Source organism: Sphaeramia orbicularis, chromosome 21 (assembly GCF_902148855.1).
Source record: "Sphaeramia orbicularis chromosome 21, fSphaOr1.1, whole genome shotgun sequence".
NCBI classification, from domain to species: domain Eukaryota; kingdom Metazoa; phylum Chordata; class Actinopteri; order Kurtiformes; family Apogonidae; genus Sphaeramia; species Sphaeramia orbicularis.
This window is the reverse complement of record NC_043977.1, coordinates 28,047,025-28,119,113: the sequence shown is the minus strand read 5'-3', so window position 1 is coordinate 28,119,113 and position 72,089 is coordinate 28,047,025. Positions and strand designations below refer to the sequence as shown.

The 72,089-nt window shown below is 37.7% G+C and overlaps 2 protein-coding genes across 3 annotated transcripts; both read right to left on the bottom strand.

Annotated features, from left to right (window-relative positions):
• Window positions 1–18,984: 18,984 nt before the first annotated feature.
• epsti1 (epithelial stromal interaction 1) lies at window positions 18,985–43,488 on the bottom strand. 2 transcript variants are annotated; one of them, XM_030124061.1, is made up of 10 exons: window positions 43,217–43,488; window positions 40,881–40,939; window positions 40,700–40,783; window positions 39,946–40,022; window positions 39,648–39,731; window positions 35,638–35,711; window positions 31,073–31,148; window positions 26,986–27,053; window positions 24,662–24,873; window positions 18,985–20,678 (listed from the first exon to the last, which is right to left on the bottom strand). In XM_030124061.1, the coding sequence occupies exons 1-10, from the start codon at window positions 43,372–43,374 to the stop codon at window positions 20,533–20,535; spliced, it is 1,038 nt and encodes a 345-aa protein (XP_029979921.1). In that variant the 5' UTR covers window positions 43,375–43,488; the 3' UTR covers window positions 18,985–20,532. The 2 variants fall into 2 exon arrangements, with proteins under 2 accessions (XP_029979921.1, XP_029979922.1); XM_030124062.1 differs by having other exon boundaries at window positions 39,946–40,019.
• Window positions 43,489–45,122: 1,634 nt separating this feature from the next.
• Window positions 45,123–55,938, bottom strand: idh1 (isocitrate dehydrogenase (NADP(+)) 1). Its single transcript, XM_030125217.1, has 9 exons — window positions 55,784–55,938; window positions 54,783–54,912; window positions 52,309–52,600; window positions 50,499–50,601; window positions 49,439–49,616; window positions 49,193–49,344; window positions 48,916–49,056; window positions 48,620–48,782; window positions 45,123–46,162 (listed from the first exon to the last, which is right to left on the bottom strand). The coding sequence occupies exons 2-9, from the start codon at window positions 54,902–54,904 to the stop codon at window positions 46,069–46,071; spliced, it is 1,245 nt and encodes a 414-aa protein (XP_029981077.1). The 5' UTR covers window positions 54,905–54,912; window positions 55,784–55,938; the 3' UTR covers window positions 45,123–46,068.
• Window positions 55,939–72,089: the final 16,151 nt, after the last annotated feature.

Here is a 72,089-nt window from a genome sequence, read left to right as displayed (position 1 = left end):
CATTTACTCAAATCATGACAGAAGCAGAATGTATACACGGTCCAGTAGTGGCACAGATGATGAAGCGGTGCGCTGTAAACCCAAATAGGGTCACAGATCATTTAGGGGTGGATCTCTGCTCAGCGTCTTCTTCTTCTTATACTGTTTAAATGGTATTTTACCAGAGCATATTTGTTCTTGTTTTTGGTTCCACTTCAAATGTGTTAGTTTCCTTCTTGATGTTTGACTGAGGTTAGATTCTACTGCTACTATTACGTTTGTGGTGCACTGCAGATTCAGGCTTTTACAACCAAATGTAAACCACAATTGTAGAAAAGGTTTAGACATCCATCCATCCATCCATTCTTCAAACTGCTAGGTTCATTTCAGAGTCGTGGCAGCAACAGCAGGAGCAGAGACGGCCAGGCTTCTCCTGTCTCCAGTAGCTTCCTCCCAGATAGCAATTACCTTTGGGTCGGATCCGCATTAAAGCCTTTACATCCGTTTATAGCTTACATCCATTTTCTGACTTTGGACCAAATCTGCATCTGATCCGTCTTTCAGCTCTCTGTAGCAGTTCCGGAGTTGTACTGGCTTACAGATTCGGCCCAGAACAGTCTCCCATCACACAACCAAGACTGATTTTCAAAGTTGTAATGCTGATCTGGACCAGAATCGTAATATGAATCCGGACCAGAGCTGTAATACAAATCTGGGCCAACATGATTCTTGTGTATACTCTAGATGTGATTGAACGGAGCTGGGCTGTTTCTGTAGAAGGTCCGTTTCGCGGAGCAGTACTTGTTTTGGCCTCATGTGCGTTTGGACACCGGGACGGATCTGCCAAACGGTTTTGGGCAGAGTCGGGGTGTGATTCTGTTCCAGATTCGTCCCAGTATCTCTTTGCTCTCTGGGCTCTGTCTTAGCCAGAGCCTTTTTTAAAAACAAGTTAGAAATGTACCTTTTTTTGACTACGTTTTGTTGAGTTGTGTGTGTGCTTGTGTGGGTATGTGCGCATGTGCTACTACGTACCACTTTTGTCTGTACTTATAATTTCCAATATATAGTTTGCTTCAAAAAATGTTTGGGAAGGAATGCTTCTTGGACCAAAAAAGAGTTTGTTTGAGGTGCTCTTTGGAAAAAGGGATTCAAGAAGTATTTATCACACTGGAAGAAGAATCCAAGGTACTCTCTTTAACCCGGTGTCCCTTTTCCCCACTCCCCTCTGGAAGAGTAGCTACTGTTTCAGTTGTAGCGATGGGATCTGAAGTGACTCATCTGTATCCTGACCTGACCTGTGACCCCAGACCTCCTCCCCCACCCTCACATGTCTGTATGGACCTCCTCATCCTCACCTGTCTTATCTGACTAGATGGACCCCCACATGTGCCCCCTGTTGTGCCGAATTCTACTCCCTGCCAAAAACTGCTCCCCCTTCCTAAATCAGCCATGAAGAGGACAATGTGCACTGAATTCATCCTGTCACAACTTTTTCTCCTTTCTGACTGTAGGGTACGAAAATAACTGTCAATTATTCAACCTCTTAACACCATCATACCTGAATAGCAATTAAGTAATTAATAATATTGTAAGATATTGCAGTTATGTTTTTTTTATCTGTGTAATATTAAAGAATGTGCAAACTGTAGGGTATATAAAACTTTCTAAAGTTAAATCTTAGATACACAACACCCAAAATATATAACAGTATAAACAGATACTGCTGAAAACTACATCACCCGCAGCTGGGGATGCAGTTTTCGGCAGGGAGCAGAATTTGGCATCAGATATTGCCGAAAACTGCATCTCCCATCAGAATTAGCTTGTGAAGCTAAAGGAGTGAAATGACTTTAGCAGCTCACATTTGGAGCTATTCTGGTGTGACAGGGTAAATTTGGTGCACTTTGTCCTCTTTATGGCTGACTTAAAAAGGGGGAGCTGTTTTCGGAAGCTGCTGCGCGATGCAGTTTTCGGCAGGGAGTAGAATTCGGCACAACACCCCCACCCTGCTGCACCTTCACAGACTGGAACTACATCTGCAAATGAACGTCCATCAGTCCTGGTGCATCTAAGGCCTGTCCGTCACCTTCACTGTGGTTCTCCCTAAGATTTCTCTTTTCCCACTGGGTTTTTGGAGTTTTTCCTTGCCGAGAAGGAGGGTCTAAGGACGGGGGATGCCCGCGACATTAATCCATTCCCTTCTTCTACTATTTATTTGACTGTTGTTTGTTTTCACATCCAACAAATTCTGTAAAGCCCTGTGTGCCTTTTTTATGTTTTTATGTCATATACCTGTTGTGAAACACATTGAGTCTGCCTTGTACATGAAATGTGCTCTATAAATAAAGTTGAATTGAACTGAATCTCCTTGGGGAGCTGAGATACCACCTTTTTAAAAAAAAATTTGTTTATTATTGCTATATCAGTTTTTATTTATTTATTATTGTTATTCTCTATATTTAACTCTTGCATCTCGTGTGCATGTGTATGTATGCGAGCAATGGAGTTCACGGAATTTCCTTCGGGATCAATAAAGTACATTTCTATTTATCTATCTATCCATCTGGCTGGATGTGGAGTATTGCGTAACTCAACACAATAACACAAATTTCTCAATGAAAAACAAGAAATGAACTTGCTGTTTGTGCACAAATTTTGCAGAAGTCATATCCCTTATATTCTATTCATTACAGGACGTAAATGTGTGGCATTCTTAAAACGCTCCCATTTGAGAAAGTATATTAAATTCAGTTCTTAATGCCTGCAGCAAAAGTGGTGCTAAAATATTTATAATGTACTGGAGCTTCAGAATATACAACAGTGTTTTGATTACACAGTAAAAACAGTCAAAAACCCTCCAAACACATTGTCAGAACATTTGAAAGTGGAACTGTTGCTCTTAAAAACCGAAAATTACTCTCCAGGGAAGATTTTGTTGAAAGATTGTGGAAAACGTTATGTATCCATACACTCAATCTCTGCAGAAGTGCTCTCTCTCCTAAAAAATAGACCTTCCGTTTTCAATTACATACATACAAATATCTAATTTAGAATGATAATAACCACAACGTAAACACAACAAAGGGATTTAAGAGAGGGCAGACGGTGGATTCTATCTCAAAGCTCATCGACATTCTTTAGGAATATTTGCATAATCTATCCAATCTATTATGGTAAGATGTGACCGCAGCAAAATATACATCACAATTATGCTGTAACATCCATGATTTATTTATTGTATGAGATGGGTCCAGTGAAATAAAGCTCTTTGTGCTGAACAGTTGGACCGACAGAGTCTTAGGAGACCTGTTTTGGTAGGAAGACCATAATTGCTTTGAATTGGCCATTGCGCAAATGTAGCCTGCTACAGTATGCTGAGAAAGCATTATAGTGTGCAAAGGGGTGTATGTGTGTGTGATATTGTGTGTGTATTTGGGTGTTTCTGCTCATGCGTGTGTGATCGTACTCGTGTGCGTGTGTGTTTTGTTCTGCAATCCCTTGACTTGATGAAGTGGATCCACTGAGCCAAAGCATTGCTAAGAGTTCAGAGTCATCAGTGAGGATCCTTGTGAGACAGCGAGCGACCACAGGTTTGGTCAGGACATGGTCAAGCTTGGGTCAGGGCAGGGTCCTCAGGGAATGGCTATATTAAGTCACTGAGTTTGTTTCAGGGAATGTTTTTGGGGAAAGGAGCTGACCCGTGTTTTTGGGTTCAGCGTACTGTAAGCTGTTTGTGTTATTCTTTCTGTTGCTCCTGAATCGAGCCTTTCTGGACTGCTACGATCTCACAAATCATTTAGATTTCAGCGTGAGCAATTTGGAAGTTTGGAAATGTTATCAGGCTTCTGTACAAGAGCTTTTGCACGGTTCTAAATCTTTCAGAATATTTTTTTTTTACCACAGAAACTGGGCAAATTGTTTTCCCACAGGGGTTTTTATATTCCATTAATCCCTCATAATGTGTAGCTTGATATGGAATCTTTCTATTGTGCCACACCACTGTTACACAGACAGGAATTTGATCATTTTCAGCACAAGAGACGGCAGGAACATTACTTGCCATTTTCCTCTGTTTTAAGTAAACTTATACTCACATTATCTTGTTTCCTCATTAGCAGTGGTTCAATGCCCTTTAACAAAATTCTCCCTTGGGAAAATAAAGTTGGCCTTTATCTGTATTTATGTGGGATTAAGTTACTTTATCTGTACAATATACTCGTGCTGGACTTCATCACAAAGGTTACTTTTTTCTCCACTACATTTGTCTGACAGCTTTAGTTACTTTTCAGATCACATCTTATCCCTTTGCTGTCCAGTGAAAACCATGTATCTCCACCTGTTGATGACTGAAATGTTCCCTTATGAACTCAGAAAATTCTCCTCTTTCTTAAGCTAAAGACACCCACTATTACCACCTGGATATACCTTTTTATTATTCATTCATTCATTTTCTGAACCTGCTTTATCCTCACTAGGGTCACGGGGGTCGCTTGGAGCCTATCCCAGCTACTTATGGGTGAAGGCGGGGTACACCCTGGACATGTCACCAGTTCATGGCAGGGCTGACATATAGAGACAAACAGTCACTCTCACATTCACACCTATGGGCAATTTAGATTAACCAATTAACCTATCAGTGCATGTCTTTGGATGGTGGGAGGAAGCCGGAGTACCCAGAGAGAACCCACACAGACACAGGGAGAACATGCAAAGTCCACACAGAAAGGTCCCACCCTCATCGACTAGTGTTGGAATCAAACCCAGGACCTTCTTGCTGTGAGGCACAAGTGCTATCCACTGCACCACCATGTCGCCCTCTTGTTATCATTATAACCTTTATATAACAGGAAAAAAGCTCATTGAGATTAAAAATCTCTTTTTCAAGAGTGTCCCGGCTAAGACAACAGCAGCAGAAGTTACAAAATATGGAAATCACAGCCATACATCCACACTAGTATACATAAACACAATGAAAGTCAGTACTAACAAGTGTTCAGAGAACGCAAACCTCCACCAAGCACCCTGAACGGTGTGCATGTGTGGATCGATTATTTCTTTTTAAATTAAACAGTGTCAAGGTTGTTCCATACAGCAGAAAAAGTTGAAGCTTGGTACCAGTCATGCGTATGTCAAATTATATTAAATTTCAATCAATATTTGTTGAGTTATAATGAAAAATGTGTCATAAATGGGATTTTCAATGTTAAATTGAAATGTTCACAGAGTCCACATTCCACTGTGGATGTGGACGATTTTGTGCCAGTTACAAGATATTGTTATAAGCTATGGGTGTATCCAATTGGAGGCTAATCGGAGTCGATTTGAATTTTTTATGAATTTTTGAAAATTGCTCAATGATGAGAGATAGGAAAATTTGAGATTTTGTGACCTTGCTGTGACCTTGAACTTTGGCCTACTTGGCCCAAAATTTAATGGGTTCGTCCCAGGGCCTAGGCCTATCTGTAGGTAAAATTTGGTAAAGATGGTTGTAAAAGTTTTCCTGTAAAGTTGCTAACAACAAACACACACGCAAACAAACACACAACACACAAAGCAAAGTGATCACAATACCTCCTAGCGGAGGTAAAAATGAACTTAGAACTGATAAGAGCATACATATAAAACATCACCATTATTTTAAAAGGTACTAAAAGCATAATAACAATGTCCCTTAAAAGCATCTCAAAGCCGAACCCAATTTAATCAATCAGAAAAACATCTACACCCACATTTGTCCTATTCCCATTGATTTAAAATGACTTTAAATGTATTAAAAGAGATCAGTTCTTTCAGTTTAATGTCCTTCTGTGGGTTGTTCCAGGCAGCGGGAGCAGAATATTTAAAAGCTTTCTTTCTCAGTTCTGTTCTGACTTTTGGTACCTGTTTTTTAAAAGGACGTGGTTCTCACAAGACAGTGATACTACAAAGATCATGATGCACTGCTGTATATTACACTTCCCATAGTTAAAACAAGCTGAAACATCTCGAGGAGTTAAATGTAACACACACATACATAGAAAAATCATTATTTATAATAGTAAAAATATGGAAAGGAACCATCTGACTGCATAATGACTGTTTTACTTCTCATTCTTTCAGTACATTTTGGTGGTAATTTGTACATTTTACTCATTTTGAAAGCAAAACATTTACTTCCAGTCGAATATTTTCACAGCTACTACTTATACTTACGTAAAGGAGCTGAATACTTCTTCTTCCCCTGCTAATTAGGACTAACAAATGGTAAAAAGTGTTATCTCTATAAATATACAATGTGTCAGTACGTCAGCCAGCTGTATGCTTCATGTGCACATTTGTAGCCCCGTGGGATTTTCCCGGACTTCTTTCCCAGACACAGGGACAGCTCGTGTTCATTACATGCAACAGTACAGTAGGTGAAATGCCCATCCATTCATGAAGAGGACCTCCAGTGTTGTCCTAACCTCCCATTACACACCATCAATCTGTCACCGTCATAGCCTTGTTACTGTAAGGTCTGTTCCACTTGAAACAAGCCTCTAATTATACTCCCAGTCAACTCCCACTGGACCACATACTGTACGCTGCGCTAACCAGCCACACTGCACTGTAGGTCTATATCCACAAGCAGTTCACACAACCTTGTTATCTCGCTCTCTCTATTCCCAAACATCCACTAAGAATAACCTATAGAACCAGCCGCCACACAGATTAACACCATTCCTAACAAGCTGATGACATAGGAAACGACGAATGACAAGATGGATACGACCACCGCACATGTGTTTGGGTCTAGGGTCTGGGTTAAGGATATGGAACTGAAACCTGGTTAAACAGAACAAACAACTCTCTCCCTCTTTTTTGTTTTTGTTTGTTTTGTTTTTTTTGTCTCCCTCGGCCTGAAGTCGGGTGGGAATCGACACAGTGGCCCTGAGTTGATTAGTGGTTTCAGTCATTTTCATCCCACTGCATGTGCGATTGTTTGTGCCTGTGTATAAGCACCATTCTGTGGGTGGAGGAAACTTAGAACCAATGCGATGATGACATTGCCTTTGGTTGCACTGTTGACAGTTGCTAAGCTGGAAAGCTGTTATTTTGGGTTTTTTTTTGCATGAGGGTACATTACCAGAACACGTGTTACTCCAATATCAGCAGAACGTTTTGACCTGTGTGTGTTTGAAGCTTTGTCTTAGCATGTCTGTGTGGCTTTATCTGTGTGTGTATATATATGTCATCCTAGTGTCTGTTCTGAACCCAGCCACCCTTTCACCTCAGCTTCACCCCTGTATCTGCATCTTTTTAACAGCTGAACTTGTAACCTGCTAACACTGAACTCTGCCATTATAAACACGGTGAGTCACATTCATTAGAGGTGAGTGGATGTACAGATCAGCCTGAGGTCAGAGCTTTGACGATAAAAAAAAAAAAAAAAAAAGTTGACAGGCTCCTTCCCTTGTCACAAAATGTATTTTTCTTGATTCATACGCAGCCATCATCTACTGTTTGTGGGCGCTTTAGTAACTTTGAATGATATTTCTGTGGCTTTGATTACATCGCAATTAAAGTAAAGGTTTTTTGTTTTATTTCCTTTGGTCACATTTTATTTCCTATGGATTTGTAGTGCAAGAGAAGGGCAGTCAACTTATAAAAAAAAAAAAACAAAAAAAAAAAACAGTGTCTCAGACTTGGATGAAGTGAGTGTAAAAGCAGCATCCAAAAGCCAAATGATTCAGCTAAAACAGACGGGTGTATATTATCTTACTGCTCTGAATTTTCTAAGATGTCACAGTGTAATGAATTAGCTCATAAATCATCATTATACTGTAATATCTGTGCTGTGACCCCTGCTTGTCTGGGTAAAAGATACGGGTTGAAACGAGGCCTTTGTAATACTAACTGCAAAATGTAGACCACACAGGAAACTATGGAGGATAAACGGCCAAAAACTTTGCATACCTTCGCTCATTTGGCATCCGTCCCATCTCTTAAACATGACCTCCTTGTCTTTTTTTGTGCGTGTCTGCAGCTCGTATAAATTTTTTTTGTCTTATCAGGCAAAAAGAGTGGGAAGAATTCCTGATTATATTGCTTCCTCTGACAATTTAGGGAGTTTTTTTTTTTTTTTTTTGTGAAGGACAGTGAGTTTGTGAAGGCATGCCAAGCACATGAGAGTGAGCAGAGCGTGTGGGAATGCAAAGAACATGTGTGTAAAGCACTGGTGTCAGCGCTATCGGCCAACAGTTGAGGAGTGCCTTCGCTGCCCTCCTTGTGGAGCCAATTTTCCCTCAGGAAGCAAAGTGACTCAGTTGTGGTTTGACATTGTTTGTGAGTGCATATGATGTGCGTGTGTGGGTATAAATTCACAGCAGTGTTTGTGTGTGTACACTGCACGCTCACATTCTTGTGTATGTCCATTTGAGTGTGTCTGTTAAAGCTTTTTTAAGTGATTATAGGACTGGCATACTTTCTCAGGTCAGCTCGAAGTGTCCTGAAATAGTGTTCGCTGTAGGAAATGTTTTATGACAATTGGTGCAGACATCACACGGCTACGCCCCATATGTAAAGTCTAAGAGGAGCACACAGGGTGCTATCAAAACGAAAATGCACCCAGACAGCACCAGGATTTGTCCCCTGGATAAGGAAATAGTCTTACATTATAACATGTGCATGTAAGGCCAAAGTCAATGCATGCCAAACATAAGGCTTCATACACTAAAAATATTGTCTTTAAAAAAATCTCTTCCCAGTGTACTGGCATCTAACCATGCAGATAGTTTTGGTTTTATGTGCTGAAGTTTTGAAATGTCCATGTCTGTGATTTCTGTCACCAACCCAATACAATGGAGGTACCTAATTTTGTTTGTGGTGTTCAAAGTGTTGAAAAATTACAATTGAAAAACTTAACAGTAACATCTATTTCTAGCAAGAATGTCTTGGTTGCTCTGGATAATCCACAAACCTCACTCTGAGAAGTTTTCATTGGAACTACCCTCTACTGAAGAAATAGTCCCAGTGCAGGCTGACCAGTGGGGTCTGTGGATTATTCAGAGTGACCGGGATGTTGTTTCTGGGAGGAAACATTGCTGGTGATGTTTTTAATGTCATTTTACAGAGCTGTGTGTGTTACAAACGAATATCGGATGGAAATATCAGGGAAAAAAAATGACTCTGGTATAAATAATAATAAATAAATAACACTTTACATTACAGGTCTGTAATGATGCGCTGATGGTGAGATGAAGATTATCTTAACTTATGTTATGTTATGTTATGTTTTGTTATCTTATCTTACCTTACCTTACCTTACCTTACCTTATGCGCTTTGAGTATGCATTCAAAGAAAAGCGCTATATAAATCTAATCCATTATTATTAAACCATTGCCTTACCTTATCTTAACTGATCTTATCTTATCTTATCTTATCTTATCTTACACGCTTTGAATATCCATTCATAGAAAAGCACTATATAAATCTAATCCATCATTATTATTATTAATCCATTATCTCATCTCATCTGATCTCATCTGATCTTATCTGATCTTATCTCATCTCATCTCCATGAACACTCTGTGCCTTTATTGAAGAATGTAATTAAACTCTGTGACTGAAGGCTCTAAAAAATGCTGTAAAATATGACTTCATGTGAAAATTTGCTTCATTTACACTGCAAAAATCTAAATCTTACCAAGTGTATTTTCTCATTTCTAGTCAAAATATCTCATCACACTTAAAATAAAACATAATCACCTGAAGAGTAACTTTTCAGTGAGATATAAGAACTGATTTTTAGACAATAGATCTTATTTCAAGAAATTCTACCAAGATCATTTTCATTTGTTCCAATGGCAGATTTTTTTTTCTTAATTCAAGATTTTTTTTGGCTTAATTCAAGCAAAAAACATCTGCCAATGGAACAAGTGAAAATTATCATGGTAAGATTTCTTGAAATAAGATCTATAGTCTAAAAATGAGCTCTTATATCTCAGTGAAAAGTTACTCTTTAGGTGATTATGTCTTATTTTAAGTGTGATGAGATATTTTGACTAGAAATGAGAAAAATACACTTGGTAAGATTTTGATTTTTTCCAGTGTAAAAATAAAAACAACACTTATAGCAAGTAGTTTAGCATTTTGCTGAACCTCCTGAAACATTTGCTCTGGTACTGATCCCATTCAAACTCATTCCAGTAGGTCAGACCAGTCACAGCTATTTATCTGCCATGAGGTGAGTCTGGTGTGGTTTGACACAATAACGGGCTGTCACCTGCGATTTTTCAAGTCCAGCACTGGCTTCTGTCCATGTGGGAAAGCCCTACTGTCCTACTTTAAGAGGAACCTCTGAACGCAACGTGAACCTCTCTGTTTCAGGTTGCACAGCCTCAGTGTGAGCAGAGAGGTTTTTTCATGAATCTTCCCATTGAATAGCCAAAATTGATTCAACTGACAGCATTGTTAGTCTGGTACAGCGAGAGTATTTTTCCATAAATAAGGATTAGATAGATAGATAGATAGATAGATAGATAGATAGATAGATAGATAGATAGATAGATAGATAGATAGATAGATAGATAGATAGATAGATAGATAGATAGATAGATAGATAGATAGATAGATAGATAGATAGATCACTTTCGTTGTCATTCAGCAAAATTAGATCCAAGATGCACTGCAGAATGAAATTTCGATGTAGGGTCAACACTAAAAAAAAACACCTGGGATAAAAGAAATGATAAAATACTGATGAGGTAGTCCTAAATAAATAACTCTAAAAACCAAGAGAATAATAATTATATACTTAACATAACAACTTAAATATTAAACAACTGCTCTTTAAACTTTTATTGGTCAGAAATGTGTATCCCCATATTTCAAAGTGATAGGTTGTATCTCTGTCCGGCTGAATCAGAAGCTTTTTGGTGTTTGTCTGTTGATAACGAGCCTTGGAAATTAAAAATAAAAAAATGAAATGAGAGATCTAACGCAGGGTTAATCCACACAAATTAAAGAAACAAATCACATTAAACATTTCATTCATCCAGTGTCACCTTGAATCATAACGGAGGATGAATCAAAACCTCTCAATATGGTAATTGCTAATTCTGACTCTTTAGAACATCAATGACAGTTTGATAGTATCTTCCTCTTATGTATCTTTTACATCTCTTCCTAACCTAATCAGCTCAACTCGCCTTAACTTGACACAGCTTTTCTTCTTTCCACTGTGTGAGTGTGCACCGCTAGTACGACCTTTGCAGAGATTCCAAGCAAGCCAAAGGAACTCTCCAGAATTCTCAAGTTCTCCAATTGACCCGACATTTGGAGTCTAAACAGTTACATTCTTGACTGAAAGAATCATAACATAATATTTTATTTTGTAAATTATAGCTTAGGCTGTTTGCTGCCTGATGTGAGGCCGCAGTCGCACTGAAGTTAACATTAAGTAAAGTCAAAGCAAGCTGAACTGATACCATCAATGGAAACACAGTAACAGTAGCCTTTATTGTTCCAAATATAATAACCTATTAATTTCCTTATTATCAGGTTATCACCCCGTTAATATCACCATGTGAAAACTGAACCCAAGTATTGTGAGCTTGGTTATTGTTACTAATATATTACTGAATAGTGAATAATAAAGGATTACATTTCTATAGCGCTTTTCAAGGCACCCAAAGTGCTTTATATTACACTGGTCAACAACAAATTTATTGTTTAAGTTTTTTGAGCTGATTTAGGATAATTTTGGTGTGCTGAATCCAAAAATCACATTAATTTTGCTCAATCAGGTCAACTTTCTGAACTATGCTACATATTGGCTTTTTAACATTTTTGCTTACATTTATGGGCATTTTCACATCATATGATACAAAATTCTTTCATATTTCTTGCAATAAACAAGTTCTGAAGATTTTACTTTTGCCAATTTATGATTAATGTTTTTTTTAATATTACAGGTGAATGAAATGGCTTCGACTAGAAGATCTTGCAAAAATAAGCCTGACGTATTCTGCTACATCTGCGGTGAATACACCATTGTACCTAACAGGAATCAAGTCACAAGTTTCATAAATTATGCTTACCAATCTTATTTTGGTATTAATTATTATATTTTGTGAGAAGATCAAATTTTTCAAAATCAAATTAGCAAAAAAACCTGACCTGATTGAGAAAAACAGATGTCATTTTTGGATTTAGCGGTGCAAAATGGTCCTAATTCAGTTGAAAAACCCCAGAAAACTTGCAAATGACATTTTTTTGTAACCCAGTGTTAATGATCCATTATTCATTCACTCTCACATTCTCACTCTGGTGGTGGTAAACTACCTTTGTATCCACAGCTGCCCTGGGAAAGGCTGATGGAACCATGGCTGCCAATTAGCGCCAGACGGCCCCTCCAACCACCACCAAACATTCATACGCATTCATACACCAGCATGAGCGACACTGGAGGCAAGGAGGGTGGTCTTGCCCAAGGACACAGTGGCACGTGACTAGGACATAGCAGGATTCGAACCACTAACCTGCTCTACCTCCTGAGCCATTTCCATTAGCATTGCAGCTTCAAATATGTCACTCTTTTTGACACGCTGTTAATCAGATTAGTATTACTTTAGTAATTACAAGACATTACTCCATTATTACTACTTTAACCCTTTCATGTATGAATTATGAGAGCCTTGATCAAGATTTGTTTCCGGAGGGTTTTTATTCCTCTTTAGGCATGAAAAAAAACCAAAAAAAACAATGCAATTGATTTTTTATAACCTATTTTTCATGGAATTACAAAAATGTTCACTCAGCTGGACACCATATGTTTAATTTTAGAAGCAAAGAAACGTGTATTTACTGATATACTATGTGAAAACTATGAAATAAAAACATTTTTAATGCTGCTAATCTGATGTTTTCTCACATTTTAACAAACCTGCATGGAGATAATATGCAAAAAAACCCCCACAAACAAACAAACAAACAAACAAACAACTTTTGTTTAAAAAAACAAACAAAGCAAAACTGTTTATTTCAGTCTAGTAACAATTAGCATTTTTTTTTACACTCAAACTTGTTACTGCAGATCAGGTTTATCTAGAACAGCACAGTTACAGTAATGATATGAATTGCAATGAATGGGATGATGCACAAAACAACAAATCCATAAATATACAAGAAAACACCTTTGATCAGCTGTCCACTGTAGTGACCACTATGCATGAAAGGGTTAATCCCTCACTATAACCCATCTACTTCCATATTATTACTGAGCTGTAATGTCAAGTCATAACAGTTTTTGTTTTCATAAGTGAACTTAAGTGACTGGCCTGAAGTATGGAGGATGGACACTATGATTATTGCTGTGATGGAACCATCTTAACTGGTCCACCTTCCTTGGCTTCCACACTGAATGTGTCTGGCAGGAGAATAAAGTAAATTTGTCTGCTGCCTTTCACATTGCAGGGTCACACATGAGCTCATACTGTAACATGACACTGAATATCCTTTCAAATTACCAACCTCTAAAGCTATAAAAACAAATGGAGGTGATTTCCGACATATCAAGATGCTTTATGCTTTTCAAACCAATATTTAATATTCTCCAGAGCTCCATGGCTATGTGTGACTGTCAGGGTGTATCTGAAGTGGACATATTTTATTGTATTTTTCACCCAGAAGTTTTGGGGTGTGTGTAGCGCTACAGTATGAGGTGACCTCATTCTGACTGTGAACCGCCCTTTGGGAATCCCCCAACTCAAATCTGTTTGTAGGCCTCTGCATCCATGCATGTATGTGTGTGCATGTGTTGTTCTGTGTTGCTGTGCCATATGCTGAGGTAATGGCCGTCCGCACTGGGGACAGCTCATCCTCAGAAACAACCAGTGGGTGGTCCCATGACTTAAACTGTGACAATTGCTTGAAAGAAAGGTACAATGAGTGGGAAGAAATAACATGACTTGTAAGTTCCCTCAGTACTGCTGCAGTAAGTCTAATAGAGCGAGCCTCGGTCTAAGTTCAAACAGTTCAAAATGTTTATCTTAGCTCATAGGTACACTGGGAGAAGCTCAGCTGTAATGGTTTTTGCAGCTGCGAGGCCTGGCAGTTTTTGTAGGTAAGTAATGGATGCGAGTTCAAGCCTTTGAGTTTATTCAAATAAATTCCACTTTTATTTGATCTCACTGGAGTCCATTTATCACACACATATGCACACCCGCAAAAGCACACACCTAGCAGCTATCAGAAGGAAACGGAAGGCCTGCATGGAAGGAATTGGCATCAGAGTACACTGTGACTCTGACTCATCTGTGTTCAAGATCAACGATGCTGGTGACCAGACAGGAAAGGATCAGTATCCCTCACTCCAGTGGGAGTGATGTGGGTGTCATGTGTGTCAAATGTGTTTGTTTTGTGCAGTTTGGGTGTTATGTGGGCAAAAACCTCTCCACTTTGAAGCTCAGGGAAAGATTTTTTCTCTTGCACCTGCCCCCTTCTTCCTCTGTACAGCTGGACCAAACATCCCCAACACTAAGACTTTCCCTCTTCCTGACCCCCTCCCTTGTTCTCTCAGTATGGGACTAATCCACTCAGACATACAAACTTAGTCTATGTGAGCAAAACATTTGTACCACATGGTGTTAGAAACATACCGAAGGCCTAAAAGTAGGTCATTTGTTAGGGGCATCCAAAGTGACTCATACAAGCATTTTTTTGATACCACCACTGTGGTTAAGGTAAGATTAAAGTGAAAAAAAAAAAAAAAAAAACAAGGCTGTAATTACCCAAAGACGTATCATGGTTAAGGGAAATCACCTTTGACTTATAGAAGGAGAAGCTGAGTGGACACATAAAGTCATTTTTAGTTAAACTACAGGAACCTTTGCACGCTACGACTACCATTCGCAGCCTCGCCTTTTCGTCCAGCCCCCATGCGACCTAATATATACCATCTAATATGTTATAGTTTGTTTCTTGGTTGGATCATGAGCCACTTTTACTCCACCACTTCTCACTGGCTTTAACAATAATAGAATAAAAGCAGAGATGAAGTCTATAGAAATGTTTTAGAAGTTTTTTTTCTTCAGTCTGGGTGACAAATTAAAGGAAAATCTCATGGCAGTGGTCTCATGAAAGCTGTTATGTTAAGGTTTATCTGTTTCTGTTATCTCTAGCTGTTTCTTTTCCAGCATTCCCCATCCATAGGGCATAAGGGGTCACCATATGATTCAATGAGCATAATAATGATGCTATTGGTATGCTATGGCCTTCAAACACCAGATCTCAGCACATTTCAACACTTATGAGTAACCCATGTGTCAGACAGTGCTCTACACCAACATCATTAACCCATAAAGACCCAAACATCCACTGGCAAGTAAAACCATCCACTGATCTAAACTGTTTAATACCTGTTGATCCACTAATCCTATGAATACATGTAATTAATTGGTGTAAAATGCAGTTTGTCATTTTCTCATGGTCATCATATATGACCCATTTGGACGTTCAGAGGCTCCGTAGTGAACGTGGGAACATTGATTCACCAGTAAAACCCAAGGAGTTTGATCAATCACAGTGGATGGAAATGCTTGGTTTATATTCAGTTAATGACATATTTTACTGAAAAAGTCACTTTTTCTGCAGTTTTCTGTGTCTTTGATATGATCACCTTCAACTTTAATCTGAGCTTTTATGAACATCTACATGAACAGTAAATTAAATACAAGAAAATTGTACAAATAAATTGCAAAATACAGAAGATAATATTAGATAAAATGGTGATAAATCACTTACAAAAGGTTAGATATTGAGAAAATTTCATTTGGGAACTGACACAAAAGTAGCGCGGGGTCTTTATGGGTTAAAACACCAAATGATGGAATATCTTCTGGATGATGGTATTTGTGTGTCCTGTAGAGTTCACAGATTGTAGAGTCAGTGTCACAGATTATTGAAGCTGTTCTGGTACATGTTGGACCAACACCCTAATAATTCACTTTGTATCAGCTTCTCTATTAATATGTGTGATTAATTATTTGGTTGTTCATTAAAATCAAATAATTTGTTACTGTAGTATTTTCATAAAACTAGACCTTATTGAATTTTCTGCTGACTTTTTAGTTTTACTCGTTAAACACAAATATACTTTCAACAGGCTTGTTACTTTCTTTTCATCATCACACGTGTTCCCATCACCAAGTCAACTTAAATGAAAGGGATGATAACACATATTAACAACAAGAAAGCTTGACCAAACACTTGCTTACTGTGCTAGAAAGTGTATTCTTCTGAATTGGATAATGGATAAAGTTTCATCTAAAGCTCAGTGGCAAAGAGTGACACTTAAACACATTGCACTGGACTATCTGACATGTAAACTACACAGCAAAGACGATGTTTTTCGTAAAACACGGGAACCCTTCCTGTCATATATTGGTTTAAATATTTCCACCATTCTCACAGGAGGGTTTGTACCATCGCTCAGAGTGCTCTGTCCCACAAATGACACCCTACCATTTGGTTGATGCGTCGGTGTTTTTATGTATCTCTCTCTGATCATGTAGATGTATTATGCATGGCAGTTGTCTGTTGCATGGGGCCATGACATGTGCTGTCTAACCCTGTCTGTGGCTTTTTCAGTCAGTTCACACACCTGCTGATAATCACATGAACCTGATGGTCAGCCTGCCACAAAAAGCCAGTCAGATCCAGACCACTCCAGACCCAGCTGAGCTTTAGACTTGGATGCTTCTTTCTTTTGGTTAACATATTAGTTCATTTCTTTCAGTTTGGCCTGGGGGTGGCTGGTGGTCAAACTTTTCATTTTAGATTTAGTTGAATAAGTTCTTTTCTGTCAGGGAGGGGGAGCAGCTTCTACGTCCCTATAGGGGGTGGCCTGCCTTCCCCCTCCATTTTATTTATTTTTGCCGGCACCTCCAGGTCTTTTTGGTTTATTGAGTTCATTTTCAGTATGTATTGCCTTTTGAGTTGTTATTATTTTCTTAAATGACTTTATTGTTGATTTATTGGATTATCTTTATTTAACTTGGATTAAAAAAATCCTTAAAATCATTTAATTTTTTAATGGTGTCCTTTCTTTATGTTGGGGTCTCCTTTCCCCTTTGAGCCAACTTACTTTCTTATTGTTTGGAGATCGTAACAGTGTCCTCAATTCATTTTACTTTGCTTGTGTATCTCCTGAATTTCTCACGCCTGTATAAATTTGAATTTTGATGTGTATGTGAGCCAAATGTATGTTTATGTGTTTTATTTCTTGAAAATTTAATAAACATATTTAAATAAATGAATAAATAAATAAACTGGGAAAAATTATTATTATTATTATTATTATTATTATTATTATTATTATTAATAATAATAATAATGATAATAATGATAATAATAATGATAATAATAATAATAATAATAATAATAATCCCATATGCATTTGGTGCATATCATTGGTGCATAATATACAAAGCGAGAACAATTCAGAGCTGGAACTTTTTACATTTACTTAAAATCAGTTATTCTACTTTCAGCAGAATCCTTCTATTTCACATAAGTACAAGGACTACCTAACTAAAGAATGTGCACACCTCTGCCACCTTTCATGAAGTCAAGATGACTGATTTATCTTTACAGTGACATCCAAGGTCTAATAGAAGTTTGCATGGTATTTTAGCTCTTTAGTAACATACTGTAAGACAAACATACTACATTCTGTCTTGGCAGTGGAAATCGCTTTCAACTGTCTAACCATGTGAATATAATCACAATTTGTACATCAAAACCGCACCCTCTGTCATTAGATCCTTGTTCCAGATAGGGAAAACATCCCAAAAATCCCCTTTATTGGGTGACAGTGGAATAAATCTTAGTGTAAGGATTCCCCCACCATGAAGGACAGACATGAAAAAGATGTGAAGTGTTCATGCACTGCAACTTCTACGAAATATACATTCAGACAGGGCCTTTTCCTAGAAGCAGATTAACTGAGTTATCTGAAATGTGTTGCCAAGTAAAACAAGTCTCTCTACATCAGACCATGTAGGATTTTTGTTTTCATATAGATTCCTTGACCTGCCTCCTGGAACAGGCCACAGATCTGCTGCTGCGGCTCACAGAGCTGCTCTGTTTCCAGCTGATTGAGCGATCCTGTCACAGATCCACATTGCCTGAGGAGACATCATACGATACCTTTGCGCACCAGTGTTTCATCAGCTCGCAGACACTCGCTGAACCGTATTGATTAGGCGACAGAGCAGTGGAGTGTCCCCACCTCTCAGCATGCTCACTCTACCCACATGCACATACACACAGCCAGTTCATTTCAAGGTTTTTCCTGTTTACTTGATACAGTGATACACAGAAAGAACACCCGCACTTTACCAAACACACATGCTTTTATTTCTACACTTGTGTGAGTTGCATTTTATGACCTAATGTCAAACCAAGACCTCTTTCTTCCGAGCACTGCCTGAACCCTGGATATAACCTATTCCAAGTTTTTAACTTACTCCCAGCAACAGGTTTAACTTCAGTAAAGCAAACTAACTCTGTCAAGGGTAATATAATCATTTTTGAAACATAATGTGCTTAAAGTATGTGAAGTCTTTAACCCTTTCATGCATGAATTATGAGAGCCTTAAACAAGTGTTTTTATTCTTCTTTAGGCATTAAAAAAACAATGTGATTGAAAATTTTTTATGAACCTATTTTTCATGGAGTTTAATTTTTGATGGGTTTAATTTTTGAAGCAAATAAATGTGTATTTACTGATACACTTTGTGAAATCTATGAAATAAAGACTTTTTTAAAACTGCTAATCTGATGTTTTCTCACATTTTAACATACTCTAATACTAGTCATTACTCACTTCATGGAGACAATATGCAAAAAGAAACACATTTTGTTTTAAAAATTGCAGTCTAATAACAATAACAAGCATTTGATTTATACTCAAACATTTTAGTGCAGATCAGGTTTATCAAGAACAGCAAAGTTACAGTAATGGTAAGAATAGCAGTGTATGGGATGATGCATGTTGGCTGATATGGAACTAAAACAACAAAATCCATGAATATACAAGAGAACATCAGTAGAATAGCTGTCCACTGTAGTGACCACTATGCATGAAAGGGTTAATATGAAGCTATTTTACATTAACAGTAAGTTGGTTAAACAGCTCACTTGGCTTTGTCCAAAACAATCCAATACACAATAGCTCAACAATTAACATGTAGTATCTTGTTTGTTTAATCAGTCCGCAAACAGAAATGCAGGAGTGGGCAGTTATGTCAGCGTTTCTTTCTGAACAACAGCTGGCTGCTGTGATTTTCCTACACATTAGTACATGCAGATTGATAAACTGTTGTCAATAAATACAGCACTAAAAACTCCCACTAGAACCACAAATGATTGTTTTTACATTTTATCTTTTGTGCAGATTAAACAAGCGCCACACATTTGGTTTGTGAGCTTGTGTTTTTGGGTGTATGTTTGAAATTTAGAGTCAAACAAATTGTTTCCCCTCTGCTGCAGTATTTGTTATCTCATCCAAACCTTGAAAAATACTGTGTTTTATTACAACTGTAAACTAGTTTGCATAGTTTGTAAGAACATGAAGGTTTTTTTAATCAGTTTTTCTATTGGTACAAAATCTCTCAACACCTTCTATGTTCCTCATTTGAGCAGAGATGTGATGCTTCCATTGTTTCTTTGCTGGATGACATCAGAGGCCAAAGCTCCTAGTATGACTTCATACCAAACTAAACGGGGATTTCTAGTCCCCCGTATTAAGAGGACCACCCTTTGTCCGCTGTTGTATCGGTCAGGTGATAACCATCTTTGCTGTCCAGTTCGGCTTCGTTATCGGACTGGGATTTACAGCTCCGACTGCAGCTCCGTGCCCACTGCACATCCACAAACCCCATCCTGTTTGATAAAAGGCTAGAGCCAGAGAAAGGTTGGACATGGCTACGGCACAGAACAAACCCAATGACAAATGAACAGAGGTGTTTCATAATAAACCTATCAAAAACCAAAACCACATACTAAAGGTCCTTCTACAGAAAACCTGTGTATGATGAGGACTCTCCAACGATGCTTGTCACCATCTTACCATAGATACAATATATCACATGTGAATTTGATTATAGCCTTTAAAAAACAAACAAAAAGCATCATGCATTTGGGTAGAGCTCTACTCCATCCACACATACTGATTTAATTAAGAACCCCAAATATGATCTGAAGATATGAGTCACGCTATTGACCTTCAACTAAACTGGTAAAAATGAACATCAATTCAGCTTTATGTCAGGACTAAAACCCGGCATGACTCACCCCTGCATGCAGACAGATACAAGACACCAAAAACTCAATGATTAATAGCATAATCACAAACAGATTACAAGAAACACATACTGTCGTGTAGGTATATATATATTTAATGCAGTTCTATAGTGCTGTCAGCATATTCTCTTATATTCCCAGTGCACCTTTATTATTTGAACACAGCTCTATGAGTTCCGAACCCAATGTTGAGGCACTGCGGTCGTTTCAATGAAGACACATAAAATTCAACTGAGCGTGCAGATGAGAAGCTCGTACGCCTGCTGGTAATCACCGTTGCACTGGGTGAGGATGTCCTCTAGGAAGCATCTGTCGTAGTTTGGAAAGCTGCTCATCAGTTTCATTAAGTTCCACTCGCAGTCAGGCTCTGGGTCTGGAAAGCATACAGGAAAGAAATAATCCTCATGCAAAACCTAATTTATTTATTTTCGGTCCTAAGGGGCTCAGATAAAAAGAAAAGCATTTCTTTGATTGCCAGTGCAATTTGTCCCAGTCTCACACAGAAAACACTGATGTCTTTGTGTTACATATGTTATTTTGTGTTTGAGCTAGAGAAGACTGAGTTTACCTACTTAAGTAAAGTACAAATACCAATACTTTTACTACAAGTAAAACTTTGTAAAATTACAAGTGTTGTCCTGTAAAAACCATGTATCTCTAAAAAGTCAACTTTCCATGAGGTTGGAAAAATAGGCCTGTTTTCAGTTTTGTGAAAGTGTAGAGTAAATCAGTTTGGGTTTTTGAGTTAATTACCCCCGAAGGAGAGGCAAGGGGTATTGTTCTTGGTCCGGTTTGTTTGTTTGTTAACACTCTAGCAGCCAAACTTTTGGATGAATTCATACCATATTGGGTTTATAGATTGCCAGTGACCCAGAACAGATCTGATTACATTTTGGGAAAAGTAGGTCAAATTTTTTTTTATTTTCATGAATTTTTAAAAATCTTTTTTCCCTTTTTTAGGTGAAATTTCAAATGTCTGTAGTAACAAAACAATTGGTTGAATTCAAACCAAACTGGGTTTATAGATTGCCAGTTACCGAGAATAGAGGTGGTTACATTTTGGGAAAAGTAGGTCAAATTTCAGATTTTTTATGAATTTTTAAAATCTTTTTCTTCTCCCATTTACTTATAATGGGTGAAATTTCACATTTATAAAAACACACATTTTGTTTCAATTTACTTCAAACTGGTCACATATATAGAGGCAATTGATATGCTGGCATCAGCACATGCACTGACATGATAACATCAGCTGGATCAATGCCAAAATAAGATACAATACCTGCGAGGGGTGGGGTTTATTGTGTTTGGCACCACTTGTTTTGTTTTTGAGCTAGGGCAGATTTAGTTTACTTACTTAAGTGAAGTACAAATACCAATACTTTTACTACAAGTAAAACTTAGTAAAATTATCATATGTTTTTTAGTGTTGTCCTGTAAAAACCATGCATCTCTAAAACGTCAACTTTCCATGAGGTTGGAAAAACAGGCCTGTTTTCAGTTTTGTGAAAGTGTAGAGCAAATCCATTTGGGTTTTTTGAGTTAATTTACATTATGCACAACCAATAAAAACTTTCACCTTTAATTTGGAAACATGTGGCTTTCACTGGACAGAAAGGAAATGAAAACTGTAATCTGCAAAGTAATTAAAGCTGTCACACAAATGCATGGGACTTAATGATGCAATATTTTCCCCTGAGATACAGCGCTATATAAGTATAAAGTTGCATAAAATCTATATTACACACACCTCAAATCTGTAAAGTACTTGAGTACCTTTTCCCAAAGTGCTACTACCTCATTTGTTTGGTTAAGATTGCACTCCAAGTCCAACAGTACACTCTTTCTTCCTCTGCTGTCGTTTCTCCCAGGCAGGTTTCTTGTGTTTAACTACTTGGGCATCTGTTTGCTACAACTACCCACATCCATGATCCGAGTCTCTGCGGTTCTCCCTACCGCAGGCTGGTCCAGCTCTGGGGCCAGACAATCCTACATGCATGCCAAAGCAGGGACAACTAACAGAGGCAATCACCCAACCGTGCAAGAGACTGGCTCAGGCAGGTAACAACATAACGGAAAGCCCTGATCAGCACACTGGGTAAAATATAGAGGGGATATCATGAATGCAGCCTAGCATGGACTGAGGATGTTGTGGGATTCTGACATGCAGGATTGTGCCAACCATAGCAATGCCAGGCCCAAAAATCTGAAATATTCTTGGGTATTTATGCTTTAACCCTACACAGGAAAAAAGAAAACTCTCTGTGGCTACTTTTTGGATGCGAGGTTAGTGAAGGATGATGGAATATGAGGAACTAGAAAAAGTCATGTATTTATTACTTTGCCTTGGAGATTATGTGATCACTGTGACTACACAAAAAGTACTCCAATGATTTCCATTACAATTCATGGGTCAGAAAACGCACAGGCAAAGGGCAAACTACTTACATTTTGGGGCTGTTCATGGTCTTAGACCCTGGGCTGAGTTAGAATGATAAACACTACATTTTAAAATATCAGGAAAACATAGGTCATAATTTGTGGTTTGTTGGTGGTTTAATAATATGATACAGTAAGAAGAGGAGGAGTGGACTCTCTGAGCGCCATATATTTACATGGACAGGAGATGTGTGATCTAACCTCTTATTTTTCTGGAAGTGCAAAATGAATAAAGAAATACAGTTGCGGAAAAAATTATTAGACCACCCTTGTTTTCTTCAATTTCTTGTTCATTTTAATGCCTGGTACAACTGAAGGTAAATTTGTTTGGACAAATATAATGATAACAACAAAAAATAGCTCATAAGAGTTTAATTTAAGAGCTGATATCTAGCCATTTTCCATGTTTTATTGTTAATAACCAAAATCACTCAAGTCAGTGTTTTTCAACCTTGGGGTTGGGAGCCCATGTGCGGTCGCCTGGAATTCAAATGGGGTCTCCTGAAATTTCTAGTAATTGACAAAAAAAAAAAAAAAAAAAAAACAGAAAAGAAAAAAAAAAACTTACAAATAAAAAATATATGGTGAGTTGACAGGGACAATCCCAATCCATAAAAAACATGACCAACTGTGAAGCTGAAACTGAAGCGCTGTGGTACTGTTTATCTTTCAAATGTTCATTGTGGTCAGTTTCAGATGCTGCAGCTCTTTCATAATTCATAGTTTGAGTTCTTGTTTGTTCAGTATTAACTGTCAGCCTTGTAAATCCAAGCTGGACTGACTGTACATATCCTGACCAAGGAAAATAAAATTCTCACTTCTCACTTTTCTGCCTCCGTCCATAATAATATACATTAAATAGACTAAATGTCATCTAAAATTAACATTTATTTACAATATAGTATGGCAAACTATTAAAAGCTCAAAAACAAATGAATTTTTGCAAAAAAAAATCTCTGTTTTGAATGTCTGGGGTCGCCAGAAATTTGTGATGTTAAAATGTGGTCACGAGCCAAAAAAGGTTGGAAACCACTGACTTAAGTTCTTACATCAATATCTATGGCATTGTACTGCTAAAAACAGTGCTTTTAGGCATTCCACGTTGTCTTTTTCTGTCTGTTTTAGTCATATGATACACACAAGAGTTAGTATTTGATTTGTATTTGAACCATTGTTTTTGATGACTTTTGATGGTCTAATAATTTTTGACTGTTCATCAGGAGAAAGTTTCATCAAATGCAGTTCATACAGGTTCAGTAGCAGGAAATAATTAAGTTCGGTAAGTAATAATGATGACATCCTCTGTTTCTGTTTTATTTCTTCAGAAGTGAGTGACAAATCTTTGAAAGGTGTACAGAAACCATTCAGATATCGAAATCAGTCTGTCAGTCTAGACGATTATTAAAAGGAGTGGCAACACCTCTTGGCATGTTAAATCAGCTAGATGCCAAAAGTCTGTCAATCTGGCCTGGGTTCAGTTCTTCCGAAGAATTTTCCCGTCTGACTGGCAGTATCCTAACGGCATACGGTGTTTGTTTGTCTGCGCTGGTGCCAAACACATGCACTTAAATGAGGGTGTGATATATTGCTCAATTCACAATGAGCAAAGTATTCTGTTAAAAATAGAAATTGTGTCTTTCTTACATTTATAGACACACATTTCCCACAAACTGCAAGTATCGATGCCAGGGGCTACGGCGTCACTACGTACCACGCATAACTTTCTGCCTACGTTTTTGAAGCATACAGTAAAAAAGCCTTTGATTTAACGCAGACTAAACAGACAATCACAGAGAGGATGAGGTGGGCAACTCTTGTCACAGGTCTGATTTAGGTTTGGTTAACCAGCATTGAGCCAGACTATAAAAAGGCGTGAGAAACAGTAGAGTGTTATTCACACGTCCATTCTCAGCTCACCGGCTTCTGCTGCCCATCCAGAACAGCTCTGTCCTGAATCTGACTTCAGGTAAGTGAGAGGCTGTTGTTGGTGAGAGGTTTGGACCGACTGGTTTCCAAAAGTATCAGAAGCCAAACAGGGTCGCTCAGCCTCCCTGACTCCGTCTCTCTTTGTTTTTTCCTCATGTTGTCTGCTTCTGCCCTCAATTCTGTCCAGGAAGGCTGCGTTCACACTGTTAAAACACATATAGAAAACAAAGGTTCACATAAAACATATACAGTACTTAATACTGGTTATTGCCAAATGTCACTTATTCAAAATTGCACTCTTAACCCATAAAGACCAAAAACATTCACCGTCGACCAAAACCATCTAAACTATTTAATACCTGTTAATCTACTAATCCTATCAATACATGTAAATAATTGGTGTAAAATACAGTTTGTTGTCTTTTCTGACATGACCCATTTAGACATTCAGAGGCTCCGTAGTTACCGTGGAAACACTGTCATCTTCAACAACATTGTTTCACCAATAAGTTTGATCAATGACATGGGATGGATCCAGATAGCAATTACCTTTGGGCCGGATCCACATTAAAGCCTTTACATCCGTTTATAGCTTACATCCGTTTTCTGACTTTGGACCAAATCTGCATCTGATCTGTCTTTCAGCTTTCTCTAGCAGTTCTGGAGTTGTGCTGGTTTACGGATTTGGCCCAGAACAGTCTCCCATCACACTGATTTTCAAAGTTGTAATGCTGATCTGGACCAGAATCATAATATGAATCCGGACCAGAGTCGTAATACAAATCTGGGCCAACATGATTCTTGTGTATATTCTAGATGTGATTGAACAGAGCTGGGCCAGAGCTGGACCGTTTCTGTAGAAAATCCGTTTCGTGGAGCCGTATCTGTTTTGGCCCGATGTGCGTTTGGACACCTGGCCAGATCTGCCAAGCGGTTTTGGGCCGAATCGGTCAGCGATTCTGTTCCAGATCCATCCCAGTGTCTCTTTGCTATCTGGGGACACACTTGTTTTATGTTCAGTTAAAGGTGGGGTAGGAGATCCTGGAAAAATGGTTTGAGCAAATAACATTTTGAAAATACACAATTCAAAAGTCCAAGCCCCTTTTTTCAGACTTCCCCCCTGAAGTCACGCCTACAGAGTACCGGAACTGGCAATGCTTGTTCCCAAGGGTTCATTCATTCTCCTCCAATACTTTCCCACTCTTATGATTGACTCCCCCCTTCATGGATCTGTGCATACCTTTGAATTCAGGTCTGCATATCAATATATTAGATTAAAATTTGGACTTTTCACTTGTTATTTTGATACGTGTTCTAAGTAATCTCGGGTTAGTAAGAACAGCTGATTGCAGTAAGTCTGATGTCAAGCTAGCAGCCCACGATAGTTTGCTTTGAACAGTGTAATCTGTACATTTCACTATTATGTTTGTCGGCAGAACAGCCCCAATTCATAGCTAGCTGGCTAACGTTACATTCTCTAGCGATTCATGTTAGTGACAAAACAGCTTGTCGGCAAACTTTCCATGCTAATATAGCCAAGCTCTGACTCTGGCTTCGTTTCGTGTACAAGTGCTCCAAGCCTCTGAGGACGCACGATTCATGCACAAAGAGGAGTACATACAGAGGGGGGGAGGGACAAATGGCAGTTGATTTTGATAGACATATCACCATTCAATCATTTCGATGGGACGCTTAAAATGATTGGATGGTGTTTTTTCAGTCCTGTCCATTCCACAGGTGACTAAAGTTTTTTATTTTTGTGTTAGAGCATTTAATTAATTGGTTGTAACTAGGGTGTGAAGGGGATTTTAAGCAATATAGTAAAAAATGCTCCAGGAAAACATCTCCTACCCCACCTTTAATGATATATTTGCTGAAAAAAGTCACTTTTTCTTCAGTTTTCTCTGTTTCTGATATAAAACCCTCAACTTTAATCTGAGCTTCAATAAACTTCTACATGATCAGTAAATTGAATATATAGGAAAATACCAGATTTTCAATGAAATAATGCAAAATATGAAGGATAACATTGTAATAAAAGGTGATAAATCCCTTTAGAAAGATTAACTAGAGAGAAAAAATCATTTGGGAACTGCCATTAAAGCAGCACTGGGTCTTTATGGGTTAACATTCACAACCCTGGTTATTATGGCTTTAAGCTTTAAGCATGTAACAAACAACAAACCTTGCTCTAATACAAGCATCTGGAGCCTCAGTTTCACATGTACATTGATATGGTTTTTACAACAATGCTTTGAATTTCACAGACAAAAGCAAATAAAACTCAAATGTTAATCTATGAATGTTGTACATACCTCTTGTGGTCCAGCTGTATTTCTCTCTCACTCTTTTTCGCATTCTGTTTACCTTCCAGGGGCTCGCTCTACAGGTTGTATAGATTGTAAAGGAGAGGCATAAAGGAAAGTATAGTTTACATGTCATGTGTCCTTGAGAGCTGACAAAGAACTTGAACGTTATCTTATCAGTATTCACTGAAAATAATATTATCACAGACGATAGTAAATACATAACTACACTGGTGATAAAGAAACTATTAGAGCAACAGTTCAAAGGAAAAATCACTTGTCTGTATAGTAAATCCAGTGTGTATTCCTGTGTTATTCAACACTTTAGTTTTAAAAGCCTGACAATGGATTGCTCTGCACTTGATACACATCTGAACTAAACCATATGAAGATGGTAAGATAAGTGTTTACAGCATCTTTGCTGTTGTTGTTTACCCATGCAAATTTTACTAGCTTCTTTTCCAGGAACATCTTTTCACCAAACTCACCTCATGTTAAAAACCAAAGCTAATGAAATGAGGGTGAGCAAAGTTTTTGAGTCAGTTTGGTTTTGGTTTGGGAATGAATTCCTATCATTTCCTAAACATTTGAACTAAACCATATGAAGACGGTAAGACAGCTGTTTATGGCATCTTTTTTGTTTTTATTGTTTACCCCTGCATTTTACTGACAATAATGACTTGACCAGAGTTGATGTAATTAGGGTAAGCATGACTATTTATGAACAGCGGAAAAGGTAGTCAAAGAAATGTAGTAATACCACAATGTCAGAATACTCCACTGTAATTTAAAGTTATTACTTATATCCTTATTAAAGTAATTTTAACAATGGGTGCTTCTATTAAACTGGGTTCATTTTGGTACCTGGCACTTTGCCAGCTGATTAGACCCAATAAAAAAAGAGAAATTTAGACATATTTCCCCCTGAGATATACCTAATGATGACCTCAGATAAATGCAAAAAAAAAATTATACTCTTGCTCTGAGCCATCCTAAAATTAATGAATTTTTGACAAGATATTGGGGCCAAAAATAGGACCAAAACTAAGATAGGAAAAGCTACCCTGGTGTCAGTGCATTTGATCTGGAAAACATGACTTGAAATGGTCTTATACACCGCTATAATTCAAGACACTGTTAAATTTGATGATCCTAGCGGTTTTTCTAATCCAGACATGCAGGTTTTTCATGAATCTCAGACTCATTCCAGGTTTCGCGTGTAATCCATTGTGTCCACTCATGTTACATGTGGAACCTGCCCATTTAAACACAAATAAATCTCGAGCGATTTTGCAACAGTTGTCAATTTTGTGAAACACTCTGCGTTACATAATTAGTTCAATTCCCAAAATGTACCTGTTAGAGAATAATAAGATATTCAAAAAATAGCAGCGCATAATTTTTGTGTCCTTTTGTTACATGCGGATTCCTGAATAAAAACAATACAAAAATGTGTTTTATCTGAAACATAGTTTCTCTTTTATCTCAGTAAGTGTTTATTTTTAAAATAGACCCAAAGTGCTTCCAAACTTGCTTCATAACCTTACTCTACATCTGGTTGGAATTTTTAGCCCCCATGTCCTGTTTTTAGGGACCAGTTTCAGAAAGTAAAATGCATTTAAAGTATGAGAAGTAAAAGCAGTCACTGTGTAGGAAACTAGTCCCTATCAGTGTTTAATTATTAAATAAATATGATGTCTTTTATCGATTTTACTGCCACACAAATGTTAATGCTGCATTTAATAGTTGTAGATGTTTAAGATGTTTAAGGTTGAGTTCATTTGGGCATTTTTTCAATACTATGGGTAGTTTAATCTGCAGCGATGCATATTCTATAAAATAATGACATGTCTATAATGTGTGAGTGGGGATTTTTCAGGTAATTCAAGAGTTTATCCTAAGAAAGAGGTGAAATTTCTCAATCCAAGAAAAAAATACAATCATAGACATTAAAAATAAACACTTTTGAATGACTTGTGGACAATGTAGATAAAACTGTCAGACAATATTTGCCTGTGAATTTAGAGGGGTAGAAGTATGAAGTTTCACAAAATGTACAAGTACTTGAAATTTGTACTTGACTAAGCTACTTAAGCACAAAAGTGCTTGTTTAAATTCCCACAGTGTGGGTCATGGAGGTGGTTCATAACAACAGCATGAGATGACGGTGGAACACAAAGCCCACCTGCACCGCACTCTGCTCCCATCAAAGCAGCTTAGCATAAAATCTCCCATTCACACACTTGCATAACACATGCACACACACACACACACCCACAAATAGTGGATAAGGGGAGATCAATCTGTCTTATGGAGCCATTGCTGAAAGAACAACAGATCCCAGGGTCCCGGTCAGAACCACATCAAGAGGTTTGACTTTTGCTGCCCTGAAGCCGCAAAGCTTTCATCTCCTAATCTGTGACGTCTATCTGAAAGAGCTCAGCCTGGGAGAAAGAGGAGAGGAGAGGAGAGGAGAGGAGAGGAGAGGAGAGGAGAGGAGAGGAGAGGAGAGGAGAGGAGAGGAGAGGAGAGGAGAGGAGAGGAGAGGAGAGGAGAGGAGAGGAGAGGAGAGGAGAGGAGAGGAGTCAGACAAGATGAGATGTGAGATGAGATGAGATGAGAAGGAGGGGGGCAGGAAGAGGTGAGTCTTTGTTTCTGTCTGTAACCCTGGTACCATCCGGTGAACTGGATCAACTATTTAGCCTGTCGGTGCGCTGCTGTGTGTATCCCACCATTACACAGAGAATTATTTATGACTGTAACCCAGGACGATGTTGCGTGATGAAGGATGCAGTAATAAAATCAAATGATTTAGCTCCTTTTCCTGTACTGGAGTTTGACCCTCAGTCAATCCCATTCTTATCAGTACTAAGTTTTCATCAGTTCTATGTGAGAAAAGAAAACATAGAAAGAGTAAAAACAACAAAGAAAAGAAATGCTCAACAGTGAGAAAAGCCCAGAAAGCAAACATTTTCCCTGTCCACTGAGGGAGCTGTGTGTGCAGTTTTAACAGTGTTGTCAGTTACAGTATAATATAATGTGGCATACAGTGTGTCCTCAGGCCGTTTCCTGCTCAGTCTCTCCCTTTAACACCACTGACAGACACTAAGAGGGGGTGGAGGAGACTATTAGCACCATGTCTGGCTTCCTGACAGAAGCTGTCAGCACTATCTAATAAATGAATGTTTTCTGAGCTAAGAATAACTGTCATTTTCTCTATCTGACCTCTTCACTTTTAAGACTTACAGCTATTTATTTCAGGATTTATAGCAGCAGTGTTTACCCAAAAAAGGGAGGAATGTTTTTATTTTAATTTAATTTAAATTTTCTTACAGTGAGAGCAAGTGTTGCCCCCTTTTGTTTTCTATTCTTTTGTTTGGAGTGTTTGGGTTTTCTCCAGGTACTTTTACTAACACAGGTTCTTCCATTCTATTCTGTGTGCTGTAGACTCCTCACAGTCATGTTGTGTCTCTGTCTCTGCTCAGTGTGAACTCTGGGAAGTCCCTTGAACTCTGCTAGCCTTCCACTTATTCCCTCCCTGGAAAACCAGACAGACAGAGAGGAAGAGAGACTAAGAAAAGAGAAAAGGAAGCAGAGAAAACAAAGGAGAGTGAAAAGAGGAGACAGGCAACATTAACAGACAGAGAGGAAAAGCAGTGGCCTATTCCTCTGTGTATTTACACTTCCTTTTTGTTAGCCGTCAGTTTGCTCTACTGCTGCGTGCCCCAGCTCTGACCAGGAGATAATTGTAGGGGAATGGGGCTCCTCGCTCCCGGCCAGCCTACAGGGGATACTGCTTAATTCCAGAGCAGCTCCAGACGATAAAAACTCTGCACCCAAGTGTATTTGCTTAGAAAACAGCATTCAAAGGCAAATGTATTGGTGTGAATTACCACAGTGCCTCAGTCTCCGACCCCACAGCCACAGATATGAGAGTCCACACTGAACCCTGAGAACAGTGCAGTAAATGTGTATGTGCTTTCATGCACGTACCATCGTACTGCATCTACCAACAACCTGATGCACTGTGAAGAGTACGCAAACATACAAGGGCATGCACACATACACACACACACACACACACACATTGGCTTACTGTGGATGATGCGTCTGTGGATGTCTGTGGATGTGGTGCTCTCCTCTCCAATCTCTGCAGGAAATTCTCAGTCACTCTGCATTGAACATACATGATATTACCAGGTTAAATTTTCTGACCATTTCCTGTGGTCAAACTACCAGCACAGCAATAGAGGGACACTGTATTTACATTTTGCATTCAAATATTAACAACATGTGGTGAAAGAGCTGAAGTAAAAGTACTTGTTAGGTCTCTTTAACACATACATTACTACTGCAATGGCGGTTTTACCTAGCGGCGTCACCCCCCCGTTTGAACATGAAAAATATTGAGAATATTTTGACTGGTCTTGCCAGGATTCGAACCCCGGTCTCCCACATTGCAGACCTGCAGAGCTATCCTTCCACATATTGATGGCCAGAATACAAAACCTCCTATCAGAAAAAATCACTTTTTTCAGGAAACAAAAAATAGGTTTAGTTTTACTACAGTATGGTCTTTGTTAAAGATATCCTAGCATATTCTACTGTTCTCAGACTCTCTTTTTATATTACGTGTTAGCAATACATCCTTGTTCTCACCATTTAATGTGAAAACTCAAAATCTAAAAATTTGCAAATAGGAGGTTTTGTTTTTTGGCCATCGATATATTTCAATATTGGGGGGGGGGGTTCTGTGCACATCCCTAGACTAGACTAAAGTCTAATTATGAAGAGACAGCTGTCTATTCAAGCAGCTTTTGGGTCTGCATTAAAAACAAACAGGCAGACACAGAAGGTATGTAATGTATTAATATAGAACTGTATATCTGCACGGACTGAATATTAAAGGAATTACATTACGGAATTATGCATTTTAAAACATTTCCCTGTGGTCTACATAAACTGTAAATGCTATGCTTGGGTCTGAATTCTTCAATAATTCAACTCCACAGGTCTATATTCAACCCTATTTCTGATTAATGACACCAGAAAGGTCATTTTGAGCGCTGGCCCTTTAAATGCAAATGAGCCACTTCACACCCCACCTCCTCCGCGCTGCTCTGTCCTGTTCAGCCACTTGTGTTCATTAATACAACCAACAACTGAACATTTTAGATAATCGGCTCGAAGTTTGGACATATTTTCAGTATGGACTACAACCTTATATGTGCAAATGTAGTGATGTAACTAGTTATAGACGTAACAAATCAAGAAGGAATTGAAACAGGTTGTAGAACTCCACTCGAATTTTGACAAAATGAATATAAAGATAGCTTTGCAGCACCTGGAGGGTACAAATTCAAACTTTATGAACTATTAGGGTCCAAATACACAAATAAATGTACCAAAGACTAATAAAAGTGGGTTTAGCAAAATATGACCCCTTTAAATATCTTGGAGTTACCATGGAACACAACCAGTGACTGAGTGAATGACACAAAGTTGTCAAACATAGGCCTATACCTCTATATCCAGTTGTTTCTCATTTTAAATTATTTGGAATGCAATGGAATTCAATGCCATAACTGAGTACAACCTTAGTAAAGTGAACTCTTTCCTTTGGTTCCAAAAGTCATCACATTAGTCAGGTTAAACTGCTCTCATTTTATTAGTGTATGATAATAAAAAAAAAAAATACAGTTTTATGTGGTTTGAAGCATTTATAATGTTAAGTTTGCTTTGATTCACCCCCCTTGAACTCCTTCCAGGGCTCCGACCCTGGACCCAACCATCCTCCTGCACCCCCCCCCCCCTCTCCCCTTTACATTTTTTCTAGATCCGCCACTGCTACTGACACCATTAGATTAGTTGTACTCAAGCATCAGTGTTGTTGGAGCCAGTTTGAGAGACTTTATATCCAATTTTATATACTGTGACACAAGCTAAATCTACAGGGCTTATCACATAAGAAAAATTAGAGAGAAGGAAAACAAAGTTCCATTGCACAAATCTGTCTTCAGTTTCAGGGCTTTTTTCCCTAATCTTGGATTTTTGGTGAAATGTTGTATGATTTAAACATTTACTGAAATGAAACCATATGAGGAGCTTAAAGGGAAAGTTCACTATTTGGTAAAGCTGTTACCAATTCATATATAATTGAAATGGGAGCCTGACAGCACTCTGCTTTTTGTAAGATGCCAGAAAACAAAAAAGCTAAAAACCACTGGTTTAATTTTTAACAACGTGTTGAATTTTAAAAGATTGTTAAATTATGTGTGGTGTAAAATCTGCGTCTTAAAGCAACTAAAGCTGAAAAAAAAAAACCCAATGTAGGCCAATATTTGCCTTTCAAATGTATTATAAATACTTCCACTACTTTATCACAGTGCATGAATAAATGTAGTCCATCATGCACGTTACGTTAAGTCAGTGGCATTTTTTTTTTTTATTATTTAGCAGCAACATTTAAGAAAAAAGCCCGATGCAAAAACACTTGTGTAGCTGCACAGGCCAGTCCTAGAGTTCTGCAGGGTCAACCAAGTTTGTTTATCCTTTTCTGACATTGCTCTTCCTTTCACAATCATCTGATCTGCTAATGTGTCCCTCTACATCTCTATAGCACCTTTTCTAAATGTCTTCATTGTTTCTTCAGTATCACACATCGGTTTACTGTCTCCTGTTTTTGTTTATCTTGTAAGGATGCCAGAGATGCTACTTGACAAGCAGTTTTTCTCAGTATTCAAAAAACATCTGATGCAACACGGTCTGATGCAAAATACAGCATGAAAACCTTGTCTAGCCAGAAGAGAGTCAAAGTCATTATTGCTTCCACCCACTATAATACCCAAAACACTTTGAAGGGACACTTCACTGACCAAACATGTCAAAGTCAATTTATTTGTTACAGGGAATATTGCCCAAGCTGCAAAGCTGTTCAAGTCCTCTTGGAGTTTAGTGAAGTTGGTTACTTGTGGCCTGTGTTTTGAGAGTTAAAGACTGATGTGGCATGATGTATTAACCCATAAAGACCTAAAAAGCCACCGGTGACACAAACCATCTACTGAGCTAAACTGTTTAACACCTGTTCATCCATTAATCCTATTAACACATGAATAATTGGTGTAAAATGCAGTTTGTCATCTTTTCATGGTCATCAGATATGACCCATTTGGACGTTCAGAGGCTCCGTAGTGAATGTGGAAACACCGTCATCTTCTACAACAGTGGTCCTCAACCTTTTCTGGCGTTTTAACCGTTTTAACCATTTAAACATCACAAATTTCTGGCGACCCCAGACATTCAAAAGAGACTTTTTCTTTTTTTGCCAAAATTAATTTGCTTTTTATCATGTAATAGTTTGCTATACTATGTTGCAAATAAACATTAATTTTAAATGACATTTAGGCTATATAATGTATATAATGCACCTTTTTGGTGTCTGCTTCTCAGTTTCTCTCAGATGTCTTAGCAGGGCCAGAAGGGCAAAGAAATGTTTCCATTCTCTGTACGGTCCGGTTTTCTGACTGTGACTGTGTCCAGGCAGGTTGAAGCGTAGTAACGCACACAGTCACATGATCAGGTCAAGCAAGATATGCCCTCTCAGATATTATATCCTGCATTTTATTTTAACTTGATTTTTATCGGGAAAAGTGTGTGGTGTCTTAATTAAAATAAAATATATATTGAATCATTAATATTTCTATCAGTATTTTTTTTTCTTGTTCTTATCAATTACTAGAAACTTCAGGCAACCCCATTTGAATTCCAGGCAACCCCACGTGGGGTCGCGACCCCAAGGTTGAATAACACTGTTCTACAGCATTGATTCACCAGTAAAACCCATGGAGTTGGATCAATGACGGTGGATGGACACACTTGGTTTATGCTCAATTGATGCGAGATTTTGTTAAAAAAGTCATTTTGTCTTCAGTTTTCTCTGTTTCTGACATAATAACCCTCAACTTTACTCTGAGCTTTCATGAACCTCTATATGATCAGTGAATTAAATACAGGAAAGTACATGATTATCACAAAAGAAACACAAATACAAAGCATAATATTATAATAAATGGTGATAAATCACTTAAGTAAGATTAAAATTAAGAGAAAAATTCATTTGGGAACTGGTACAAAAGTAGCACTGGGTGTTTATGGGTTGAACACGTACCACCTGACAGGTGCATTATGGAAAGTGGAGGACCTTAGTCCCATACAAGGTGAATAAAATGGTCCTACCTCAGTCTCTACAACACTGACCTTTGTTTTTGGGTCTTCATCTCTTATCCTAAACTTTAATGCTCCACTATCCTCCAACTGTGAATTATTTTTGATGTTAACATAAATCAGGAATCACAGCCATATATAATTTAAATAGCTAAAACCAATGTCGCCAGTCTTTGTGACTTCTGTAATATTTTTGGATGCTATGCTGTGCCAATAGAAAACACTTCTTGCTTAAAGTTACACCAATAATTATAGGTCAGCAAAGGCTTATATATTAGGTGTTTTCTTTGTAAAGGTTTGGAGGTGGTGTCATCTGATGCTACATCTATGACTAAGATCCATTGCAGAGCAGGAAAGAACACAGTAGAGCAAACAAAACAACACAATACCACACAATGACAGTGATGAGACCCAATGTAAACCTGATCCATGGCTGACCTGAGGTGATCCTGCCTGAACTGGTCCCTCCTTGTCTGCTCCTCCTGTCGCTCCCTCTTCTCCAGGCGCTCCGCCTACAAATGCATTACATCTTAAGTAGGTGCAGGATGTACAGCCACCAAACCAGCTTTACACTGTGATGTATGTGACAACCAGCATATTGCATAAAGAGGGATGTGGTACTGACTTCTTCCCACTTACAATCAGACATGTTGTCCTATAGTCACTGTGATACTTGGACTGTAGTCAAACCTACTGACATATACAGCAGTTCATGCAAAGATTTAAAGTTTGTTGTGCTCATCTGTGAAGTAAAGTTCACAATATTCTTAACAAAAACTGCCTTATCAGTCACCAAGTCATTCTGAGCTAAAAAATATTTAATAAAATGCATCGATAAAAGTTCACCACAGAAACATGTTGTATTTTTCCGTTTTTTTTCCTTTCATCATGTACCAGAGGTAAAACATGCTCATAATGGACCTGCAAAAATCACCTTAACCTCCTAAGACCCAGGAAATGCCAGCAAAGTACAAGCTTTTTTTGTTTTTCATTAAATAAGTGCCTATATTGGAAACATCATGATGCAACAGTTTTTTCAGATGCAGTTTTTAAAATTTTTATGGAATGTCCTTTGTGGTGGAGATTTTTCTTTTCTTTTTTTTTTTTTTTTTTTTGTATAAAGTTGTGAAAGTCTTGCCCACATATGTGGACAGAAAACCCATAGTTGGGTCTTAGGAGGTTAAACATATGTATTCTACTTCGATGATTGTGTCCAACATTTTAAGTGAGCAGTCAGTCATTGTCCTATAAATCTGAGCCTTTTTTTCTCTGAAGGAAAACTAAATAGGATGGCATTCCTTCTTGGTCATCTGTAATTTCAGCAGTGTTTGTCTCCAAATTTGATTTTCATTTTGAGATTTTATTGCGGTGTTCCTGGCATCTCTAGCCTACGGGATCCACTTGAAACAGAATATTTCTGCCATACAAAACAAAAAAGTATGAGTGAACCCAGAAGCAGGGAGGTGCGGCCATTCAGTCACTGAGGTTTTAATACTTAATAATTCATTTGGGTCTTTTAATTAGCCCTGGATTCCAACCACAAGCAGGTCAAGATGAATTAATTATTTTCTTCTACTCATTTAGTGTCAAAATCTAAGCCCTATATTTCATTACATTCTCATAGCTTCACACAGCTCATGGCACAACAGGAAAAGTTTGTAAAATACAGCTTTAACGTTCATTAATCTCCCCTCCGCATGCACATGTAGCGGCCTGTTTACCATTATTAGACAGAGAGCAGAGAAACATGTGGCGTATAACATGTCTGAGAACTAAGTGAGGAGCTGTTTTTGGTTTCTAGAAAACCACGAGACCATCAATCAGGTAAATTTCAAGGCTTTGCTGTAAGAGTGTAAAAGCCCCCTCTACTCCAGATTGAGGTGGATGTTTGTCTGTACTGACATCTAGAGGCCGAAGGTTAAAGTGTTTTTTTACTTAACCTCCTGAGACGCAGGAAAAGTGAACATTTTTGCTTTTTTACATTAAACAATTGTCTTGATTGGAAACTACATAATGCAATAATTTTTTCAGATACATTTAAAAAAAAAATTTTTTTTAATTTATTTTTTTTTTTTTTTAATGGAATGTCCTTTGCAATGGACAGTATCTTTTAAGTGAAACTGGGAAACTTTTAAATGTATATGGGTGCTTCTATGAAACTGGTCCCTAAAAACAGGACAGAGGGGCAAAAAATTCAAAACAGATGTAGACTAATGTTACGAAGCAAGTTTGGAAGCACTTTGCGTCTATTTAAAAAATAAATACTTAGTGAGATAAAAGAGAAACTATTTTTGAGATAAAACACATTTTTACATTATTTTACATTAGATTTAATACAAAAATCTGTATGTAACACAGTCAAAAGGACACGAACATTACGCGCTACTATTTTTTTGAATATCTCTTTATTCTCTCACAGGTACATTTTGGGAATTGAACTAATTATGCAAGGCAGAGTGTTTCACAAAAATGACTGCTGTTGCAAAATCATTTGCGATTTATATGCATTTAACTGAGCAGGTTCTGTGTGTAACACCAGTGGACACGATAGGTTATGTGTGAAACCTGGAATGAGACTGAGATTCATGAAAAACCTGCATGTCTGGATTAGAAAAACCACAAGGATCGACAAATTTAACAGTGTCTTTATTTATAGCGGTATATACGACCTTTTCAAGCCATGTTTTCCAGATCAAATGCACTGACACCTAGGTAGTGTTTCCTGTCCCAGTTTTGGTCCTATTTTTGGCCCCAGTATTTTATTAAAAATTTATTCATTTTGGGATGGCTCAGAGCAAGTGTATAATTTTTTTGGTTTTTTGCGTTTATCTGAGGTCATCATTAAATACATCCTGGGGTGAAATATGTCTAAATTTCTCTTCTATTATTGCATTTAAAAAGCTGGAAAAGTGTCAGGTACCAAAATGAACCCAGTTTCATAGAAGCACCCATTTGCTATTGGGTGTATTGCAATAACACTAGTATGCCATGCTCTACACTGGCTCTACGTGTCGATCTGCTGTCGGGACATATTTTAATGGTACTGCACTATGCGTTTAATTCTGTAACTTTGTTTAAATTTATGTACCAAATTTTTATTTATTTATGCATTTACTTTCTCCTCTTTGTAAACCTTGATAGATGATAGGGGGTTGGGACTGGGGTTACTATAGTTCATATTGTATGTCTATGGTCACTTTGTATGTACAGGGGTTGGACAAAATAATGGAAACACCTTCACCTCAAGATGATAATGCCCCAATCCATACAGCTAGAACTGTTAAAGAATGGCATGAGGAACATTCTAATGAAGTTGAGCATCTTGTATGGCCGGCACAGTCCCCAGACCTCAACATTATTGAGCATTTATGGTCAGTTTTAGAGATTCAAGTAAGACGTCGATTTCCACCGCCATCGTCTCTAAAAGAGTTGGAGGGTATTCTAACTGAAGAATGGCTTAAAATTCCTTTGGAAACAATTCACAAGTTGTATGAATCAATACCTCGGAGAATTGAGGCTGTAATTGCCGCAAAAGGCGGACCTACACCATATTAAATTATATTTAGTTAATTTTTTAAGGTGTTTCCATTATTTTGTCCAACCCCTGTATGTACTGTGATTCTAACATTCAAAATTCAAATAAATATATGTAAAAAAAAAAACAAAACAAAACTGTGAAATGTATGTCCTTGGGTCTAAGGAGGATGAATATACCATATTTCCATACATAACACCACTACATTCACTCAAAATAAATGTTTATGTTTATGCATTTGGCAGACGCTTTTTTCCAAAGCGACTTACAGGGGAAAACCAATTAAATCACTCAATCAATCAAATTTTATTTATATAATGCCAGATCACAAAAAAAGTTATCTCATGACACTTTATATATGGAGTTGGTCAAAAACCAGACTCTAAGCCAATTTACAGAAACCCAACAGAATCAAATAAATAAAACATAAGAATTACTGTAGGATGCAGATACTTTTAATGAGTGTAAGCATTTTCAGAGCCAGGAACTGTGCATTTTTACTGAACTCTATGCAACTCTTTACTGGAGGAAGTGGACTTGATATTACTGCAGCGTTAATGCTGTGTTATTCCACCTACGCTCAGGCCCATTAGCTGAGTTCAGAACATTCCTCACATGAATCTCTGGGATTTGTCAAAAACACTCCGAGACGTACCGTAAATTGAACTGAAACCAAAATAGATAGAGGTGTTGAAGGAATGTACAAATAAAGTAAATCATCACCTCACTGTTTAAGTAACTATCAGAAGGATTTAACAGTAATAAAATATACTCAAGGGTTTACGGAATATTTGAAGTATCAATATAAAGGTGGTGAATGAATTTGACTGATTTTGTCAATTATAAATTCCACACATGAAAATCTTACTAAACAGGCCAAAGTATATATTCTTGTTGTTTTAATTTTTCTCACCTTCTCTCTCTGTTTGGCCTTCATCTTTTGGTACTCCTCCTCTTTTTCTTGTCTCCTCCTCTTATCCATGTCTTCCTTTTCCAACTGAAATAAAACAGGCCACATGAAATATGTTTTTGTGATTATGCTCACGTTCCTTTCCTGTGCTTCTTAAACACGATATGTTATTAAAGCACTGTCCACGTACATAGGCACAAGGGGAAATATGTTTTCTCTAAGCACTTTCTCAAAGGACTTCAACGCTACATTAATAGATATTTAATGAACAAATGGATATAATCTATTAATGTGCATTTACCTTCTTCTGCAGTTTGGAGAAACGTGCACCTATAAACTGCTTTTCCCTGGCTTCAGCCATTGTAATAGCACCACCACCTTGGTACATAAAAAAACAGAATATACTTTATACCTCTTTATAGCACAAAGCAACATAGTTTGTAACAGACATGCGCTTTTTTTGTTTTCTGACACATTCCTCTTTTTTATTTCTATTTATACACATCAGTCCTAATCCCAGTTACACTTTGTCTATCAAGAATAAATCACATTGTCACAATCATTTCATGCAAAAATGTGAAAAATGTTTAATTCCAACTTTACGGACAAAAATGTAGACAGACCTGTATAATTAATAAAGTGTAATTGCATGAAAATAATCCTAAAAGACAGCAGATTAGGTCCATTTAGTGTCTGGTGTAAAGTGTCATGAGATGAACTTTGTTATGATGTGGTGCTATATAAAATACATTTAGATAGATAGATAGATAGATAGATAGATAGATAGATAGATAGATAGATAGATAGATAGATAGATAGATAGATAGATAGATAGATAGATGGTGATATTTACGATTCAGTGACAATTAATGGAGGTACAAAGTTGCCAGTTTTTGTTGTTTTTTTAAGTTTTGGTATTTCTCATACTATTTTAGATTTGTATGTGCTCATTTCAAAGTAATCCACACACTTTCTTGATAACTCAAATCCCACTAGTGTCCTCAATAACTGTGCTGTGACTTTGCTCAGAGGCATAAAATGTTGGTTGTGTTTACCCAGCTTCTCTGGAGGCACGTGCACAGCAGCAGGTCTGTGCGTCTCCTTCCATCTTTGAAGATCTTCCTCTCCTTTCTGAGCAACTAAAGGAACAAAAATAATCATGGCTCTGGAAACAGGCATTCATATTAATAAAAATATAGACTGTTATAGGTAGAACAGTGAAACACAACAGCCTACTCTTTTTTAAACTGCTCCGTCGAGACTCATTTGGTGGGATCATGGTGAATCCATCTGAACTGAGAGGACAGACGCAGAGAGATTAAAATGACTGTGTATGGTGTAAAATCTGGTAGATAAAACTGTACCTGTGGCGATACTAGTCTATATATATATATATATATATATATATATATATATATATATATATATATATATATATATATATATATATATTATATTACAGGGTGGGGAAGCAAAATTTACAATATTTTGAGGCAGGGATTGAAAAACAGTGTATGACCAATTAGTTCATTGAAAGTCATGAGAATTTATTTGCCACAAGAAAATTGACAAAATAGAAAATATTTTTATTCTATGTGTCCTCCTTCTTTCTCAATAACTGCCTTCACACGCTTCCTGAAACTTGCGCAAGTGTTCCTCAAATATTTGGGTGACAACTTCTCCCATTCTTCTTTAATAGTATCTTCCAGACTTTCTCGTAATAGTTTTGCTCATAGTCATTCTCTTCTTTACATTATAAACAGTCTTTATGGACACTCCAACTATTTTTGAAATCTCCTTTGGTGTGACGAGTGCATTCAGCAAATCACACACTCTTTGACGTTTGCTTTCCTGATTACTCATATGGGCAAAAGTTTCTGAAAAGGTATGGATAATAGTGTTAGGTATGATTATGACATCAATATATGTTTGGTTTCAAAACAACTGATGTTGTGCCTGCTGAGAAAAAACAACTAAATGTTCATTGTAAATTTTGCTTCCCCACCCTGTATATTAAGTTAATTGTTTATCATCATCCCTACTGATATTTCTGGATATACTGTAAGTGTATTTTATTCACTTTCAGTCTGTTTTTACATAAATTTATATCACAGCTTAAAAAATAACACTAACCACATTGTGATGTCCTTGTGAAGTTTAGTTATTATTATTACTAGTGGCATTGTACCCGTGGTGCCTTGTACGATTGCGCCCTCCCGTGGTGCAACAGCGGCATTATACCCGTACGCCCTCCCGTGCTGTAACAAACATCGATCACACATCGATGGGACACGGGGACACGGGGCGGGGCCGAAACATGCATTATATAGTAGGATTATTACTATTATTATTGTTATTATTATTATTATTATTATTATTAAATTTACTTATCTGGCAAATGAAAACAATCTGTTGTGTTTATATGCAGCAAAGTGATGTATCAAAAGTGATACGAGGGAAGCCGTGGTCTAAAAGGTTGGAGAATCAGCTTATGAATGCATGGTCGCTGGTTCCATTTCTCAAACTAGTTAGTTTGATTTTCAGAGAAATTGTTGGCTGATGTGCCATTGAGCAAGGACACTTAACCCCCCCATTTTTTTCTCCCATGCACCTGACATGTCTACCCACTGCTCCTAGTCAGTGTGTGGTGTGTTTCTGCAAGTTCAGTGAGTAAGTGAAAATCTAAGGTTTAATTTCAGTGTGTGTCACAGAAGGATGATATAAAACAAAGATTCAGAAAAAATGCACATGTTCAAGGGCTTATTAATAATTGTTTAGTGTCACGTTGTGAGAAGAACCACCTTTTCCATAAAAAATCTGAAACCTTTATACTCAACCTGAGTGTGCTTCTCCTTTACTCTTGTTTCATAGAGTGTTAATGAAAATAACAAATTGGTGTGGGTGCTGGTATTTGCACTATTAATGCTTTAATAGTGAAACATTAATTGTACAAAAAAAAAAAAAAAAAGTAAATGTGAGAGTAAAAAGGTAAGTTTAAGTGTAAAAAGTAATCCCTACGAAACTCTGTTTCCTTATTTCAATTTCTATGCTTTAAGGAACTTTATACTTCCTATTTTCATTGTATTTCACAAAACAGATTTTACAGCAGTTACACATGCAGCTGCCTTCACGTGTCTTTCGACAGTGGGACAGAATACATGAATACAATCCATTTATCCTCACCTAAATGGAATTAAGTATAAGAAGTGTAACTATAGTTAAAAGTTGTTGTAGTTATTTTCTTATGGTTAATTTTGTTGAACTTGTTACTAAAAAGTGACTTAGGCTTAGGCTTTAAATACCAAGTAACTGGATTTACGAGAAACATTGAAGGCACCACCTCTCTGTTTGTGTTTCTGATTCCGAGAAACGAAAGTGAAAGTAAAGAACATGATATAAGCTAAAACAAAACAAAAGAGGAAAACTAACAAGTACATATAAGTGGAACATAGACATTTTGGTGTTTTTAGTATTATTTTGGTATAAGTTTAGTATAAGTAAGAATTAAAATGCATGACACAATAGAATAGACTGTAGATCCCATATTTCAGTACATTAGATCTTCTACTTACTACCGAGGCTGTCTGTCTGTCGTTTGTGCATTTCTGCTGTCAGACTCAGGAGTATTTCTGTCAGGGTTTTCAGGTGGAAAATCACTTCCAGGTACAGACCCACTGCCTCTGGAGTTCAGCTGGTTCCTTGTGTTTCTTTGGTTCTGATCAGGATCCATTATCTGGACTGACAGCTGATCAGATCTGAAATCCCAAACTAGGTGGCTGCACAAATCCTTAGAGCAGTTTTCTTTTTCATGGAAGTTAAAGTGACTCAGCAGTGATGTGTCTAATTACAACAAACTTTAAATAGTACTTTTTGGGGGTTATAATAGAATAGCACCATCTGCTGGAAAAACAGGGGAATATGTTTTTAAAGGTCCACACTTCACTTTGTGCAACTACAGGGTGTCCCATAAGTCTCCACACATAGGAGACATAATACATATGGTTCTAACATGTATTTCTTTATATTTCTTCTTTATAGTTCTTCAGCAGTGGAGGACACGCATTGAAATGTGTTACCGACAAAATGGCAGTCATATATAGAGCATATTATATAAATAAAAATGGTTTATGTCAAGAAACGTTTATTTCTCCTATGTATGGAGACTTATGGGACACCCTGTATAAAAGCAGGGGTGTCAAATTCATTTTAGTGCAGGGACCACATACATGCAGCTCAAGTGAAAAAAAAGTAAAATTACATTATGAAAATATTTCCATCTGCAAACTATTTTTAAATGCATGAACAACCATAAGGATAAGTGCAATTAAAAGAAAATATTATAGCTCAGTTTATCATTCACACAGGTGCATTACAAATTACAGATCAGTGGATTGACAAACGTACAAAACATTTTGGAACTAGCAGAATATTGTTAAAATTGCACTTATTTTTCTTAAGACCCTTTAAGTTGTTCTTATCTGTTCAGGTTATTTTATTTTATTTTTTTTGGGAAAGGATACTTTGTACATGTAAATATTCCCATAATGTCATTTACTTTTATCCTTCTGTCATTATTTATAGGTTATTATGCTATTACAATGTTGCATATACAGCTGGAATAAAATAGGTTTACCTCTTCTCATGAAGTGATAGGGACAATGTGATTTATTCTTGATAGATAAAGTGTAACTGGGATTCAGTATATAATCATTGCACCGGATCAGATGTGTCTGAGTCTGTTAAGATAATTCGGGTTGTTCATATTTGTTCATGTTATTCACATTTTTTATGAATGGATAGTTTGTAAATGTAAATATTTTCATGTAATTTTACTTTTTTTTTTTACACTAAAACAAAGGGGAAAAAGATAGAGTTGTCATTATTCATGGATTGTTATGTTATTTGTATTACAGGTCAGATCCACATATTGAGCTGTATGTGGACCCTGAACAAAAATGAGTTCGACACCCTGGACTGTTAATATCTTCAGTGTAAGCCAAATTGGACCCTTTAGCGGGCTGGTTTTGGCCCAGGGGCTGTAATGTTGACAATGCTGCTATAAAGTATAAAATGGAGAAATATTGTACTTCAAAAAAGTACATGTATAAACATATTTGTCAGTAATGTAATCAATTTACATGGTAGCATATACCATATTTCTAGTATATTGAAAACATATTACATGGTTATGTTAACTTAAACACCAATACTGTGTATAAGGAAACGTTTAGCCTTCTCTTCAAGTGTTCCAGGCTGTTTTATCATGCAGGTAAACATTTTCTTACATGAATAACTTGAGAAAGGAGGAATGTTACCAATCCAACAGTATAACGTAGAATATATATATTATTATGTGATTATTAGGTTATTTTTATTTTTGTAAAGTGGTTTCAAAAGTTGCAGACCTGACCATCTAAATTCAACCCTGTACAATTTAAAAAAAAAAAAAAAAAAAAAAAGAAAAAACATACACAAAGACTTCTTCCAAAACTCATTTATTATGAGTATTATGTTTGGACTTGACAATGAGAATTTCTTTAAGAAACCAAGAAATGAAAAAGATGACAATGACTATTTTTTTGGCAGGATATGCATTATTCACACACTGAAGTTATTACACATACGCACACTCAAATGACGGACAAATAAATATATTTTTAATAACAATCTAAAAACAATGTGTGGTAGTCTTTACATCATATGTTTATAGAGTAATAAATTCTTGTTGAGTACTATCAAACACACTTTCAGTCCATGTGCTGAGTGTTTAGTGTTTCACCATTTGCAGGGTCACTCTGTTAACATGGTGAGAGGTTTCAGTGGTGAAATACAGATTGACACTATGGCACTGGAACTTCAAGTGCCTGCATGATGTCAAATCACTGAGGTACTGATAAAAAATTTAAAGGAGTAGGGGACAACATGAACAGACAGATGACTTTAACACAAAACAAATAAGGCAGTGAGAATCGCACACTCCCTTACACTTTCTGTTCCCACAAATCACCGACAAATAACATCAACCACATACTATACTCCAGTATACTCCAGTATACTCCAATACTCCAGCCAGTGCAATTCAGGTAAACAAGGACACTGATGGATTATTTGTGGTGTTTTTCTGAGAGCTTGTTAAAAACTGTCACGAGTATGGCTTTTGTTACTAGTGATGCATTAAGAGGACCGCTGGCCTACATGGATCAGAGGCCTCCATTCCCCTTTCTTCTAGACAAGGCACTCTGCTTGACCCCGCGTGGTTTCAGTCTAGCGATCTTCAGGACGCCTGGGCACACTCCTCCCTGCTTCAGTCTCAACTTTGAGCCCACAGCTCTTGTGGCTGTATGTATCTGTCTGTCTGTGTGTGCATTAACCGGTATTGGATGTGTGTGTGACTGTGTTTAACTGCAGAGGTTGGGAGGTGTGTTCACAGTTTGGGCTGGTTGGCTAGCTTCATCTTCAGGTTCTCAGCCAGTTTATCCAGGAACTCAAAGGTGTTCAAGTAGTCGGCACGCGTCACACTGCAAACAAAGGGAGAGAGGCATAATATTAGTTATATTTTAACTAAGGCACCTCAAGTTGTGGTGTTTCCAGTGCGTGCTTAAAGGAGTGATATTTTGCTTTTTTTAAACAAATTATGCATTTTAAAACCTTTCCCTGTGGTCTACATAAACTGTAAATGCTATGCTTGGGTCTGAATGAATTCTTCATTAATTAACCTCTACAAGCCCGTTTTCAACCCTATTTTTGAGTAATGACACAAAAAGGTCATTTTGAGCGCTGGCCCTTTAAATACCCATGACCCCACCCCCTTCTGGGTTGTTGACTGTACACTCTGTCCTGTTCAGCCACTTGTGTTCGTTAATACAACCAACAACTGAACATTTTAGATAATCGGCTCGAAGTTTGGACATATTTTCAGTATGGACTACAACCACTGCTGCTGACAAACAATTACGGTGTACTCAGAGAAATGTTCGTCGGAAGTCTTGACCTTATTTACATGTGCAAATGTCATGACATAACTAGTTATAAAACGTACCAAATTAAGCAGGAATTAAAACAGGTTGTAGAAATCCACTCAATTTTTGCCAAAATGAATATAATGATAGCTTTGCAGCACCTGGAGGGTTTAAATTCAAACTTTTTGAACTATTAAGGTCCAAATACAAAAATAAAGGTACCAAAGACTAATAAAGGTGGGTTTAGCAAAATATGACCCCTTTAAAAAGTGGCCGTATCTGATAGATTTTGTGCCACTTCCAACTGTTCATGGAGAACAGTTTTCTAAAAAGCATTACACCAGGTGATTTTCAGTTTGTTTTGTAACTACAGCTGCTGTTTAACAATGATGTGGTGCTACTGAGGAGCTGAGTAAAAACATTGCTGTATGGGTGTGGAGGATTACAGGGTTCACCAAACTGATCACTGATCACAACAAAATTTAACTGTCTGCCTAAACTGAAGGGTGGAGAAAATTAAATAATCACTGAATCTGTAAACACAGACACTATGTTATGTCTTCCCATTTTGCTTTTGAACAGGTTTTGATAAACAGTAAAACACTTTCTCATACTGTTTAATGTGATAAATGTCTTTCTCTTCACTCCTAAAATATGATGTTTGGAAAATGCTCGAGTCAACTGAAGTTCAAATGATCATGATGGTACTCTACGTTCGCATTACTTTGAGCCAGGAAAAACCCTGTCAAAGTTGATATGAAAGACAGACAAAAACTAAATATTCAATAAAGAAATCAAAGGGGTAGCTACTAAAAACAGGAGTGGACAGTTCACACAAAGTAGACAGCAGTTAATCTCGTGTTATTACATGTTATTAGTATCTGAGGAGAACTGATTGTGACTTTAAATTATGAAGCTTTTAGCTGAACATCAGGATAAACAGCATTATCATTATTGTGTGTGTCAAAAACATAGGAGTGAACTGGTTAAGATAAAGACACATCTGTGATTATCAGAAAAGAACAAGAATGAATAATTACATGGAATAAATTCTTCAGTTATATGGAAAAGGGCAGGCTCAATTTCACATTTTAAAAGCAAAAAAATTAAATAAAATGTTGACACGCCTGTAACTGCTGTGACTGACTGGAGGGAAAAGTGATGAATTCAGCTTCACAGTAACAAGTTAAGTCACTTATACGGAACATGCCACCAAATTAAATCTTATGCCCCCTTTCCTCAGTGTGTTCAGCAGTAATGTTCTACCTTCATCCTGCCTTTCTATTCTGCTATAAACATACAAATGTCAAATGAAGGGGCATCATTTTTCAACATAAGACAAGAGCAGAGGCAATTAAACAAACTATTAAAGTCTGAAATTTAACATTGTGGGTAACACGTGTCTTCAGAAGGGAGAAGAAATATTGAAGGGATAATAAATAGCTAACATACAGGTACCAACCAGCTACTGTTAAAAATGACAGCAAATTGGACAGACAGCGAGGGCAGTGACCTCCTTACGCATCAAGCAGAGGATAAAACACTCACTAGTATTCTTCTGAAAGTGATACAGGATACTTGTATTTCCAACGTGTATATTTGGTTACACTTGACAGTGACAGTGTTGGGTATCAGCTCTTGTTCTCCTAAACCAGGGGTGGCCAACCCTGGTCCTGGAGAGCCACTATCCTGCATGTTTTAGATGTTTCCCTCTTCCAGCACACCTGACACTTGTTATCAGGCTTCTGCAGAGCTTGATGATAGGCTTATCATTTGAATCAGTTGTGTTGAAAGTGGGATACATCTAAAACATGCAGGATAGTGGCTCTCCAGAACCAGGGTTGGCCACCCCTGTCCTAAACCATTACCTTATCTAAAAATCACACACTTCAGCAGCATTTTACTGGCTTTGGTTGGTTCAGTGTGAACAAAGCTGGCAAAAAAAGTTATGCTCATAATTAGATTTATAACAGTGTCCCTGTCTAAAAAAGGCTTTCCATTAATGAGAAAACTTACTTGGGCAGTCCTTTGATGCAAATAGCCAAGTCCTTGGTCATGAACCCAGCCTCAATAGTCTCAACACAAACTGCCTCCAGGGCCTCAGAGAAAACTCGCAGGTCTGCGTTGTTGTCCAGCTTAGCTCGGTGGAGCAGACCCCGCGTCCATGCAAATATGGAGGCTACAGTAAACAGATGCACATAGTAAGAAATGAATCCACATTCACAACCTTTAATAAAATCTGTGTTTCAAATTGTGATTAATGGGACCTATTAGTGTTGATAAATACACAGATCTGTGAATGGTTTTCCTACCTATGGGATTGGTGGAGGTTTCCTTGCCCTGCTGATGCTGTCTGTAATGGCGAGTAACTGTTCCATGAGCAGCCTCTGACTCCACTGTCCGCCCATCAGGACAGATCAGCACACTGGTCATCATACCCAAAGATCCATAACCTGCAACAGTCAGGCAAGACCACTTAAATGGCAGACACCTATTATGGGAAAACTCTGACATGTCATTTTTATTGCAGTGCAGCAGAAAAGGGTAGGAAGGGTTTCATGTAACTCTAATTCTGTTGTCTTCACCAACCTTGTGCCACAGAGTCAGACTGTACATCCCCATCATAGTTCTTGCATGCCCAAATGAAGCCACCCTCAGATTTCATGGCCTGGGCCACCATATCATCTATCAGACGGTGCTCGTACCAGATGCCTTTGGCCTCAAACTGAGCACGGTATTCCCTGGGACACAAAAGAGTTTAATCAACATCAAGAAAGCATTTGTACACGTGTGATTTATGCTGAAATGAGTGTGTGCATGCTTGTTAGCCCTTACCTTTCATAGATCTCTTGGAAAATGTCTTTAAATCGTCCGTCATACTTCTTAAGGATGGTGTTCTTAGTGCTCAGATAGAGGGGCCAGGCTTTGGTCAGAGCCATCTGGAAGGAGCTGTGGGCAAAATCCCTGATGGATTTATCTGTATTGTACATCCCCAGGGCGACACCACCTGTGCCTGGACACACACAGACATAAAGGTCAGTGATCGGTCACAAACATCAAACAGAGCAGAGCAGCTGGCATTTTTGGAGAAAGACATAAAGTGGTAAACGGTGATTGGACTGCTGGAGGGCATCCTACCAATCATGAGAGCTGTGAAAGAGTTGTTCCAAAAAAGATTGATTTCAGGGCTTTAAAAAGTTTAGCTAATATTGTGAAAGAGTGACAGAGTTTATTTACTCTGCAGAAGCTGAGGTCTCATTGCACTTTGTTATTTTGACCAGTAGTAATTTTCTGCATAAACTAAATGCTCTAAATGACAGTATTTTTTATTCTGGGAGAGATGGCGTTCATAGTTCCCAGAATGTTTATTTTACTCATTTAACACATGCCTATAAATAGTAAAACTGGGGTGTTTCTTGTTTATAGTTTGCAAACACGTGTTTATGTGGGTGTGTTTATTATTTTTAGTGAAATATAATATAACTTATTGAGCATTTTGCACATTGTTTAGCTTCCAATAATACAACCAGAGGGGGTAATTGATATAATATGACAGGGAAAAAAGTTACAATATCTGCTATTTTACCATTTATAACTTAGAACATATATGTATATGTATAACTTTAGAACATACTAGGAAATGTGCCTCCATGATGCCAGTCCGGTTTACTTGTATTTACTGGCACTCTACTACAAATCCATTATATGGTATTTTGACATCTTTCGTTTGATATATTCTACCATTTAAAACTGATTTGTGTATCTTTGACACGATAGCAAAAGCTAATGGTGGCTATCTTGGCTGACCTTGCTTTATATTCTGGAGTGAATAAACAGACCTCTGTGATGTAATGAGAGACTGGAAGTGCGATCATACCGGGAGGTGCTGTCTTACCCTCAAACTCATGGACGACGAACTTCATTGGCTCTCCATTTTTGGGTGTGTATGTCATCTCAACTCTTCCAGGCCCAGGCACCACAAAATCTGTGGCTTTGTACTGGGGAGTGCATTGACAGACAGAAGGTTAACACTCAAATGCAACCTGTTACCTGGCTGTTACATCTATCTTAACACATAACTGTTACATACAGCATTGAAAAGATATGATGTGATGAAAACTGACTTTGACTTAAAAAGATCAAAGTTTAAAGGCCTCTTCAGCCTGAACCAGGACTTGCTATTTTTGGCTGTTCTCAGACTGTTAGGAATACACCTGCAACACTACAGCAGCCAGTGGAACTTGGAATGATAATCGCCAAAAGGCTGATATTAAAAGAATGGAAGTCTCCAAATCGTCCTTCCTTTCAAATGTGGGTCAATGATATGTTGTCATTGATACAGATGGAAAAACTCAGGTCTTTAGGGACATGTTCTGTGGACACTTTTTCAAGTTCCTTGCATACTTGGATGAAGTTAGATTGGACTAAGGATTAAATCTGTATACCAGTGATTGTCCTCTGCCTCTGCCCCTCTTTCTTTAAGTAAGGACTGGCTAGTTAATAAATTAGTTACTTATTACACACATCTGAGCCTTTGTTCTTGTATTTTAACATAACTGAAAACTGCAAAATAAAATATACTGTATATATATATATATATATATATATGTATACATATAAAAAAAGATCAAAGTTTAAGCTGAAGTGAAAATCTTTAGCCAAATAGTCGAAACCAAATAGTCTGACAAAACCCAGTGTGTTAGCAGAACACACAATAAGCATATCTCTGACGTGATATTACTACACTGATAGCTATGTGACACTTTCACCTAAATAACTTGTCTGATGGAGGAGTTGACTTTGGCTTAGAGCCACATGTTAGTCTATGATCCAGTTGTGTGACGTTGTTCAACTTGGTTGGGCTGTAGACATAAGTCATTATGGTCCAAAGAACAGCTAATACAATATAATCATTGACTTACTCGCTCCTGACAACCCTGTAATGTTTGAGAAAGCTGTGGCTCACTCAGTACATGAGTACATGAGTCAGAAAAGCAGCAGCCAAACGGTCACAGAGTTGTGCAGATAGATATTCTGTATATTTATCTGTTCCGTTTACAGTTCTGTCAGTCAATAAGTTTGTATTAATGAACACAAGTGGCTGAAATGGACAGGGCAGCACAGTCAACAACCTAGAACCTGAAAGGGCTCATTTGTATTTAAAGTGCCAGTGCTCAAAATTACCTTTTTTATGTCATTATTCATAAATAGGGTTGAAGATGGGCCTGTTGAGTTGAATTAATGAAGAATACAGACCCAAGCATAGCATTTACAGTTTATGTAGACCACAGGGAAATATTTTAAAATGTATAACTCCATTTTAAAAAAACAAAATATCACTCCTTTAAAGAAAAAAATGGTACATGTGGGGTTCATCCACTTCTCAGGTCGGGTTAACTCATTTAATGACTTAGACTGCCTTGACAAACATGACTTTAAAAAGTAATTGAATGTCCATCACTGGTAGGAATAATGTCACTGACAGGCAACAAAATGAAAAAGACCATCACACTGTATTAAAATACAGATTTTTATGGTACTTTAGTGCATTTGGTACCATTTTAGAACAGAAGTCAACAAAATATAGAATATAAGTTTTGTTATTTTTTTAAGATATGAAAACAACTATACATGTTACATGTTATACTTTCAAAGCTACATTTTTCAGAGTACTATCCTATCCTTACTGTGCCAAAATAATATACCTGGTCTCCGTGGGCGTGCCTTCCAATGATGATTGGCTTGACCCAGCCAGGCACCAGACGAGGGATGTTCTTACAGATGATGGCCTCCCTGAACACTGTGCCACCCAGGATGTTTCGGATGGTCCCATTGGGCGAGCGCCACATCTGCTTGAGCTTGAACTCCTCCACACGCTTCTCATCTGGTGTGATGGTGGCACATTTGATGCCCACGTTGTAACGACGAACTGCCTCCGCTGCCTCGACTGTCACCCGGTCATCTGTTGCATCTCTGTTTTCCATTCCAAGGTCATAGCTTTTCAGGAAGAAGCACAAAGAAATGAGCTGATTACATAATGCTAGAAAAAAAATGTAATAGATGAAAAATAAAACAGAGATCAGATGGGGTGGATAAAAACAAAATCAAATTTTGACCTGATATAACATATTAACAAAGGTGATGAATTCAAGTTAAGTAAATCTGCTGGAACAAATTAAACATCTAGTGTTACAAGCTTTTACTAATTTAAATACTGACATATCGTTATAAGAAACATGATATGTCCCAGTCCCATCTGTGAGCTTTTGAAAATGGCTGTAAAATAAAACACAAGAGGTACTGAGACCACTTGCACATCTTAAAACAGAGGCTTATGACTCCATGAATAAACAGAGCTCCATTTCACGAGGAACAGTGATTATTAACGCTTCGGTATGCACCATTACACAGCTGCCTGGAGAACTCCTAACACAACACTACAAGTGAATGTATGTCAGTGTTTAAACAGCTACAGGGTTGGTAATATAATTTTAAGTGCAATTAGTGGACATGAACGACATAATCAGAATGAAACGGGGCAGGAATTTGCTTGAATAATATCTCAAATTGCTGCCTGAACCTCATTCACTCCATTTGCTGGGCTAATTATACTTCTTGGAAGACCTGATACACTGTCCGTATCATGAATAGCCATTAACCTCCTGTCCTACTTTCTTTGTAGCACTGTAACTGTGCACTCTCTGTTCCTCTTTTTAGGCCTCTTCTACGCCTTAGTTAAGAATCATGCAGTACAAGAAAGACTAAAGAAACAAGGAATCAATTGTGCAATAAACACTGGCCCTCTGCCAACATAAGAGGAAAGCCTACTTCACTTTGCTGTATTTGAGGACTAGTGCAGCTTAAGAACTGACTAGGAATTAATTCAGAAGAAAACCAGACAAAGGTTGTTGTGCTGATCATTTCTTTCGAGGCTTAGGACTCCCTCGTGCACTGATTGGTTTTGTTTAGAAGTACTCATGACCTTTCACCTAGTTTTCTGCCTCCCTACTCTGAAAGCCAATGCCAAGCCACAACAATGTGGCCCTTTGCTCATGATTACTAACTGGCTATGGCCCAGTAATGACATGTTTTGCAAGTCCAGGCACAAAATTTCAAAGAACTGACCGATATAAAATCCTTGGCACTTTTGTATCTATGAAAAGCAAAAATTACAAACAGTGGATTTCCCTGTAATTCAAGTATTTACACTATTTTTATCTGTACGAGAGACCTGAAATGACCTGGATGCTGGCGTAATCTGTGACTCAATGAGTAACTTTAACAGAGTAATTATTATACTGCATTCAATAAAACTTGTACTTGCACCATGTGTTATATCAGAAATTATTAACTTTTATGACAGTGAGACAAAAAAGTTATGAAACTTTTGCTAAATCAGTTAAAAATAAAAGAAATAAAGCCAAAGTCCAGTGTGTTGACTGATCACACTCCATCAACTCAGAGAGAATTCATTTTGAGGGATGGGTGAAACACAAGGCCATGCAGATGACAAGTGCAGACAAAGTCCATAGAAGTGATAAGAACAGAGAGGGGCACTGAGGTCAAATAGGGTGCTGACTGCTATTGGCCAACACTCATGAATAAGAAATGATCAAACAATGATTCAGGGATATTCCTGTAAAAAGAACTAGGGGAAACCAATGTCTGTTATCATAACATAAAAAGACCTACATATCCGATACTGAAATAACTATGTTGTCTCTGTACAATAAAAACATATATTTCCAAGATGTTTTTGGTGCAGATCATCATATTTTTACACATTATTCATGCAACTTTCTTAAAGGAGACCCCTTGCCCTGGTTATGAATGAGCTATTGCATTAAAACAAACCTGCCACTTGACGTCATGTACTCACATCACTTGTTTTACTGCTCACTCTCCAAGGACAAATACCGGGGAAAAACAAGAAAAACCTGAAATCCCAGCAATACAGGAAGTATCACTACTACTTCTTAGTTTACATTGCTGGAAGGACCTCGTGCAAATGGAGATGAATCACCAAAACTTTAATTCAATCACACAGTCAAGAAAAAGATTTAATAGAACAAAATCCTGTGCATGTCTTTTCACTACATCGTATCACTGATAAGTTTTATTCATACTAACAGTATCTCTTAAATACATTCCGAGACTACACATGTTAAGGTGTTAATACCTGTGCAAGTCTAGCTCCAGATAGGGAAAGATGAGTTTCTCCTTAATGAGCTCCCAGATGACTCGAGTCATTTCATCTCCCTGCATCTCCACCACAGAGCCGGCCTTGATCTTCTGAGACATTTTAGATCCTGGTGTTGAACAGAGGAGGGAGATACACAGTTATAAAAGATTGATATGTAGGTGGATAGACAGATGGATATGTAATAAAATGTTAGTAGTATATGTGACACACTAACTACTTCCAGGAACTGTAACTTAAACCAAAAAATGTGCATGTAAGATGTGTGGCACTGACATAAATGACAAGAAAGTCCCCTAGTTGTATATAATCACTCTCCTGAATCAATGAATGAATTCAACAGATGAACTGAGTGTAAAAAGAGCAGTGACTCAGCATTAAATCTACTCAATCTGACTAAAATTCCTTGACCCTCTAAAGAAGCAAACAACAAAACCCTGCTGCAGCATACGGTGCACCATTGTATTGCATACCATTCCTCTATTACACTGATATTTTCGTTAACTACAAGCTTTCTGTCAGTTTTGGTGTACAATTACAGGACATACGCAAAAGTTACATAAGTCTGATCATCGCCTGATGGGGAGGAGACTGTTGAAAGAGCCAAAGGCTGTGAGTCCAGATGAGGAATGCAAACCGTTAAGCTAACGTTAGTTACACAACGAATAAACATTGTAATAAAGCGTAATGAACTGTGAACATGGAGATGGAAAAAAACTATGGGCCCAAATACCACTCGTGCAATTCGGTTTCTGATGTCGGACTCGATTTAACGTAGTAATTTTCGTTTATAGACAACACTCAGACCTTTTTTTAGCTGTACTTTTCTTGTTTTTACAGTTATTAGCTTACAGACTTTAGCTAAGCAGTGCAGAAAGACAAAGGGGAGATGTCAAATGAGATAGGACACACTTCCTTGTCCGTCGCCATAGCTTGCTGCTGCAGTTTATATCATTACATTACCTACAAAAGACACCTACCTTATTTAGTTTAAATGTCCACTGCGAGGAGAACGGAGGCAGGATGATTTCCAGTATGTTACTGCAGGTTAGAATGAGCTGAAAGCTGTTCAAGTTGCTAAAGGAGCGGCAGGTACCCGGCATCCACCTCCCCAGGATACGGATATAACATTGACCAATCAGAGGAGAGAGAAAAACGTAGCGGCCAATCAAATCAGCCCACACAGATAGGGGGCGTCCAACTGGGGGAGGGCTTAAAAAATCTAACTTGCTGATTGACTGATTGGAAGACGTTTAGGCGTCACCTCAAACATCTAATCAGTTTGACTGTTACATAAAGACAAGACATGCCAATTTTTGTTAGAATATCAAATTCCTGTACTCCCAAGAGAATATGCCATTGTGTTTGGTGCTATCCCTTCAGGTTTAAAAACTTTGCGATCATATATTATCAGACCTTCAACAACCATTACCCCTCTAATTGCTCAATCAGAATTATACACAGGAAACTTAGGATTCCATGACAAATGCCCACAACCTGAATGAAAAAAGAGACAAATGCCCACAACCTGAATGAAAAAAGAGACAAATGCCCACAACCTGAATGAAAAAAGAGACAAATGCCCACAACCTGAATGAAAAAAGAGACAAATGCCCACAACCTGAATGAAAAAAGAGACAAATGCCCACAATTTGTAGTACGACATTATTCCAATGGGGGAACTATATGAAGCATGCAAATACTGCAGATATTTTAGTGAATAATGTAATGTGAAGGACATTATTTGTAATATTTTGTAAATGCTTTATAGGTGAAACTTCAGGTGCTACATGATGTGTGAATACATTAAAATAATGCAAAAGGACAGTTTAATTTAGATTTTTTTTTTCTGGAGAATATTTTATGAATACTCAGGTGCTACATGTACATATAAATAAATAAATAAATAAATAAATAAATAAATATAAACAGACTGTGGACACCTAAGGTGCTTCATGGTATGTGCTACATTAAATAAAAATGCAATGGACAGTTCAATTTAACATGTAAATGCAAATACAGATTTTTCTTACATGGGACTTTAACATATTCTTTATGTTTATAACTCATCGAGGTGAATATTTCACATATGAATCCTCAGGCAATGGGACCTGTATTGTTTATTTAATTTAACATGTAACATTTTTCCTTAGTAGCTATGTACATGTCTACATACGGAGGTGATGGGATATCACAGGTACTGTTTTTTACATTTCCTTACTAACAATGTATATAATTTTGTTACTTTTGTTACTAATAAAATATTCTGAAATAAAGTTGTGGGCATTTGTCTCTTTTTTTCATTAAGGTTGTGGGCAATTGTCTTGTGGGCATTTGTCTTGTGGGCATATGTCTGTACACTGAAACTTAGATCCTTTTTTTGAGTAAAAAATAAATAAATAAATGCAGTAGAGAGATGATTCAAAGGGATACAATTTGTAAACCAGCTTCTATGTTTTTTTGGAATAATTCATTTTTTGATGTGGACTGGGAAAAAGTATGGTTATTACCTAGGAAGTTTTTTTTTATTTCGAATAAGGTGAGAGAGGTATCTCTAAAACTGTTACACAGGTGTTATCCAGCTAATTCAGCTCTGATTAAGTATAAGATCAGTGTCGACTCTCTTTGCTTTTTTTGTCACAATACGGATGAAATATTAACTCATATTTTTTGGGAATGTGCCTTCAGTCCAATTTTTTGGTGTGATATCAGTCTTTTTTAAATAGAAAACTGGATATTTCTCTAAACGTTAGAATTGAAGATATTGTATTTGATTTCTTTATTAATGATCTGCCTGTTAAGAAATTGTTTATTATTAATCTCATTTCATTAATAGCAAAATTTCATGTACATACAAGCAAATTTGCCAAACAGAAACGCAGCTTTGTAGTCTTTCAGTCTTACTTAAAATCCTACTTGGACACACTTAACTTCTGCACCAACCCTAAAGCTGTGAAAACTAAAGCCCTATGTAATGAATTTAAGTTGTAATTTTTTTTTTTTTTTTTTTAATATTCTTGTTTATTTTGTTTATTTATTCTTTTACTTTTATTTATTTATTTAATTTATTAACCTATATATGTATTTATTTATATTTAATTTCTTCCTGCCTCACCTCAAGCATGTATGTTTTTTTTCTCCGTGTTCTGTTGTTCTATTTGTATACGATATTATGTAAATAGAGTTTTTGAAAAAAAAAGAAAAAAAAAAAAAGACAAGCCATGCGGTTATTTAATATTTTTTGTGTTGCCTATAAGGTATTTATTTAGTTTAGTTAGTTTTTCCTCTATTATTTAGTTGATTCTTGTATTTGCTTGTTTTGCTAAAAAATGTGGTCTTACTTTTTTCAACAAAACCTGACAAAAAATCCACACAAATATATTTGTAAAATAAAACCACTGATTCAATTTCTCCCAGTCTCTGAAATTTTCTGTAATATAGAAAATAAAGGATGGCCCTTTTTGTCTTGTTCTGTCTACTTTTGTCATTTTTGGCATGTTCTATTGCTTTCATATTGGTATATCTACTGCACTATTCAGAGTTTTTTGTCTGTAGTGGACTATGCAAAATCATTCAGATTCAGATATTTTTTTATTCATGCACTGAAAGAGAAAAATATATTATACATGAGCAGTTTACAACAGATGTATGAAAGGGAACCCCAAAAAAGCAAGAGTGCTTATAGATAGGGGACCCAAGCAACCGACAACATCCTCACACACATTCCTTTATGAGTCCAGTTTCCCCCAGCAGTTATTAGAACTGAAGAAGTCTCTTGGATGAGAGACAAAGCGTTTGCTTGGTTTCAGGTGAGTCCAGGTGTGGAAGGTTGTACACAGTGTTCAACCAATAACATTCTTCCTGGTAGTTCCTCTCGGTTCAACTGGACTGGTTTAGCTCTTTTGAAAATGCTCTCTCATGTTCTCTCAGCTGCTGGAGGAAACTGGACTTGTAATCTGCAGGGGAGTGATCTGTGTAGGTGTTAATGCCAATTTAAGTGTTAGGGTCATTGGGGTGGGGTTGGGGGGGGGGTGTCCCTGGAGGTAGGGTTGTTAGTGGGTATTGTGTGTCAGTTTCAGGGTGGGTCACTGTCCAAATCCTTCAGGGGGGTTGTTTGGTTTCAGGTGAGTCAAGGTGTGGAAGGTTGTTCTCGCTGATAGGGACAGGGTCATTGGTGAGTGTTTCCTGTCAGTTTCAGGGTTGTTGAGCAGATGGGTCACTGTCCAAATCCTTCAGGGGGTGGGGGTTTGTTTGTTTTCAGGTGAGTCCAGGTGTGGAAGGTTGTTGGTTGAACACTGTCTGGGAATGCTATTTAAAATGGTGTTTTAGGTTTTTGTTAAGTAGTGTCTCAGACCACCACGTCTGTTCAGGGAAGGATTTTCCACTTTCACAAAAATGGCTTCTTTGGCTCTTCTCCCAAATAATTTGTCTTCTCTGGCCAATATTCTAACACTGTTGTCCTCTAAGGAGTGTCCTTTTTCTTCCAAGTAAAGATGGACTGCAGAGTCTTGTCCTGAGGTGGAGGCTCTCCTGTGTTGAACCATGCATTTATGGAGGGTTGTTTGGTTTCTCCTATGTATAGGTCCATACATTCCTCACTGCACTGAACAGCACAGACCACACTGCTTGGCTTTCCCTTGGTACTTTGTCCTTGGGATGTTCCAGAGCCTGTCTCAGGGTGTTGATGGGTTTGACTGTGGTACATCCCAAGGACAAACTACCTAGGGACCCACCCCTCTGGTCAATGACCTTGAAACTCACACACAATACCCACTAATGACTCTACCCCCAAGGACATACCCCCCCTTATGACCCTAACACTTAAATTGGCATAAACACTTACACAGACTCCCTGCAGGTTTATAAATCCAGTTTCCCCCACCAACTTTTAGAACTGAACAAGTGTCTTGGATAAGAGACGAAATGTTTTCAAAAGAGCTCAACCAGTCCAGTTCAACCGAGAAGAACTACTAAAAAGAATGATGACCTGGGCAAATGAGAACCTACACAGATATAATATAGGTCAAAAATAATTCATTAATCACTGTTTTCAGTTTGGATTTGAACTATTTTAACATAATACACTACCAGTCAAAAGTTTGGACTCACCTGGTTTTTCTTCATTTTCATGACTATTTGCATTGTAGTTTTTCACTGAAGGCATCAGAACTATGAATGAACACACATGGAATTATGTAGTTAAAAAAGTGGGACATAACTCAAAGCATGTTTTAGATTTTAGATTCTTCAAAATAGCCACATTTTGCTTTTATTACTGCTTTTTGATGAGCTTCATGAGGTCGTCACCTGAAATATTTTCCAAAAGTCTTGAGGGAGTTCCCAGTGATGCTGAGCACTTGTTGGCCATCTGCGGTCCATCTCATGTCATTTAAATTAGAAGATGAGTCCACACTTTTGACTGGTAATGTACATTATCCTTTTCTGATATGGGGTTGTATATGGGGTACAGCCATAACATAGATGCCTTATCATGGTATTCACACTGAAATAACATAACGTGCGGCACACTTTTAACCCTTTCATGCATGATTTATGAGAACCAGTGTCAAGATTTTTTTTCCTGAGTGGTTTTGTTCCTCTTTAGGCATGACAAAAAAAAACAAAAAAACAATGCGATTGAATTGTTTTTAATGAACCTATTCTTCATGGAGTTATAGAAATGTCTACTCAGCCGGACACCATGTGTTTAATTTTGAAGCAAAGAAACATGTATTTAAAACGCAATATCAGAAAGTGATATACTGTGTGAAAACTATGAAAAAAACATTTTTAATGCAGCTAATCTGATGTTTTCTCACACATTTTTATCATATTCTAATAGCAGTTATTACTCACTTCATGGAGATAATGTACCCCCCCACACACACACACACAAAAGGTTTTGTTTAAGAAAAGTTAATTACAGTCTAATAACATTTAGCAATTGAATATACACTCAAACATGTTACTGCAGATCAGGTTTATCAAGTAACAGTAATGGTATGAATTGCAATGTATGAGATGGTGCATAAGTATTCACTGTGTTGGGTGATATGCAACTAAAACAAGAAAACCCATGAATATATGAGAGAACAGCTGTAGAATAGCTGTCCACTGTCGTGACCACTATGCATTAAAGGGTTAATACCCCTCAGCCAGAATGGACAGACAAAATGATGACAGTACCCCTCTGGCCAGAGTTGGCTGAAGGGTAAAAACCATTTTCAGTACTTGTTTTTTCTTGTCAAAAATTAGTTGCTGCAGTGCTCCCTTCACCAGTAAGTTTCTATCCACTGGGGACATGAAACAACAGCCCACTGCATGCACACTGTGTTCAGCATCAGTCAACCTGTGCCAAAGATGTTTTTATGGAGGTGTTACCTGAGGGGCCCCAGGTGAACATGATGTTCCCAGATTAGTCTTTCTTGGTCTGTCAAACTGTGATTGTCTGGTGGGAAAAAAGCACCAAAGGCAAGTCATCTTTCTCACAATTTAGCTACACCAATGAAAAAAACAACAAAAGGGAGTTAATCCATAGTGTTTGCTCAGGTGTTGTACACTCTGCCAGCAGAAATACAAAATGAATTTCTGGGAAACAGGACTTAAAATGACTGAGACAGAAAATGAACCTGAGTTGAGCCCTGATAAAAGAAAAAAGCCTAATCTGGAGGAAGATGGGCTCTTAACCAAACAACTGTATGTGATGCGTGAACAAAAGTATAAGTTTTATGATATTGAACTCTTTCACCCTAAGAATTGGTATTATTTTTATTTTTTTTATACCTGCAGCTATTACCTGCTGTTTTTTTTTAACTGATTGAGAAATTCATATCTTACTATCAACAATTTATTCATCTGTTCAGCGTTGTATTAATCAGTCCTTTCTTTGGGTTTAAGGTGTTTACTGGCTGATCATTAAAATAAAGATGAAACATTGAAAATTTCATATAGCTTGTATGAACTCTGAAATAGTACTATAGAAGGGGTTGTAAAATGCCGTCTTTACTTTATTGTTGTGGACTATTGGTCGACTCTGGACGTTTTTAAAAGTCCCATCCCCTTTTCATCTTCAGGTTAAAGCTATACCATATGATGTGTCCTTTTTACACTTTTCTTTTGTCATCTTAAAATGCTCCTAAGAAGTGTGTGTCAAACTGAAATGTAAAAGAAATCCACCAGGTATTGAAACTCAAAAATGTTTAATTCTCATATATTTCTGATAAAAGTCTGACCAATCATTTTAGTCGGTCCGAATAAAATAATTGGCTGAACCTGACTGAGCCTCCTGTCAATCATCCATTACGGCTGTCCAGCATCTCACATCCGATATGTGTCCCTCTGAATCTGACGCTTCACTAGTGCTGCTTCTCCTGACACTGATCACAGTCTACTGTCTAGGACAGGGATTAAAGCAAAAATTTTTCATCTGACTGAAAATTTTCTTCTGGTCAAAATCATTGGCCACTATTAAAAATGATGCAATACAATACTACTATAGCGTACAAGTTTATAAAGTCAAATCTGGCAATACTGTAAAACACACTGAATGGGAGAGTGTACAGGTGTAGAAGATTAGTAACATGGATAGAAAAAATGTCATGAGTGGTATTGGTGGGGGGTCTGGGGGTCCTCCCCCAGAAAATTTTTAAAGCTTCAGGTCAATTTTGGTGCTCTTTGGTTAATTTTAAAGGGTATGAAAGCCTTTGAAGCAAGTGAAAATAATAACTAGAAGAAAACCTTACTGCAAAAAATGAGTGAAAAACTTTTTATTTAACAATTTAGGAACTCCTAAAACATAACTCCAACTCCAACAGCACATGAATTTTGGGGAAAATGTCTGTGTAAATGTAACCCTAACCAACTAATCTTTTATTTTTTCAGCTTTTTGGCACTGCAAATACCAAGGGTGTTACTCATTCATTCAGTTTTATCTTCGTACTGTACCACACAGATAGAAATAAGATGCTAAATGGGTCAAAATAAAGCACTTATGCAGTCGGGCGCGTAACCGCGTAAGGCCGCGGCGCACACAGCCGCACGCACGGGAAGGGCACATACACACAAACACACACACTAGTCATATACCGGTAAGAGGAGATAAGCTATGAACCCAAACATGAAGGTCCATGTAGATCAGTTCTGTCTTCTTCCCTTTTCACTGTGGTTCTTTCATAATGAAAGCTACTTGTTAGCACTAAACTAAAGTTAGTCTGGAGGCTGAACTTCGGTAAAGCTGAACTTGTCCATGTGTTTCTGAGGCACAGAATGAGCAGCGTTTCCTTCCACAGATAAATAGTCATCAATCTCTCCTCCCGACATAAAAATAAAGAAGTCATCTTATTCTCATCACTGTTAAACCTATCAGCCCCCTGTGCGTGGCGTGCCTGTGTTAAACACCTGCAGATTCAGGACAGCAGACTCAGGACAGGATCGCGGAGAAACATGTGGGGAAGTTACTTCAATATGACTTTTTTCCCCCCTCAATTTTTCCATTTGACGGAAATCCGTCGTGGTGACGGAGAACTTTAATCCCTGCTCTAGGATGTGTATGGATAGAACCAGGCCTGGACTGGCTAATCGGGAGGACTGGGACAATTCCCGGTGGGCCGGTATAATATTTAGGCCGCGAGGGCCGGAGTTCACTTTAAATATGTATTTAATATTTTATTTATTTATTTATTTATTTTTTGGGGGCCGGTGTTCAGTCATAGCACTGAGTTGATCACGTAATCTGCAGCCGCTGTTCTTGGGCCCCACCCCCTCTACTAGTAAACTGTTTGTTTTCTTCCTCTTTTTTTGCAGACACACTGTGACCTGACGTAACATGTCCTTGCATACAGTTAGTAGCTCTGTACTGTAGCTGTGGAGCATATACAATCTGTGCTCTGTAGGCTGTGGATGGTCAGCTGTGTTTGCTGTTTGAAACATGGATAATAGAAAGAGCAAGGGTGGTGTGGAGAAGGCAAGAATTAAAAAGTGGAGAAGGCAAGAATTACAAAGAGGAAAGCTCTGGAAGCAAACGCAGCCAAATGTGACAAAATCTGCAACTTTTTCACAAAAACGACCTCCCGGTTGGAAACAACTAATGAGGACAATGAACCGGGTAAACCACCTTTCAAGTTAGTTAATTATCGAGTCAATGAATCGTGTGGCATTGTGGCGTGGAACATAACGTTATGTAATTTAAATAATAGTATGATCCGAGGCCACAGAACTGGGAAACTTTGTCTTGTAGCTCCTCAGAGCCAGAAAGCAGATCCAGCAGCAGACACCAGCCATGAGCCCACAAGTCCAGAGTGGGCAGGTAGGACTGCTCAGAGAGTGAATATTATTAGAATAAATAGGCTACAGTGAAGAGTATGGGGTAGGCCTGTTCAATATGAAAGGTGCTCTGAGATGCAAGATGATTCAGCACTACATGAATGAAACTGACACCAAGGCTTTGAAAATAGAAGATTTGTGCTGAGAATTATGAGCATTTTTAAACTGTGCTTTACTGTCAGAAGCAGAGCCAGGAGCCAGTAGTGATGAGGGGATTGTATGTCTGTAGATATTATTTTTTATTGTGATCCAGGTGCAGGCGAGTCTAGGGAAACTGGAGGAAGTGTGAAAGGGAGAGCAGAGTCTACTGATGACAGAGGAGCAGCTCAGCAGCACAACCCTGAACCACTAGGCACAAAGGAGACAGATGAAGATGAGTCTGTTGTTAGCTTTGATTGCTTTGCTCGCCCTCAGTCACAGGATATACATATTTTTTTTTTCTTATCATCCTCATCAAACCCCTAATATCACTATACCAAAGGTTTTCAATAGCAACGATGGAACAAACCGCAAGTAAGTTGTGATGGAAATCTTTTGTTGCAGAGGATACAAAAATAATAGTTATTAGAAAGTGCAGCAAGCTTTATTTTTTTTTTTTTAATTTTTAATATTTTTATACTTTCATTTCATTTCAAACATTTTAAAGGTTTGAAAAATGTTAACACTGATAAGAACAAAAATATAGATTCTGTTATTGTTGTGTTGTGAGGAATAATAATGTTGGAGATGTCAATGTGCACTCACTGTTGAAATAAATCCACATTGTGAAGAAACCTTTACTTGCGCTGAATTGGAAATATTTTAGAAAATATACTGAATTAGAAGGCTTTGCAGAACAGTGTGTAGACAAAACATGTAAGGTTAGAATTGCATGATTTTAATAAAAATCGGTCGTGATCTAAAGTGGGCCGGTCTGAGGTATGAAACTCCAGGGCTGAAAATGAGTCTCAGTCCGGCCCTGTAAAGTGTGTTGTGGTGTGTCAGCGTGTTATAAACGTGTAAAAAGTGTGTTGTGGCGTGTCAGCGTGTTATAAACGTGTAATAAGTGTGTTGTGATGTGTTAGCGTGTTATACACGTGTTATAAACATGTAATAAGTGTGTTGCAGTGTGTCAGCGTGTTATAAACATGTAATAAATGTGTTGTGGCGTGTCAGCGTTTTATAAACATGTAATAAGTGTGTTGTGGCGTGTCAGAATGTTATAAAAATGTGATAAGTGTGTTGTGGCGTGTCAGCATCTTATAAACGTGTTATAAACTTGTAATAAGTGTGTTGTGGCGTGTAAGCGTATTATAAACGTGTAATAAGTGTGTTGTGGCGTTTCAGCGTGTTATAAACGTGTAATAAGCGTTTTGTGGCGTGTCAGCGTGTTATAAACATGTAAAAAGTGTGTTGTGGCGTGTAAGCGTATTATAAACGTGTAATAAGTGTGTTGTGGCGTTTCAGCGTGTTATAAACGTGTAATAAGCGTTTTGTGAAGTTTCAGCATGTTATAAACGTGTAATAAGCGTTTTGTGGCGTGTCAGTGTGTTATAAACGTGTAATAAGTGTGTTGTGGCGTGTCAGCATGTTATAAACGTGTAATAAGAGTGTTGTGGCGTGTCAGCGTGTTATAAACGTGTAATAAGTGTGTTATGGCGTGTCAGCGTATTATAAATGTGTAATAAGTGTGTTGTGAGCTTTCAGGGTGTTATAAATGTGTAATAAGTGTTTTGTGGCGTGTCAGCATGTTATAAACGTGTAATAAGTGTGTTGTGGCGTGTCAGCATGTTATAAACGTGTAATAAGTGTTTTGTGGCGTGTCAGCATGTTATAAACTTATAATAAGTGTGTTGTGGCGTGTCAGCGTATTATGAACGTGTAATAAGTGTTTTGTGAGGTTTCAGGGTGTTATAAACGTGTAATAAGTATTTTCTGGCGTGTCAGCATGTTATAAATGTGTAGTAAGTGTGTTGTTGCGTGTCATCGTGTTGTAAACGTGTAATTAGTGTGTTGTGGAGTTTCAGCGTGTTATAAACATGTAATAAGTGTGTATTAGCGTCTAATAAATGTGTAAAAAATGTGCTGTGGCATATCAGTGTGTTATAAACCCGTAATAAGTGTGTTGTGGCGTGTCAGCGTGTTATACACGTGTAATAAGTGTGTTGTGGCGTGTCAGCGTGTTATAAACATGTAATAAGTGTGGTGTGTCGTGTCAGCGTGTTATACACGTGTTATAAACGTGTAATAAGTGTTTTGTGGCGTGTCAGCGTGTTATAAACGTGTAATAAGTGTGTTGAGGCGTGTCAGCGTGTTAAAAACGTTTAAGTGTGTTGTGGCGTTTCCACGTGTTATAAACATGTAATAAGTGTGTTGTGGCATGTCAGCGTGTTATGCATGTGTTATAAACATGTAATAAGTGTGTTGTGGCGTGTCAGCGTGTTATAAACGTGTAATAAGTGTGTTGTGGCGTGTCATTGTGTTATAAATGTGTAATAAGTGTGTTGTGGCGTTTCAGTGTCTTATAAATGTGTAATAAGTGTGTTGTGGCATGTTAGCGTGTTATACACGTGTTATAAATGTGTAATTAGTGTGTTGTGGCGTTTCAGCGTGTTATAAACGTGCAATAAGTGTGTTGTGGCGTTTCAGCGTGTTATAAATGTGTAATCAGTGTATTGTTGCGTGTCAGCGTGTTATAAACGTGTAATAAGTGTGTTGTGGCGTGTCAGCGTGTTATAAACATGTAATAAGTGTGTTGTGGCGTGTCAGCATCTTATAAACGTGTTATAGACGTGTAATAAGTGTGTTGTGGCATGTCAGCGTGTTATACACATGTTATAAACGTGTAATTAGTGTGTTGTGGCGTTTCAGCGTGTTATAAAAATACAATAAGTGTGTTGTGGCGTTTCAGCGTGTTATAAATGTGTAATCAGTGTATTGTTGCGTGTCAGCGTGTTATAAATGTGTTAATAAGTGTGTTGTGATGTTTCGGCGTGTTTTAAAAGTGTAATAAGTGTGTTGTGGCGTGTCAGCGTGTTATAAACGTGTAATAAGTGTGTTATGGCGTGTCAGCGTGTTATAAACGTGTAATTAGTGTGTTGTGGCGTTTCAGTGTGTTATAAACGTGTAATAAGTGTGTTGTGGCGTTTCAGCGTGTTATAAATGTGTAATAAGTGTGTTGTGGCGTGTCAGCTTTTTATACACGTGTTATAAACGTGTAATTAGTGTGTTGTGGCTTGTCAGCGTGTTATAAACTTGTAATAAGTGTGTTGTGGCGTTTCTACATGTTATAAACATGTAATAAGTGTGTTGAGGCGTGCAAGCATCTTATTAATGTGTTATAAACGTGTAATTAGTGTGTTGTGGCGTGTCAGCGTGTTATAAACATGTAATAAGTGTGTTGTGGCGTGTCAGCGTGTTATAAACGTTTAATAAGTGTGTTGTGGCGTTTCCGCGTGTTATAAACGTGTAATAAGTGTGTTGTGGCGTGTCAGCGTGTTATAAACGTTTAATAAGTGTGTTGTGGCGTGTCAGCGTGTTATAAACGTGTAATAAGTGTGTTGTGGCGTGTCAGCGTGTTATAAACGTGTAATAAGTGTGTTGTGGCGTTTCAGTGTGTTATAAATGTGTAATAAGTGTGTTGTGGTTTTTAAGAGTGTTATAAACGTGTAATAAGTGTGTTGTGGCATGTCAGCGTGTTAAGCACATGTTATAAACGTGTAATAAGTGTTGTGGCGTGTCAGCGTGTTATAAACGTGTAATTAGTGTGTTGTGGCGTTTCAGTGTGTTATAAACGTGTAATAAGTGTGTTGTGGTGTTTCAGCGTGTTATAAATTTGTAATAAGTGTGTTGTGGCGTTTCAGAATGTTATAAAGGTGTAATAAGTGTGTTGTGGCATGTCAGCGTGTTATACATGTGTTATAAGTTTGTTGTGGCGTGTCAGCGTGTTATAAACGTGTTATAAACTTGTAATAAGTGTGTTGTGGCGTGTAAGCGTATTATAAACGTGTAATAAGTGTGTTGTGGCGTTTCAGCGTGTTATAAACGTGTAATAAGCGTTTTGTGGCGTGTCAGCGTGTTATAAACGTGTAAAAAGTGTGTTGTGGCGTGTCAGCGTGTTATAAACGTGTAAAAAGTGTGTTGTGGCGTGTAAGCGTATTATAAACGTGTAATAAGTGTGTTGTGGCGTTTCAGCGTGTTATAAAAGTGTAATAAGCGTTTTGTGAAGTTTCAGCATGTTATAAACGTGTAATAAGTGTGTTGTGGCGTGTCAGCATGTTATAAACGTGTAATAAGAGTGTTGTGGCGTGTCAGCGTGTTATAAACGTGTAATAAGTGTGTTATGGCGTGTCAGCGTATTATAAATGTGTAATAAGTGTGTTGTGAGCTTTCAGGGTGTTATAAATGTGTAATAAGTGTTTTGTGGCGTGTCAGCATGTTATAAACGTGTAATAAGTGTGTTGTGGCGTGTCAGCATGTTATAAACGTGTAATAAGTGTTTTGTGGCGTGTCAGCATGTTATAAACTTATAATAAGTGTGTTGTGGCGTGTCAGCGTATTATGAACGTGTAATAAGTGTGTTGTGAGGTTTCAGGGTGTTATAAACGTGTAATAAGTAATTTCTGGCGTGTCAGCATGTTATAAATGTGTAGTAAGTGTGTTGTTGCGTGTCATCGTGTTGTAAACGTGTAATTAGTGTGTTGTGGAGTTTCAGCGTGTTATAAACATGTAATAAGTGTGTATTAGCGTCTAATAAATGTGTAAAAAATGTGCTGTGGCATATCAGTGTGTTATAAACCCGTAATAAGTGTGTTGTGGCATGTCAGCGTGTTATACACATGTAATAAGTGTGTTGTGGCGTGTCAGCGTGTTATAAACATGTAATAAGTGTGGTGTGTTGTGTCAGCGTGTTATACACGTGTTATAAACGTGTAATAAGTGTTTTGTGGCGTGTCAGCGTGTTATAAACGTGTAATAAGTGTGTTGAGGCGTGTCAGCGTGTTAAAAACGTTTAATAAGTGTGTTGTGGCGTTTCCACGTGTTATAAACATGTAATAAGTGTGTTGTGGCATGTCAGCGTGTTATGCATGTGTTATAAACATGTAATAAGTGTGTTGTGGCGTGTCAGCGTGTTATACACGTGTAATAAGTGTGTTGTGGCGTGTCAGCGTGTTATAAACATGTAATAAGTGTGGTGTGTCGTGTCAGCGTGTTATACACGTGTTATAAACGTGTAATAAGTGTTTTGTGGCGTGTCAGCGTGTTATAAACGTGTAATAAGTGTGTTGAGGCGTGTCAGCGTGTTAAAAACGTTTAATAAGTGTGTTGTGGCGTTTCCACGTGTTATAAAAATGTAATAAGTGTGTTGTGGCATGTCAGCGTGTTATGCATGTGTTATAAACATGTAATAAGTGTGTTGTGGCGTGTCAGCGTGTTATAAACGTGTAATAAGTGTGTTGTGGCGTGTCATTGTGTTATAAATGTGTAATAAGTGTGTTGTGGCGTTTCAGTGTCTTATAAATGTGTAATAAGTGTGTTGTGGCATGTTAGCGTGTTATACACGTGTTATAAATGTGTAATTAGTGTGTTGTGGCGTTTCAGTGTCTTATAAATGTGTAATAAGTGTGTTGTGGCATGTTAGCGTGTTATACACATGTTATAAATGTGTAATTAGTGTGTTGTGGCGTTTCAGCGTGTTATAAACGTGCAATAAGTGTGTTGTGGCGTTTCAGCGTGTTATAAATGTGTAATCAGTGTATTGTTGCGTGTCAGCGTGTTATAAACGTGTAATAAGTGTGTTGTGGCGTGTCAGCGTGTTATAAACATGTAATAAGTGTGTTGTGGCGTGTCAGCATCTTATAAACGTGTTATAGACGTGTAATAAGTGTGTTGTGGCATGTCAGCGTGTTATACACATGTTATAAACGTGTAATTAGTGTGTTGTGGCGTTTCAGCGTGTTATAAAAATAAAATAAGTGTGTTGTGGCGTTTCAGCGTGTTATAAATGTGTAATCAGTGTATTGTTGCGTGTCAGCGTGTTATAAATGTGTTAATAAGTGTGTTGTGGCGTTTCGGCGTGTTTTAAACGTGTAATAAGTGTGTTGTGGCGTGTCAGCGTGTTATAAACGTGTAATAAGTGTGTTATGGCGTGTCAGCGTGTTATAAACGTGTAATTAGTGTGTTGTGGCGTTTCAGCGTGTTATAAATGTGTAATAAGTGTGTTGTGGCGTGTCAGCTTTTTATACACGTGTTATAAACGTGTAATTAGTGTGTTGTGGCTTGTCAGCGTGTTATAAACTTGTAATAAGTGTGTTGTGGCGTTTCTACATGTTATAAACATGTAATAAGTGTGTTGAGGCGTGCAAGCATCTTATTAATGTGTTATAAACGTGTAATTAGTGTGTTGTGGCGTGTCAGCGTGTTATAAACGTGTAATAAGTGTGTTGTGGCGTGTCAGCGTGTTATAAACGTGTAATAAGTGTGTTGTGGCGTGTCAGCGTGTTATAAACGTTTAATAAGTGTGTTGTGGCGTGTCAGCGTGTTATAAACGTGTAATAAGTGTGTTGTGGCGTGTCAGCGTGTTATAAACGTGTAATAAGTGTGTTGTGGCGTTTCAGTGTGTTATAAATGTGTAATAAGTGTGTTGTGGTTTTTAAGAGTGTTATAAACGTGTAATAAGTGTGTTGTGGCATGTCAGCGTGTTATGCACATGTTATAAACGTGTAATAAGTGTTGTGGCGTGTCAGCGTGTTATAAACGTGTAATTAGTGTGTTGTGGCGTTTCAGTGTGTTATAAACGTGTAATAAGTGTGTTGTGGTGTTTCAGAATGTTATAAAGGTGTAATAAGTGTGTTGTGGCGTGTCAGCGTGTTATACATGTGTTATAAGTTTGTTGTGGCGTGTCAGCGTGTTATAAACGTGTAAGAAGTGTGTTACTGCGAGTCAGCGTGTTATAAACGTGTAATTATTGTGTTGTGGCGTTTCAGCGTGTTATAAACGTGTAATAAGTGTGTTGTGGCATTTCAGCATGTTAAAAATGTGTAAAAAGTGTGTTGTGGCGTGTCAGCGTGTTATAAACGTGTAATAAGTGTGTTATGGCGTTTCAACGTGTTATAAACGTGTAATAAGTGTGTTGTGGCGTTTATGCGTGTTATAAATGTGTAATAAGTGTGTTGTGGCGTGTCAGCGTGTTATAAACGTGTAAAAAGTGTGTTGTGGCGTGTCAGCGTGTTATAAACGTGTAAAAAGTGTGTTGTGGCGTGTAAGCGTATTATAAACGTGTAATAAGTGTGTTGTGGCGTTTCAGCGTGTTATAAACGTGTAATAAGCGTTTTGTGAAGTTTCAGCATGTTATAAACGTGTAATAAGCGTTTTGTGGCGTGTCAGTGTGTTATAAACGTGTAATAAGTGTGTTGTGGCGTGTCAGCGTGTTATAAACGTGTAAAAAGTGTGTTGTGGCGTGTCAGCGTGTTATAAACGTGTAATAAGAGTGTTGTGGCGTGTCAGCGTGTTATAAACGTGTAATAAGTGTGTTATGGCGTGTCAGCGTATTATAAATGTGTAATAAGTGTGTTGTGAGCTTTCAGGGTGTTACAAATGTGTAATAAGTGTTTTGTGGCGTGTCAGCATGTTATAAACGTGTAATAAGTGTTTTGTGGCGTGTCAGCATGTTATAAACTTATAATAAGTGTGTTGTGGCGTGTCAGCGTATTATGAACGTGTAATAAGTGTTTTGTGAGGTTTCAGGGTGTTATAAACGTGTAATAAGTATTTTCTGGCGTGTCAGCATGTTATAAATGTGTAGTAAGTGTGTTGTTGCGTGTCATCGTGTTGTAAACGTGTAATTAGTGTGTTGTGGAGTTTCAGCGTGTTATAAACATGTAATAAGTGTGCATTAGCGTCTAATAAATGTGTAAAAAATGTGCTGTGGCATATCAGTGTGTTATAAACCCGTAATAAGTGTGTTGTGGCATGTCAGCGTGTTAT

Excerpts from the sequence above, each read along its gene's own strand:
- epsti1 (XM_030124061.1), bottom strand. The coding sequence starts at position 43,374 with ATGGATCCTGATCAGAACCAAAGAAACACAAGGAACCAGCTGAACTCC. Across the intron at positions 40,784-40,880 it reads ACGGAGCAGTTTAAAAAAGA|TTGCTCAGAAAGGAGAGGAA; the intron begins GTAGGCTGTTGT and ends TTGTTCCTTTAG. Across the intron at positions 27,054-31,072 it reads CCACAGACGCATCATCCACA|AGCGAGCCCCTGGAAGGTAA; the intron begins GTAAGCCAATGT and ends TACAACCTGTAG.
- idh1 (XM_030125217.1), bottom strand. The coding sequence starts at position 54,904 with ATGTCTCAGAAGATCAAGGCCGGCTCTGTGGTGGAGATGCAGGGAGAT. Across the intron at positions 52,601-54,782 it reads CTGGAGCTAGACTTGCACAG|CTATGACCTTGGAATGGAAA; the intron begins GTATTAACACCT and ends CTTCCTGAAAAG. Across the intron at positions 49,345-49,438 it reads TTCCAAGAGATCTATGAAAG|GGAATACCGTGCTCAGTTTG; the intron begins GTAAGGGCTAAC and ends TTTGTGTCCCAG.